This window comes from Ailuropoda melanoleuca, chromosome 11 (assembly GCF_002007445.2).
Source record: "Ailuropoda melanoleuca isolate Jingjing chromosome 11, ASM200744v2, whole genome shotgun sequence".
NCBI lineage: Eukaryota > Metazoa > Chordata > Mammalia > Carnivora > Ursidae > Ailuropoda > Ailuropoda melanoleuca.
Genome location: NC_048228.1, coordinates 51,648,317 through 51,720,405, shown reverse-complemented (window position 1 = coordinate 51,720,405; position 72,089 = coordinate 51,648,317). Strand labels below are relative to the sequence as shown.

Sequence of the window (72,089 nt, the reverse complement as noted above, 5' to 3'; positions counted from 1 at the left end):
CATTAAAATCATATCTGTCAATAATCTCTATCAATCTAAATGGCTTAAACTCTCCCATAAAACGCCACAGGGTTGCAGATTGGATAAAAAGACATGACCCATCCATTTGCTGTCTACAAGAGACTCATTTTGAACCCAAAGATGCATTCAGACTTAGAGTAAGGGGATGGAGTACCATCTTCCACGCAAATGGACCTCAAAAGAAAGCTGGAGTAGCAATTCTCATATCAGATAGACTGGATTTTAAACTAGAGGCCATAGAGAGAGATACAGAAGGGCACTATATTATTCTTAAAGGAAGTATTCAACAAGTGGATATGACAATTATTAATATATATGCCCCCAACAGGGGAGCAGCAAGATACACAAGCCAACTCTTAACCAAAATAAAGAGACATATAGATAAGAACACAGTAATAGTAGGGGACCTCAACACCCCACTATCAGAAATAGACAGAACACCCTGGCAAAAACTAAGCAAAGAATCAAAGGCTTTGAATGCCATACTCGACGAGTTGGACCTCATAGATATATATAGAACACTACACCCCAGAACCAAAGAATACTCATTCTATTCAAATGCCCATGGAACATTCTCAAGAATAGATCATGCTCTGGGACACAAAACAGGTCTCAGCCAATACCAAAAGATTGAAATTATCCCCTGCATATTCTCAGACCACAACGCTCTGAAATTGGAACTCAACCACAAGGAAAAACCTGGAAGAAACTCAAACACTTGGAGGCTAAGAACCATCCTGCTCAAGAATGACTCGATAAACCAGGAAATCAAAAAACAAATTAAACAATTTATGGAGACCAACGAGAATGAATACACAACGGTCCAAAACCTATGGGATACTGCAAAGGCAGTCCTAAGGGGGAAATACATAGCCATCCAAGCCTCACTCAAAAGAATAGAAAAATCTAAAATGCAGTTTCTATATTCTCACCTCAAGAAACTGGAACAGCAACAGAGGGACAGGCCTAACCCACTGACAAGGAAGGAGTTGACCAAGATTAGAGCAGAAATCAATGAATTAGAAACCAGGAGCACAGTACAGCAGATCAACAGGACTAGAAGCTGGTTCTTTGAGAGAATCCATAAAATTGACAGACCACTGGCAAAACTTGTCCAAAAACAAAGAGAAAGGACTGAGATTATTAAAATTATGACTGAAAAGGGAGAGGTCACGACCAGCACCATTGAAATTGCAAGGATTATTAGAAACTTTTATCAACAGCTATATGCCAAAAAACTAAACAATCTGGAAGAGATGGAGGCCTTCCTGGAAACCTATAAACTACCAAGACTGAAACAGGAAGAAATAGATTTCTTAAATAGGCCAATTAACTATGAAGAAATTGAGTCAGTGATAAACAACCTTCCAAATAATAAAACTCCAGGCCCAGACGGTTTTCCTGGGGAATTCTACCAAACATTCAAAGAAGAAATAATACCTATTCTCCTAAAGCTATTTCAAAAAATAGAAACAGAAGGAAAGCTACCAAACTCATTCTATGAGGCTAATATTACCTTGATCCCCAAACCAGGCAAAGACCCCCTCAAAAAGGAGAATTACAGACCGATTTCTCTAATGAATATGGATGCCAAAATCCTCAACAAGATCCTTGCTAATAGAATCCAACAGTACATTAAAAGGATTATCCATCATGACCAAGTGGGATTCATACCTGGGATGCAAGCATGGTTCAACACTCGCAAATCAATCAATGTGATACATCATATCAACAAGAAAAGACTCAAGAACCATATGATCCTCTCAATTGATGCAGAAAAAGCATTTGACAAAATACAGCATCCTTTCCTGATTAAAACCCTTCAGAGTGTAGGAATAGAGGGTACATTTCTCAATCTCATAAAAGCCATCTATGAAAAGCCTACTGCAAGCATTATTCTCAATGGGGAAAAGCTGGAAGCCTTTCCCTTAAGATCAGGAACACGACAAGGATGCCCACTCTCGCCACTATTATTCAACATAGTACTAGAAGTCCTTGCAACAGCAATCAGAAGACAAAAAGGGATCAAAGGTATCCAAATCGGCAAAGAAGAAGTCAAACTGTCTCTCTTTGCAGATGACATGATACTCTATATGGAAAACCCAAAGGAATCCACTCCCAAACTATTAGAAGTTATAGAACAATTCAGTAAGGTGGCAGGATACAAAATCAATGCCCAGAAATCAGTTGCATTTCTATACACGAATAACGAGACTGAAGAAAGAGAAATTAGGGAATCCATCCCATTTACAATAACACCAAAAACCATACGTTACCTTGGAATTAACTTAACCAGAGACGTAAAGGACCTATATCCTAGAAACTATAGATCACTTTTGAAAGATATTGAGGAAGACATAAAAAGATGGAAAAATATTCCATGCTCATGGATTGGAAGAATTAACATAGTTAAAATGTCCATACTACCCAGAGCAATCTACACTTTCAATGCTATCCCGATCAAAATACCGAGGACATTTTTCAAAGAACTGGAACAAATAGTCCTTAAATTTGTATGGAACCAGAAAAGGCCCCGAATCTCCAAGGAACTGTTGAAAAGGAAAAACAAAGCTGGGGGCATCACAATGCCGGATTTCGAGCTGTACTACAAAGCTGTGATCACAAAGACAGCATGGTACTGGCACAAAAACAGACACATCGACCAATGGAACAGAATAGAGAACCCAGAAATGGACCCTCGGCTCTTTGGGCAACTAATCTTTGATAAAGCAGGAAAAAACATCCGGTGGAAAAAAGACAGTCTCTTCAATAAATGGTGCTGGGAAAATTGGACAGCTACATGCAAAAGAATGAAACTTGACCACTCTCTCACACCATACACAAAAATAAACTCCAAATGGATGAAAGACCTCAATGTGAGACAGGAATCCATCAAAATTCTAGAGGAGAACATAGGCAACAACTTCTATGACATCGGCCAGAGCAACCTTTTTCACGACACATCGCCAAAGGCAAGAGAAATAAAAGATAAAATGAACTTATGGGACTTTATCAGGATAAAGAGCTTCTGCACAGCCAAGGAAACAGTCAAAAAAACTAAGAGACAGCCCACGGAATGGGAGAATATATTTGCAAAGGACACCACAGATAAAGGACTGGTATCCAAGATCTACAAAGAACTTCTCAAACTCAATACACGAGAAACAAATAAACAAATCATAAAATGGGCAGAAGATATGAACAGACACTTTTCCAATGAAGACATACAAATGGCTAACAGACACATGAAAAAATGTTCAAAATCATTAGCCATCAGGGAAATTCAAATCAAAACCACACTGAGATACCACCTTACGCCAGTTAGAATGGCAAAGATAGACAAGGCAAGAAACAACAATTGTTGGAGAGGATGTGGAGAAAGGGGATCCCTCCTACATTGTTGGTGGGAATGCAAGTTGGTACAGCCACTCTGGAAAACAGTGTGGAGGTCCCTTAAAAAGTTAAAAATTGAACTACCCTATGACCCAGCCATTGCACTACTGGGTGTTTACCCCAAAGATACAGACGTAGTAAAGAGAAGGGCCATATGCACCCCAATGTTCATAGCTGCATTGTCCACAATAGCCAAATCATGGAAGGAGCCGAGATGCCCTTCAACAGATGACTGGATTAAGAAGCTGTGGTCCATATATACAATGGAATATTACTCAGCTATCAGAAAGAACGAATTCTCAACATTTGCTGCAACATGGACGGCACTGGAGGAGATAATGCTAAGTGAAATAAGTCAAGCAGAGAAAGACAATTATCATATGATTTCTCTCATCTATGGAACATAAGAACTAGGATGATCGGTAGGGGAAGAAAGGGATAAAGAAAAGGGGGGTAATCAGAAGGGGGAATGAAACATGAGAGACTATGGACTATGAGAAACAAACTGAAGACTTCAGAGGGGAGGGGGTGGGGGAATGGGATAGACTGGTGATGGGTAGTAAGGAGGGCACGTATTGCATGGTGCACTGGGTGTTATACGCAACTAATGAAGCATCAAACTTTACATCGGAATCTGGGGATGTACTGTATGGTGATTAACACAATATAATAAAATTAAATTAAAAAAAAAAAGGTGGTTTTACTCTAGCACGGGGACAGGACCCGTGGTCAGGAAGAGGTGCACTTTTACTGTGTGAAGCTGGTGGTTATATACTTCGTGCTCAAGGGGGAAGGGATGTGCAGAAAGTATTAGATCGTAAATGCCTTCGAGCTTCTACTCGTAGAACTACTTCTGCAAGTTTCTCTGAAGTTTATCATTCAGCTGGGTAGTAACTGTTGGCGAGACCTTGTAAGAATGTAGCAGCCAGCACGTACTGATCCCTATCGGAACGACGCAGGCTATAGGTCAGCCTTCTGGGCTACAGATGAACATTTTTCTGCTTCTGTCCCTTATCAGTGTACGTAATACTCACCCACTGATGTCAAATTATGGATGTTTCTCTGCTTTGTAACCTCCAGTGCTTCCTCTCCCTTAACCCTCAAAGCCCTTTATTATTACTCCCTAGTTAACATTTGATGTCCCTGCCAGACCATAAGGTCCACGAGAGCAGAACCCCATCTTTCAGCCCCGGCACTGAGACCAGCGTCTGGCACATGACACGTGGCCAGTCAGTGGGTAATAAATGCCTTGATCTAAAGAACTGAGCTTGATTCCCGTGATCCCTGCTTCCTCTCCAAACTGCAGGTGAATCGTGCATCTGTCCTAGATCATCATCAGGCCTGTGGGATTTGCTACTTTCCAGTCTGTGACTCTTTGCATTCTTACTCATTTTGGTCCTCAATTTACACAGTCTCCCCCGTTAGATTGTTAGCCCTTCGAAGCCAGGGACTGGGTTCTGTTTTGTTCTTTCTGCAATGCCCAGGAAAATGTTCTGCTCAAAGTGAGACCTTTTGAATGACTGAATGATTAGACAAATACCACCTTCTAAGAGAACAAATTAAGAATTGGAGTCACTATAATTTAATCACAACCCTAACCACTCCCTTTCATGTGCCAGGCACTGTGGTTGGAGCTGTAGGTCAATTACCTCTTTTATTCAACACAACAATCCTCTGAGGGAAATATCCATTTAACAGATGAGGGACCTGCGGCTTCAAGGCTCAGGGACTCACTCTTGGTCACCCACATCGGAAGAAAGGGCATCAAGACTGGAGCAAGTTTTTCCAACTCCAATATCCATGCTCTTACTCACCTGTGACCATCCCCTTCCATTCCCTCTAGACAGACAGAGTTCTTCTCTCAAGAAACAAACCAGGCACAGATGTATCACGTCCGTCATATGGGATATAACAAATCAGAAGGAGCCCTGGAAGGACAACTCACTCAGTTCATCTCCCAAATTATTCATGTTTGTGTAGACTGTGACCGTGACGGCTACAACTCGACAAGATAGCTTTCTGACACTGCTGCCCTTGGTTCCTCGACAAAAGCAGAGAAGAAAAAGCCGTCATCTCTGATCCGAGGCCTGAGAAGAGTGTCTTCAAAGCACCTGGGTCAGGAAGCCTTTGGCTCATATTCCCCCCCAGCCTGTTTGGCTTTTGTTAAGTAAGTAAACGACACAGAGGGAAGCACTGCTGAGTATTTCCTGGAGAGATTCTTCCTCTTGCAGAGGGAGACCCATAAAGCAAGTAAAGAGAAAACACCAACGGGAGAGAAGATTTGAGGGAATTAAAAGGATCATGAGGGCGTGGTTGTCCACAATCTGACTCCAAGGACGGAGGAATGAGGTTTGGCTGTCATTACAAGAAGGTTCTGGTTGATAAATACTGTCTGGAATTTCCTGGCGGATTTCTTACCCTCACACCGCAGGCCCCGATCCCTGTGGTCCACTATGCAAATGCAATTACCTGAATCAGGCTGCGGGTGACTCACCGACTCCCCTTTAAAGCCATGTTGGCTTCGGGGCAGTGACTGCTCAGGGTAGAAGCCATGGCTCACAGAGTCAGCTTCTCCTACTGCCTGCTGTTCTGCTGGGTGCTGGTAACTGTGGCGGAAGGTAAGAGTTTTATGTTTATTCTCCTGAGGGTCCCTAATTGATAAGTTGTGTGAAAAGACAAGATCTGGCTCCATGACAATACATATGCATAAACTGGAAATCATTTTGTCAGTTTCCACCAGCTTATGTGGTTAAAGGAGGAAGAAGCTAAAACTTATCATCCGAAGACCTTGATCCTACACTCAGCCTTAACTATGTGACGTTAGACGTACTTAACCTTTCTTTTTTTTTTAAGATTTTATTTTTTTATTTGACAGAGAGAAAGAGCGACAGAGGGAACACAAGCAAGGGGAGTGGGAGAGGGAAAAGCAGTCTTCCCGCTGAGCAGGGAGCCCGATGCGGGGCTCCATCCCAGGACCCTGGGATCATGACCTAAGTTGAAGGCAGATGCTTAAGGGCTGAGCACCCAGGCGCCCCCGTACTTAACCTTTCTGATATCGGTCCCCTCATATGTGAAGTGATGGATAAGAATAATTATTATAGAGGTTATGAGGACCAAATGAGCTATCATGCAAGAGAAGCTCTTCAACCTTAAAACACATACTAGTTATTATTGTTGTTGAGCTAACAATTTCCACCCTGAATTACAGCAATGTCCACCTCTCACTATCCCCAGCAGCACAGTAATTTGCATATGGTCGCTGTTTAGTCTGTTTGTTCATTGATTTAATTAATCACAACTACTCAGCTGCATCTGGGTGCTACCGAAGTGAACCTAGATTTCTTTCTTTCAGATTACAGTAGATTCTATCTCTTCACTGCTCCTCTTCTCTTCCCTTTCCCCTAATACAAAATTTCCCAGGTGGCCTGAGCTTTAAAATTGGTTTGCAGGGGCGCCTGGGTAGCGCAGTCGTTAAGCGTCTGCCTTTGGCTCAGGGCGTGATCCTGGCGTTATGGGATCGAGTCCCACATCGGGCTCCTTGGCTGGGAGCCTGCTTCTTCTTCTCTCTCTGCCCTGCTGTGTTCCCTCTCTCGCTGTCTCTCTCTCTGTCACATAAATAAATAAAATCTTTAAAAAAATAAAATAAAATAAATAAATAAAATAAAATTGGTTTGCAAACCCCTGGGGGAAGGAGAAACAAGGCTAGGGAAGAGAGGAGAACGAGGAAGGAGGGGAAAAAATGCTGGGGGACTTGGGTCTAATGTTGTTTCACAGTTCACCTTAGCTCCAGAACTAGAAACCATTCAGGGAGGCGAGACCCTGGATCAAACCAAGTCTCCTGGGGGCTCTGCAGGGGCTCAGCCAAACCCTACTCATCCCCCAACACGTTCTTTGCTCCCCTCCCCCAAGGCTCACATGGAGCAGAGAGGGACAGACACCCCAGGGCTGGGGGTGAGACCACCAGAGATCACCTTGCCCAACCTCTGCCTGAACTCTGGCGATCAGAGGGCGAGGAGATGTTGCAAATAACCCAGCCTGGTTCCCAGGACCAGACCCCAAGCAGCACCTGCAGAACCTGACACCGAAAAGAGGAATCATAGCACAGAACTAGCCACCTGACATCTTTCCAGAAAGTGAACCACTCTTCCGGAAACTTTGTAAATATGCAGCTGAACAAGTTACAATGAGATTATAGGCTTATTCACATCTAAAAAGCACCAACTAAAATGTGAGATGTGACTTCCAGATTTTTCTCATGCTTCCGCACTGTCCCTCAGACTGGCATGGAAATCCTTCCAGTGTGGCCTCCCCCTATCCAAGCAGCCTCGGTTCCCGTTCCCCGCTCGCTTGCACGCGCTGTGGCTCGGCCCAGTCTGGCCGTGCGCGGGGTCCGGACTCACCCTGTCCTCTGTCCCCTCCACGGCAGCGCGGCGGCCGCTCCCTTCCCGCTCTCACCCGTTCATTGCAAGTCGGCTTCCTGTGATGACCTTTACACGTCAGGATAGTTTGCCCTCGCAAAGGCTCTCTTAAGACATATAAATGAAAATGGCAGTCTCTCTCTCTGACATCTGTGAATTCTTATAGCCATTGGTACGTCATCCATGGCACGGCCGGCGTTCTGCTCTGCGTTTCGGACCCGCGTGTTGTAGCGTCTGCCCCCATCTCCAGCGCCGGGCTGTGTCTTTACCATCCCGCATTGGCTGTAGCACCTGGCATAGCAGCCTGCCCACCGGAGAAATGACTAGACTTAGAACATGGAATTGAGATAGGCCTTCGTGACACTTCCTGGGCTCCAAATTCTTTCTCTGTAGAATTAGAGATTTGACCAAAACAGCTGATCATTCTGAGTCTACAAAATGAACTCAGTTGCAGTTATTGTGAGTAAATTCATCACAGAACCTATATTCCTTTCTGGTTCAACTCTGAAAGCCAGTGAGAATTTTTCTACACTTCCATGTGCCATAGAAAGGGAGAGCTGCACACCTGAACACCACGTATAAGGATTAATTCTCTTAAAAATCAGTACAGTTCATTTCAAGCCAGCTATTGTCTGCCCCAATAACCACAGACTACAGGGAATTGTGTGTGTGTGTGTGTGTGGTTTTTTAAGGAAAAAAAACTTCTTATCCTTACTTTGAAAAAAAAAGTACTAGTTGTTGGTATGCTATGAATTTCATGTCTAGACTATAATAAACCCACTTAAAGTTGATATCCAAACTTCAAGCAATACTTTGGCTTGATTTTTTATTATACTCTAAGTTTAAATGTAAGTTATTATTGAAAATTTTCTGGGACTGGAATTAAACACTCCCTGAGCTTCACAAAAATCTACAGAGAGGAACCCTCAACATCTGCTTGCCAATTCATTCAATGTCTTGACTATGTCCTGGGCACCACTCTAAGCCAGGGACAGCTGTAGGTGCTAGGGACAGAGCCGTGACCACAACAGTCTCTGCTTTCACGGAGGTCCTGTTCTAACATCTGTAGGCTTTACTCCTATCAGTGGCACACAGATTTTATATATAAAGTGTAACCAGATGGGCCCAAGAAAACGGGGCTTGTGTTGATAGAATCTTTCCATAACATTCAATATGAATAATAACAGTAGCAAACACCTACTAAATGCATAGCATGTGTCAGACACATTCTGAGCACTTTGCATATCTTACTTCAGATAATACAACAAGCCAATGAGATAGGTAGTATTATTTTCTCCATTTTACAAATAAGGATAAGGAGACTCAGAAAAGTTAAGGAAACTGTCAGTGGTCACAGTTACTAAATGGCAGAGCTCAGAGAGCCCGGTTCTAGAGTCCACACTTTTAAACACTATGCTCTCCTGCCGCTCAAAATGTTTTCAATGTGCATTGCAATATTTGACCTACTTTGGTCTGATTAAGGTCACCGAAGGGCCCTGGTCTTTGACCTTCAGTGCCTTCGGTAGCCTGTCAGTATGTTACATATTGAGAAACATTTATTTATAATGATCACATTATCCCTGAGAGGTGGAAAGATGGTAACTTTTGCAATTATAGAAACAGAGATTTCTCTCAATCAATTGAATTCCGCTACAGGCACTGTGCTAGGGATGAGGAGCCAGCGGTCCACAGGGTGGTCATGTGGGTATTTCAGTGGACGAGGAATATAACCACTGAATAGTAATGACATGACTGAGGAGTATTCCGAATGTGGACTCCCACGGTGGTATGGAAATATACTGCCAAGGGCCTTAAGCCAGCCTCAGGGTAGGAAAGGCCTCCCTGAGGAAAGGAGGCATGAAATCTGTGTAGGACTAAGCCAGGCAAAAAGGATAGGAAATGGTGCTTAGGCCTCTGGAACCATTTGGTAAAAGCTCAAGACCATTGATGACTTTGGTCAAAGTAGTTTCTGTGAAGTAGAGAAAGTCAGGTTCCAGTAGATTAAATATGGGGGGAGGGGTGGTAATTGAGTTGGAACTGTGTAGACTTCCCTCTGAAGTGAGAGAAATAGGAACCAAAGAAGTTTATGGCAGATCACTGAAGTTTTCTTTCTGAAATATGAAGCTAGTTGTCTACTTAGAATGGTAAAGAGACTTTTGAAGAGAATTCTTCAAATGAATGAAGAAGAATGAGAATTTTGAAGAGGCTTTGAGGAGAATGTCAAAGGTTTAGAAGACAGTGGGAATGGAGCAGAACAAGGAGAAACAAAAGAATAGATGAACAGTGTCAACTCAGCTAGAGTTGGAGACCATGAATGACATCAATCTCCTCACTCAAATGTTGGCCTTACCCTGTGACAGTTTCCCAAATCAGTCCCTGTGGTTCCTACATTTTAGAACACTTGTGCTGGCCAACCAGTGACCTGAAATAGTCATAATGTGTCTGGTTTGCCAGAAGAATGTAGTTTTATGTATTCCTGCCCACATTCTTGGGTTGGTTGTATCTTGGGGACAAGCTTGTATCTTGATCTGGAGACCTTGGAAATTCCCATAGGAGAGCACTGAACACTGCAGGTGATCCAGAATTAGAGAAAAGCTGTCCATCAGGCTCTAACACCCCAGAGTCAGCAGGAGGATTTGGTGAGTAGCCTCAGGTGTAAGCAATGAGATGAGCACAAGGGGTGGGTAGTTGGTTTGTCTTTAATGGCTGGAATACAGTGTACTGAGTAGAAGAGCTCAGGCCTAGCTAAGTCTGATCTGATCATAAACATGTCGAGATGGAGCTTAAGAATAAAGCTAGCTTCTCCGCTAGGGTCTGGATTCTCATCTTACAGAATGTTTTCATGTTACAAAGGTTCAAACTGATCTGTGTAGGAGGAAAGAATGAGGGGTGTGGGATTTAATCATCTTCTGTGGTTTGAAATGCCTTAATCTACTTTTAATCATAGGATTTCAATTCTCGGTAGCCTGGGTGGGTATGGAAGAAAGGGTCAGTATTTCATTCAAACTAGCTTAAGAAAGGAGTAGAGTAGAGCCAGAGGTGGAGTGATTACTACAAGGATATCTCCAAGAACCTTGAGCACAGCCAGGCTTTAGAGGGATCAGCCCTGGAAAGTCAAGAACCAAGGCTACTCTCATCACCACTTCGTTACCACAGAGTCTGTTGTCTCTCTTTTTCAGGCCTTCCCATGTTATAGCTTCTGTGGAAAGACTGGCTTCTCTACTTACTCCGCGTTCAACTGGCCAAAACCTAACACTCCAGTCCCCACCTTACACTTTCTTTCTTTTTTTTTTTAAAGGTTTTATTTATTTATTTGACACAGAAAGAGAGACAGCCAGCAAGAGAGGGAACACAAGTGGGGGGAGTGGGAGAGGAAGAAGCAGGCTCCCAGCGGAGGACCCCGATTTGGGGCTTGATCCCAGGACTCTGGGATCACACCCTGAGCCAAAGGTAGATGCTTAATGACTGAGCCACCCAGGCGCCCCCCACCTTACACTTTCTACTAACATCTTCCACTAACGCTGTCTCTTTGTTGAAATTCTCAAATGAGAATCTGATTGGTCACTGGTCAACCAGTGAATGAGCTGTGCATCTATCAGCAGGCCAATCAGCCATAGCCAAAGATATGTAGGAACGACCTTGCCAGGGGTTGTGGGTAAAACAGAATCTCCAGAAGGAGCTATGAGCAGGCAGGCAGTAGGCATATTCTATACAACCAAGAAATCAGAATTAGGTTATTCTAAAGGTAAGGGGAATCTAGCTCTTTTTAAGCACTTCAGTACTCTCAGCTTCCTGTGGGGAGTTTGTTTTTCCATCATTCACACTCAGCAGCCCATTCCAGGCCTGTATTGTGAACCTCCAAGAAAGTGAAGGCATAATTTTCTGAAGGGAAGCTTACTATTTCATAGCCAACTCAATTGGATGACACCAAGAGTCTTCTGTCTCTAGAAGTCCTTAACACTTGAGCTTGACCCAAATTTCTTCTCAGAAACTAATTTCATCCTGGTTCTCAGTGCTTGTCCCCCTTCCTCTTTAGGGCATGATTTCACTGCTAGGGCAAGTGAAGCGGACCTCTTGGATTAACAGCCTTAAGGAGGGGTGGTTATTTTTATTTTCTTAATGTTAATTCTTTTCTCCACTGAATTTTCTTTACTCAGTTATAATTTATAAATCTTAAAGGTACAGACTGATCACATTTTACATATACACATATAAGTATGTTATACATGTAAACATGAGTGTAAATAAAAATACGCATGTGCGTGTGTCTGTGTGTGTGTACCTCCATATCCATGTGACAACCCCCTGGATCAAGAGCTAAAGAATTCTACTTTTCCCACAAAATAACACCTGCCTTAACTGTGATTAGTTACTTTTTTGAAATTTTTTAACCATAGATTAGTTTTTCCTTGAACTTTATATAAGTGGAATCTTACAGTATGTACCTTTTGTGTCTAACTCCTTTTGCCCAACGTAACACCTGTGGATGTCTCCATGTTGTTGTAGCAGTATCTCTTCCTTCTCATTGCTTCCTTTTCATCATGCACACACAGTTCGGTGAACCATTCTCCTCTTGATGGACACTTCTCCTGTTTCCAAGTTAAAGCTAATATGAATACGGCCACTACGAACATTCCTGAAGCAGTCTTGTGTAGATATGTGCACTCATTTCTCTTGGATACATTCCTCAGGGTGGGACTACTGGGTCATGAGATGTGTTCACGTTTCATTCTGTTGGACCTTGGTGGTTTTTTGCAAACACACTTTGAGACCTCTCTGGTTCTCTCTCCCACTCTTTCTGCCCTGCTACCACCTAAAATATCACCCTTCTGCTTCTGTGATCAGGCCTGTTTCCTGACTTGCACGTTTCTCTCCACAGGACAGAAAGAGGGAGCCACCCCTCCTGGAGGCTTACAAGAAAATGGAGGTCCTACAGACTGCCAGATCTTTACACTCACCCCTCCACCCCCCCGGAGGAACCCAGTGACGAGGATCCAGCTCATCACAAGGACACCTAAATGTCCTTTTCATTCTTTTCCATGGCCAGGACCTAGAGTCCACATTAGGTTTCCACACAGACCTTTCCTTCCTCACAAGTGCAACCACCGGTTTCCATTTCGTCCATTTTTTTGGCCACCCGGTCCCCTTATTCCTTATTATCAATATTTTCCCAGGGGAAGACTCTGGAGAGGAAGCTCATCTGAGGAAAGCAGATAAAAAAGAGAAGCCCCAAATATGCTGGGAAAAAAAGAAGCCAATGCCTCAGAGAAGACTATAAACAGATTTCTGCTTTCTTCTTCCAAACTCAAACAATTGGACTTGAAGTATCTTAAACACCACAGACTAGATATTGTTCTTCTTGTCAGCATAGAAGATATCGGTTTATAGGTTATTCAGGTTTGCAAAATGGGAGCAATAACTGCATTACTCTTATCCCCAACTTTTTAAGATCACAGGATATTGATGCAAATAAAATTCTAAAATAGGTGGTTCCAAGAATTCCTACACATACTGAGTTGCCAGAAGAATCAGCTCTGTCTTCTAAATTAAAGTGAAAAGCATTTAAATAAATTGATACAAACCAATGAAGACATTAATGACACCCTTTTTACTCACTGGAAAACTTACAGAGCAGGGCACATTTACAAAGTGAACTTTAAAGGAAATAGTAGAAAACTGAACGTTTTATTTTATTCTCTGTTTGGCAATGGTGTAGATAGTGGTTATTCATATATTTTTTTACTGAGGTGTGATTGACATAATGTTATGTTAGTTTCAGATGTGCAATGTGATGATTCCATATTTGTATATATTGCAAAATAATCACCACAATAAGTCCAGTGAGTAACCATTACCATACATAGTTACATTTTTTTTTCTTGTGAGAACTTTCAAGATGCACTCAGTTTTCTAACAACACCAACAAAAGAATTATAAGGATTAAAGCAAAGCAAAGTTATCGGAAGTCTGCCTAAGATAATACCTTGAAGATATCATAAACTAAACTACCTAACTTAAAAAACTATTTTTTGATTGTAACATCTAAAGTTACTTTAATGTTGACTTTTTAAGCCACCCCTCCTCTCACTGTTTCTCACATTATCACTGTATGGATACCAGCTTAGATTATATAGTTCCCCTAAAACTTTCGACATGGGTCTAGACCCAACAGTCAAACTGAAAGTTTACATGGATGTTCTGGTAACTCTAGAGCTCCACAGACCTCAGTCCACTCAACTACAGGAACCTGAGAGTGCAACCGAAGTAACAAATCCCACTGACTGCATTCATTGGGTATCGCTGTAGCCATCCCATAAAATACTGCCTCCTGTTTTTGCCACTCACCTTGCCTGTAACATAGAAACTTGGCTTTTGCATATGAGGTCAGTGGTTTACACCTGTTCCTCCCAAGAACTACGTGCAAAAGTTGCTGCTGCCACCGCCGCTGCTTCGACAAAGGGAAAAAGGAAACATAAAGACATGAGGATGCTGGGAGTGCTGCCTGGGAAATGGATAGACTGAGAAAACCACATGCTGTTCCACTATATGAAAAGATTAAAAGGAAAAAATAAATTATTTCCTTCACTCACTTCATAGCAAATTTTCTTATAAGGACGGATATTTGCATCAAAATTACAGACTTAAATAAAACCTGTATTTGAAATCCTCACTAAGAAACTCTGTATTTTGTAATATATTTGCTCTTCCATTAGCTTTCTTTCTGATTAGTGGGGTATAATCAGAAAAGGGCCAATCTAGGGGCACCTGGGTAGCTCAGCCAGTTAAGCATTCAACTCTTGATTTCTGCTCAGGTCATGATCTCAGGGTTGTGGGGTCAAGACCCAGGTCAGGCTCCATGCTCAGCATGGAGTCTGCTTAAGATTCTTTCCCTCTCCCTCTGCCTCTCCCCCCACTCGTGTGCACATGTACTCACTCTCTCTCTCTCTCAAATAAATAAAATCTTTGAAAGAAAAAAGAGAGGAAGGAAGGAAGGAAGGAAGGAAGGAAGGAAGGAAGGAAGGAAGGAAGGAGAGAGGGAGGGAGGGGGGAGGAAGGGAGGAAGAGAGGGAGGAAGGAAGGGGGCCAACCTTGGGCAAACTTGAAGACAGGGAAAGGTTTGTGTTTGAATCTCACCTCCCTTTCTGGACCCCCTCTATTCCAGCACACTCCCCCCCACCGCTTGCCCTTCACCTAGGTACTCCATGTGCTCACAGGACCACCAGCTAGCTGCCCAAACTAACTTTCTTGGACTGGGCTTTCTCTCCCCAAACATTAGAACTTTTGCAATCCAAAACTCAGCTGCTCTGGAATCTAGTCCATGAAGGTCACACTGGTTGATGAGACAAACTAAAGCTTACCAGCTTCAGTGCTTCACCCTCTGCATCTGTTATAGAAAGCAGGCTGCTCCTGTAGGGTTTCATAGCAAGGACCGCTTTCAAAATAAGTCTGGGTATAATTGTAGCATTCTGCACCCTTGAACATGCGTAGAGTTGCCCATATGAGAAGCAGCCTACACCTGTAATTAAAAACACATGCCTTCGTGACTTTTAAAAAAATTGCATCCTTTTGCCTAATAAATTGTTCTTTAAAAATACAGGGATGGGACGCCTGGGTGGCTCAGTTGGTTAAGCATCTGCCTTTAGCCCAGGTCATGATCTCAGGATCCTGGGATCGAGCCCTGTTTTGGGCTCCCTGCTGGGTGGGGAGTCTGCTTCTCCTACTTCCTCTGGCCCTCCCCCCTGCTCATGGTCTCTCTCTCTCTCACTCTCTCTCTCTCTCAAATAAATAAATAAATAAAATCTTACCAAAAAAATACAGTGATGCGGGGGCGTGGGCTCCACCCTCTGCATGGAGTCTGCTTGGGATTTTTCTCTTCTCTCCTCTGCCCCTCCTCCCACTCCCCCATTCCTCCTCCCCCCCCATAAATAAATAAATCTTTTAAAAAAAATACAGTGATGCCTAGCAGGTGTCTTGACTCAGGGGGAGAATAGTTTTCATCACTAATACTTCAAAGTGAATTTACTTATCAAGTATGTTCCTCTTGGGGCGCCTGGATGGCTCAGTCGGTTAAGCGTCTGCCTTCGGCTCAGGTCATGATCCCAGGACCCTGGGATCAAGCCCCACGTTGGGCTCCCTGCTCGTCAGGGAGCCTGCTTCTCCCTCTCCCTCTGCTACTGCCCCTGCTTGTGCTTGCTCTCTTTCTCTCTCTGTCAAATAAATAAATAAAATCTTTAAAAAATATATATGTTCCTCTTAGCATATAGGTGGGACTTGCTGCTTTTAAAGCAATGGAAGGGTGTGATAACTCTTGCATGCATCTTCGCTTTGTGGTGTGAACAGCCTATGCAAGTCTAAAGTTCCAATTATGCGAAAGAGGCATAACCTGAACCTAATCATCAGACAAACCCAGACTGAGGAACATTTACAAAACACCTGCTGTGTGAGCTTTAAAAATGTAGATGTCATCGTAGACAAAGTATAAAAGAGATTAAAGAGACACAAGGGGCACCTGGCTGGCTCCGTTGGAATAGCACGCGAGGGATCTCAAGGCAGTGAGTTCAAGCCCCATGTTGGGTGTGGAGGTTACTTACTTAAATGACTGACTGACTGACTGACTGAATGAAGGAAGGAAGAAAGGAAGGAAGGAGATTAAAGAGACATGATAATTAAATGTAACGTGGTCCTAGATATGGGATGGAGAGGAGATATTGCCAGAAAAGATATTATTGGGACAACTGGCAAAATTTTAATGTGGACCATGTGTTTAGTAATAGTCTTATGTCAGTGTTAAGTTTTCTGAATTTGATAATTATGTAAGAGAACATTCTTACATAAAAATATGAAGTATTTGAAGGTAAAGGAGTATGATTTCTGCAACTAAATCTCAAATTATTCAGGAGGCAGCCAAACCAGGAAAGGAAGGACTCACAGGCTGCATGGGGCTTGCTCCTAAATGATTGGTTTGTGGCACATTAAAACACCGGGGTTTGCTAAGCGCCTGATTAAAAATGAAAAATTCAGAAAGAGCTGATTTATTTTATAAATGCTACCTTATGGCACTGGAAACTTACTTGAGGCAGTGCGTTAGTTTGCTAGCACTGCTATAATGAAATGCCACAGACTGGGAGGCTTAAACAATGCGAATTTACTTTCTCACAGTTTTGGAGGCTGGAAATCCAAAACCAAGACATCAAGAGTCTAGGTTTCCTCTGAGGCCCTGCAGCCTATCTTCTTGGCTTGCAGACAGCTGCCCTCTTGCTGTCTTGCTGTCTCTTCACATGGTCTTCCCTCTAGGTGTGTGTGCTTGGTGTCTTTCCTGTATATACAAATTTTATCTTCTTTTTTTTTTTAAGATTTTATTTATTTGACAGAGAGAAAGAGAGCACAAACAAGGGGAGCTGCAGGCAGAGGGGGACACAGGCTCCCCGCTGAGCAGGGAACCCAATGTGGGACTCAATCCCGGGACCGTGGGATCATGACCTGAGCCAAAGGCAGACGCTTAACCAACTGAGCCACCCAGGCGTCCCCAAATTTTCTCTTCTTAATAAGGATACCAATCAGATTGGATTAGGGCCCACTCTAAAGTCCTCATTTTAGCTTAAATCACCTCTCTAAAGGCCCTATCTCCAAATAGAGTCAAATTCTGAGGTACTAGGGTTTAGCACTTCAACATATGAATGTTGGGGCATAAATTCAGCCCCTAACAGGAGGTATCCAATTTTGATAAGAGTTAACTACAAAACTCCCAGAACAGCTGCATAATCTAGACAAAGCCGGCTTTGATTCTAAAGAAAAGAGTGTTACAATGCTCAAGTACTTTTATACATAAAGAAAAAAAGAGAGAGAGAGAGAATCAGCACTTTCCTGTCTTAAGCACAGAGCATATTTGACTTATTTTTATAATAAAATGTAAGTAAATATCAGGTTCCCACTAGAACCTCCAGGCTTGTTCTAAACAGCAGAGAGACAAAGGAACCAAGGATGGGAAGTCCAAGAAAGAATAGATGCAATGGATACAATGTACTGGGCCATCAGTTCTATATACCTCAGCAACTCCTGGGGTCAGCACCAAGTAAAACCACTGAGTCAGCACGCTGGAAACATAAAGTCCATCCACAGTAGAATGGATGAATAAATTGTTACTGTATCATATACCAGGGTACCACACAGCAAGGCAAAACCATGGGTTACGGCATCACACAACATAAATGAATCTCACAAGTCCAGGTTGAGCAAAAGACGTCAAATACAAAAGAACAAGATTCCATTTATATGAAATTTAGAAATAGGCAAAACTAACCCATGACAGAGGTCAGAACAGTAATGATTTTTAATGGGTAGTTGGCTGAGGAAATGTAAGAGGGAGCTTGCTGGGAGCTGGAAATATTCCAGGTCTTTACATTTATAAAGATTCATCAAGCAGTATGCTTAAGGTTTATGTATCTTACTATATGTAAGTTATCAGTTAAAAAGTTTTATTGCTAGGGGCGCCTGGGTGGCACAACGGTTAAGCGCCTGCCTTCGGCTCAGGGCGTGGTCCTGGCGTTATGGGATCGAGCCCCACATCAGGCTCCTCTGCTATGAGCCTGCTTCTTCCTCTCCGACTCCCCCTGCTTGTGTTCCCTCTCTCGCTGGCTGTCTCTCTCTCTGTCAAATAAATAAATAAAATCTTTTAAAAAAATTTTTTTTATTGCTAAAATACCAATGACATTTTTCAAAGAACTGGCCCTTAAATTTGTGTGGAACCAGAAAAGGCACCGAATCACCAAGGAACTGTTGAAAAGGAAAAACAAAGCTGGGGGCATCACAATGCCAGATTTCGAGCTGTACTACAAAGCTGTGATCACAAAGACAGAATGGTACTGGCACAAAAACAGACACATAGACCAATGGAACAGAATAGAGAACCCAGAAATGGACCCTCGGCTCTTTGGGCAACTAATCTGCTTTTTGATAAAGCAGGAAAAAACATTCGGTGGAAAAAAGACAGTCTCTTCAATAAATGGTGCTGGGAAAACTGGACAGCTACATGCAAAAGAATGAAACTTGACCACTCTCTCATACAATACACAAAGATAAACTCCAAATGGAAGAAAGACCTCGATGTGAGACAGGAATACATCAAAATCCTAGAGGAGAACATAGGCAGCAACCTCTATGACATCGGCCACAGCAACCTTTTTCATGACACATCTCCAAAGCCAAGAGAAACAAAAGATAAATTGAACTTGTGGGACTTCATCAAGATAAAAAACTTCTGCACAGCCANTTGAACTTGTGGGACTTCATCAAGATAAAAAACTTCTGCACAGCCAAGGAAACAGTCAAAAAAACTAAAATGCAGCCCACGGAATGGGAGAATATATTTGCAAATGATGCTACAGATAAAAGATCTTGGTATCCAAGATCTACAAAGAACTTCTCAAACTCAATACGTGAGAAACAAATAAACAAATCATAAAATGGGCAGAAGATATGAACAGACACTTTTCCAATGAAGACATACAAATGGCTAACAGACACATGAAAAAATGTTCAAAATCATTAGCCATCAGGGAAATTCAAATCAAAACCACACTGAGATACCACCTTACGCCAGTTAGAATGGCAAAGATAGACAAGGCAAGAAACAACAATTGTTGGAGAGGATGTGGAGAAAGGGGATCCCTCCTACATTGTTGGTGGGAATGCAAGTTGGTACAGCCACTCTGGAAAACAGTGTGGAGGTCCCTTAAAAAGTTAAAAATTTAGCTACCCTATGATCCAGCAATTGCACTACTGGGTATTTACCCCACAGATACAGACGTAGTAAAGAGAAGGGCCATATGCACCCCAATGTTCATAGCTGCATTGTCCACAATAGCCAAATCATGGAAGGAGCCGAGATGCCCTTCAACAGATGACTGGATTAAGAAGCTGTGGTCCATATATACAATGGAATATTACTCAGCTATCAGAAAGAACGAATTCTCAACATTTGCTGCAACATGGACGGCACTGGAGGAGATAATGCTAAGTGAAATAAGTCAAGCAGAGAAAGACAATTATCATATGATTTCTCTCATCTATGGAACATAAGAACTAGGAAGATCAGTAGGGGAAGAAAGGGATAAAGAAAGGGGGGGTAATCAGAAGGGGGAATGAAGCATGAGAGACTATGGACTCTGAGAAACAAACTGAGAGCTTCAGAGGAGAGGGGGGTGGGGGAATGGGATAGACTGGTGACGGGTAGTAAGGAGGGCATGTATTGCATGGTGCACTGGGTGTTATACGCAACTAATGAATCATTGAACTTTACATCAGAAACCAGGGATGTACTGTATGGTGACTAACATAATATAATAAAAAACATTAAAAAAAATAAAATAAAATTTTATTGCTGCAGTGTAAAGGAAATCTGTAAATATATGCTAATTATAATTGTAGATTTATCAAACAAGTACTCAAATATTCTGTTGACTGGTAGTTGGCAGGTTGTATAAAGTTACTTCACTGATAAGTCAGACAAAGACAGACAAATACTGGGGCACCTGGGTGGCTCAGTAGGTTAAGCGTCTGTCTTCGGCTCGGGTCGTGATCCTGGGATCCTGGGGTCCTGGGATCGAGCCCTGCATCGGGCTCCCTGCTGAGTGGACAGCCTGCTTCTCTCTCTCCCTCTGCTGCTTCCCCTGCTCTCCCCCACCCCTGTCAAATAAATATATAAAAATCTTAAAAAAAAAAAAGACACATACTGTATAATATCACTTATATGTGGAATCTAAAAAAGCCAAACTCTGAGACACAGAGAGTAGAGGGGCTGAGGGGTAACCCGGGAAATGGGGAAGTATCGGTCAAACAGCATAAACTTCCAGTCATAGGATTAACACATTCTGAGCATCTAACATACAGTATGGTGATTATAGTTAATAATACTGTATCATAGACTTGAAAGTTGCTAACAGAGTAGATCTTAAATCATCTCACCAAGAAAACAGAACTGGTAATTATGTGACAGGATGGAGATGTTAGCTAACACCACTGTGGTAATCATACCGCAACATATAAGTGTGTCAGATCACCATGTTGTACACTTTAAACTTATACAACGATAGATGCTAATTATATCTCAATAAATTGCGGGGGAGAGCAATATTTCACCTCATAACCGTAAGCAGAAGACCGCATATTTTTTAGCATGTACCAAAAAATATTTGTCTTTCTCAGATAAGGCAAATTTAAGCCAGAGTAGTTTGAACAGCCTTAAATATAACCCTACCCTTCATAACAGTTGGTGAGCCAAAGAACCACACAAAGAGATTAACACACATTCCAAACAGAAAATACCTCTCACCATTGCAACACTGGAAATTTACGATAAGCATTATTATTAGGACAGTAGCAGTTCAATGATTTGTACAGAAGAGACCATGACAAAGTATTACATCTGAAACCTCCTGACAACAGATGTCCAGGTCCTTCTGGTGGCCTGCGTGACCCAGCCTCCCCCCTCCCATCCCCAGCCTTTTTCTCTCTGACCTCATCTCCTACTACTCTCTTCCTGTCTCCCTCCAAGCAGACACACTGCACTCCTCGCTGTTCCTGAAACAAACCACGCACACTCCCTCCTCGGGGCTGCACGCTTGCTGGCGCCTCCTTCTGCAATGCCCCAGATATCCACGTTCTCCACCTGGGTCCTTCCCTCGCTTCCTTCAGGACATTCATAAAATACCACCTCTCCGTTCCCTGGCCACCCTATCTACATGTGCCAGCACAGATGCTCTTCTCATCAGCCCCATTCCCAGCTCTGTTTCTAGCCCTAGCATGAATCACATTCAATTATTCTAAATATATTCCTCTTATCTTTTTTATTATTTGTCTTTCCTATCAGAAAATAAGTTCCTGAGGGGCGCCTGGGTGTCGCAGTCGTTAAGCATCTGCCTTTGGCTCAGGGCGTGATCCCAGCGTTCTGGGATGGAGCCCCACATCGAGCTCCTCCGCTGGGAGCCTGCTTCTTCCTCTCCCACTCCCCCTGCTTGTGTTCCCTCTCTCGCTGGCTGTCTCTGTCAAATAAATAAATAAAATCTTAAAAANAAAAAAAAAAAAAAAAAAAAGAAAGAAAGAAAAGTTCCTGAAAGGCAGGGTTATGTACCCATTGTCTTCACTCCTTTATGTCCAGGACTTAACACAAAACCTGCATATGCTAGGGACTCAATAAATATTTGTTAATGAACTTTTAAACTTCCGTTATTTAACCCTAGTTGCTTCCAAATCAGTTTCCACATATCAAGGGAAACCTCAGGATTTTAAAATCTCCAGAAAAAAAGAACTTCTATTGAGGAGAAGAAAATGAGGCACATACATCCCTCTCAAAAGAAAAAAAAAAGTTACTGCCACCCATGCATACTTTTGACCTTCTTTTAGGAATTTTAACATGAATATTCCTCTGTTTCACTGCAGATAACTTTTCTCTCTTTTGGTAGTTTGTGAGAGAACAGGTCGGAATGGCAACCAGAGATAGAGAATCCACCAGTTTAACTGCTCACTCATTTTGTATTTTTTTTCAGGCTTTCATTAGCAACATCTATCACTTAAAAAAAAAAAAATCTGAGTCCAGTCCTCTATTTGTAAAGTTTTCCTCCATGCTAAGGCAAGACGTATAGGTTTCCTGGGAAAGCTAATTATTTGAGATGTCTCTTCAAACTCTTATTCTTTAAATATCTTGGCTCATGTTCTAAACAGAAGGTTTGTTGCATGCTCTGTACATAGTAAATCCTTTAATTTCTTTAGAAAGGTCTTTCAAATTTTCCTTCGCTTGGAGAATCAGATGCCCACCCTCATTCAGAATAGAGGTAGAGTTTATGCAGTAATTATAATAAAATTGTGTCCAAAATGTGTTTTAAAGTTCTGCTCCCATGTTGGCAAAGTATTTCTTGTTTTCTATAGTTCCTTTTCAGCTTTGTTTGGTGATACTTTTCTCAAATCAACATGTTGAGAAGTACACTCAGGGCTTAAATTTTAGACACAAAATGGATCGCTTATTTCCCCTAAACAACACGCTGTACACTATTTCAAATTCAGAGTTCTAGTGGACTGCCCCTGAGATCAAGGTTGGAAGCGTGTCGGGGCTGTGCCACGCAAACTCCTCACGCGGCGTGCCAATAGAAATCGCCGGTGCCAACGCGGACCTTCGATTTCCGTCCGTCCTGAGCATCCGCTTACATTTTGCTGCTTGTACAGAAACCGCACTTGAAAACCGTGCTTCCAGTGAATCACGACACGTTCCGAGCCCTCTTTGCATTAGCACTCTGGGAAGTGGCCTGATCAGAATCTCCTGCCGCTCTGCCTTTGCCCTTCTGCTCTCATTGCATCGCTGCGAGGCAAATTTCCTAATTCTCCAACTACTTTTTCTCTTACTCAGGATTTTCAGTGAAGTCCGCAGCGCTTCCCCACACACCCCGTACTCCCGTCAGCCTAGCCCTCCTCCAGCAACTGCTTCTGCCTTTTGACCTCTGAGTCACCAGCCACCTGCTGACATCAAGGGAGCGCTGACACAATCCCAGAGACCAAAGCCATATGTGTAGGTCTCTTCTGCTCCCCTGTGCTGCTTAAACCGCGGGGACAGGACCACCGGAGTGCTTAACTATCAATGTCCACTAGAGTGCGCCACTCTCCGGCCATACCATGTGATGGACCATGGATCACAGTTCTCCCTTGGCACCCCTTTGGTTTAAATAGATTAAGAGCTCATCAACATTGAGCCGTTAAAAATGGAAAAAGACCATTTAGTGCATGGGGAAAGGAACGGATAATACCCCTCAGGTAAAGTTCATCACAGGTTTTAGTATTTTGCCCTTGTGGAGACTATGGCTTACAGAGTGTGGAGTACAGAGAGTGGGGCTTTACTGCCACCTCCTGGATCATGGCGTGGCAGCACTTGGTAATCCCTGGCAGAGCCAAAGGAGTAGGGTGTCATCTTGGTGAAATGAATTTAAAGCCAACTGTAACAACCCGCAAGCTCAGAACTTTCATAATTCTCCTTAAATAATTCCTGTCCACCCAAACAGAACTGACTGCTCCTTCAACCTCTACCCTAGAAGGGAGAAATGCTTATCTCTTACCAATTTATTTCTTCTCAAGACCGAACAGAAGAATGGGAACCTGACCACCTTACTTAAAAAGACAAGTGTATTTAAAAATACTTTCTGCTGGCTGGCACTGTGGAAGACAGTATGGAGGTTCTTCAAAAAATTAAAAATAGAACTACCATATGATCCAGTAGTTCCAGTACTGGGTATTTACCCAAAGAATACAAAAACAGTAATTCAAAGGGATACATGCACCCCACTGTTAATTGCAGCATCATTTACAATAGCCAAACTATGGAAGCAGCTTAAGTGTCCATCAATAAATGAATAGATAAACAAGATATGGTGTATATATACATAATGGAATATTACTCAACCATAAAAAGAATGAAATCTTGCCATTTTGGAACAACATGGATGGATCTAGAAAGTAGCATTAGCCAAGCGAAATAAACCAGTCAGAGAAAGACAAATACCATATGATTTCACTCATATGTGGAATTTAAAAAAAAACAAACCAAATGAACAAAGAGGGGAAAAAAAGAGAGAGACAAACCAAAAAACAGACTCTTAAATAGAGAACAAACAGAGGGTTATTAGAAGAAAGGCTCGTGAGGGGGATGGGTGAAATAGATAAAAGGGATTAAGCGTGCACTTGTCTTGATGACCACTGAGTAATATATACAAGTGTTGAATTGCTATGAATATAACACTGTGTGTTAACTACATGGAATTAAAATAACATTTTAAAAATAAACAAATAAATTGGGGCGCCTGGGTGGCACAGCGGTTAAGCGTCTGCCTTCGGCTCAGGGCGTGATCCGGAGTCCTGGGATTGAGCCCCACATCAGGCTCTTCCGCTATGAGCCTGCTTCCTCTCCCATTCCCCCTGCTTGTGTTCCCTCTCTCACTGGCTGTCTCTATCTCTGTCAAATAAATAAATAAAATCTTTAAAAAAAATAAAAAATAAAAATAAACAAATAAATGCATTCTGCTGGCTGGGTTGCATTTCCCAGTACAAAATAATTTTGATCTTAAATAGAGCTTGAGGGGCACCGGGGTGGCTCAGTCCGTGGAGCGTCTGACTCTTGTTTTTGGCTTCAGGTCATGATCTCGGGGTCATGGAGATCAAGCCCCGTGTCACGCTCCCCACTCAGTGCAGAGTCTGCTTGTCCCTCTCCCTCTGCTCCTACCCCCACTCTCCCTCTCTCAAATAAATAAATAAAATCTTGAAAATATAACTTGAGCCAAATTATATTATCTAAATCTGGTGTTTGCCTTTGTTTTCAGTAGATAGGAAAAACATTTACAAAGGAAAATCTCCAAAATTCAAGCTACAATCTACCTTTTTTTTAAAGACCTTTAATATTTTTTATTCACAGAAGGAGGAAACCAAATGACTGATAAATATACAAAAAGAAAAAATACATAGAAATACATATAACCTCAGTAGTAAACTAGAAAATATAAACTAAAGCAAGATAATTTTCACCCATCAGACTGGTCAAAATGGAAATTATTAGTAATATCTGATATGGTCTGGGTGTGAGGGAAATAGACTTTCTCATACACTGTGAGTAAAAATATAAATTGGTACAGTATTTTTGGAGGACAGTTTGGCAGAATCAGTCAAAACTTAATATGAGGCATACCTGGGGCTCCTGGGTGGCTCAGTGGGTTAAGCATCTGACTCTTGGTTTTGGCTCTGGTCCTGATCTCATGGGTTGCGAGATCGAGTCCTACATTGGGCTCTGTGCTTAGCGGGAGTCTGCTTGGATATTCTCTCCCTCTGCCCCTTCCCCTACTTTCGGTCGCTCTCTCTAAAATAAATAAATTAATTAATTTTTAAAAAGTAAAAATAAAGGGTGCATGGGTGGTTCAGTTGGTTGAGTGTGTGCCTTCGGCTAAGGTCATGATCCTGGGGTCCTGGGATCGAGTCCCACATCGGGCTCCTTGCTCAGCGGGGTGTCTGCTTCTCCCTCCATCCCTCCCCCCTGGTTGTGATCTCTCTCCCTCTCACACTCAAATAAATGAATAAAATCTTTTTAAAAAATTAAAATAATTAGAATAAAATTAACCATACCTTTTGTAGCTTCAACTGTCCATCTCTGGAGAGCATTGTGATTTTTTTCCAGCATTCATTCTACGTATATTTCCCTAGCTTTGTAGAAGCCAGGTGGTCCACAGGTAAACTGTCATTGGCCTAAACCAAACAGCACCATCCTGTTTCCTTTTGCTCCCATTACTAATTCAGACAAAGGAATTTAACAGAGGCCCAAGCCAATAAGTACATACCATTCCCTTGGCGACAGTGCTTGATTCACAGTGAGCAATATCAAAATTCATCTTATAATGAAGTGAAGTTTTGTCTGATGGCTAGAGAAACACATTGTCTCCTCCATAAGTGAATGAAGAAGCATGTGGTTCCAGGAGTCAAATCTCCCAGAGTGTATACTATCTAAACAGAAATTTCAAAAATTCATTCCAGATCTAAATAATCATACTCGTGTATTTATTTCAACAAACACACATGACTCTACCATTTATTGAGTGACACTGTGTATGTTCCTTAAACCTTCTAAGTCTAGTACCTTGCCTACAAAATACGACTTACATTCCTTCCTTTGTAGGATTATTATTACTATTGTCACATAGAAATCACTGTGTTAGGGGCACCTGGCTGGCTTAGTCAGAAAAGCATGTGACCCCTATCTTGGGGTCATGAGTTCGAGCCCTATGTTGAGTGTAGAGATTATGAAGAAGGAGAGGAAGAAGAAGAAGAGGAGGAGGAGGAAAAAAAGAAGAAGGAGGAGGAGGAGGAGAAGGAGGAAAGGAAATCACTGTGTGAAATGGTGTGGAGCAGAAATAGATAAATAAGTCTGGTTCCTAACTTTAGAGACACGGAAAGTTTAGTGGGAGTGGTGACACTGGATTATTGCACTTGCCCATGTGACTTCAGCATTGGACCCTGACTCTTCTGGAGTGTCTAGGAATAACTTACTAAACAGCTTTTCTACTAAAAATATATATATGGTGGGGGCAGGGCGGGGGGGACAGATAGTAGGTATACATGTAAGCAAAAGGAATAATGATCCAAGGAAGAGGCGAAAAATAAGTTGAGGAAGGAAGTAGCCAATTAGAACACTATTGTCGTGGGGTGGAGGGAAAGTTTTCAATTCTAGCAGCTACATTAATGGAGATCATTTTCCAGATCTAGAGACATGGAGATAGCCGAATGGAAATAAACTCACACACACACACACACACACACACACACAAACCCTCTTCTCTGGACTGATAGGAGATCCTCCCATGGACTAGGGACAGAAAAACATGCTGAATTGAGATATTTTGGTTTCATTTCCCTTATTCTTTCTTATTTTAATTCATGTTAACCAATAACACATTTTCTAAAATTTTGCTAGAATCTTTCTCACTTCTAACAGGAGATGACCCTGCATGCCAAAGTAGAACATAAAGAATTGAATAAGGCTATGCAATTCGGGGAAAATAAAATTTAACTGAACGCAAAAGGAAATGACATTTTGTGGATGGGTTGGTAGAGAAAATTTTCTCAGTGTATATACGTTCAACATCAGGTATCCACAAACATTTATAAACACAACACTCTAAATCATGAGTTACTTACAAGTGATGACAAGTGATGTCAAGGTTTGTGGTAAGGTACTTCTCCAAAGGACTTGTTAAGAAACAAACTGTATGTTAATTACAGTTTCAAGTTTTCTCATGTCTGAAGCTATCAAAAGGAAAAATAAGGCCCTCTAAAAGCAATGAAAAACATAAGTTTTCATTCACATAGAGGAGTCTTAAGAGTCCATTTTACCAATGTAAAAACACAACACAACAATAAAGAAAAATCCACTTAGTCCAATTAATGAGGACCAGCCTTAAAGCCTTAGGAGCAGGGACCCTGCTGTTTCTAATTCCCTGCCAGTTGTTCAGTTATATAGAGGAGCACTTAGAAAACAAGTTAATCACATTTTTCAGTCTAGTCTGACTCGGAGCACAACTCAGATAAAGGAACCAATAATGAGAGAGTCACATAAGGAAACCCATCTTCTTTGTTTCCATTTCAATAGGAAGTCAGCTATTCCAAACATGCAAGGGATTCTCAATCAGGAGGTCCAAGTTCTAAGCCTCAGTCTGTCACAACTTTAACCAGGTAGTCTTTCCAAGACATGTTTCTTTATGACCAGGCTGCTTGTATCACATGCTGTACAAGAAAACTAACTGGGCAACACCCACAAACAAATAATCCTATTAAAATGAGCAGAAGACATGAACAGACATTTCTCCAAAGAAGACATCCAGATGGCCAACAGACACATGAAAAGATGCTCAACATCACTCATCATGAGGGAAATACAAATCAAAACCACAATGAGATACCATCTGAAACTATCAGAATGGCTAAAAAACAAAAAAACAAAAAACATTAAAAACAACAAGTGTTGGCAAGGATGTGAAGGAACATTCATGTACTCTTGGTGGGAATGCAAACTGGTGTAGCCACTGTGGGAAACAGTATGGAGATTCCTCAAAAAATTAAAAACAGAACTACTATATGATCCAGTAATTCCACTACTGGGTAGTGGGGAAAAAAATACTAATTGTATAGAATACAATACAACGAATATAAGAATACTAATTCAAAAAGATACACGCATCCCTATGTTTATAGCAGCATTATTTACGAGAGCCAAATTATGGAAGCAACTCAAGTGTCAATCTATACGTGAATGGATAAAGCAGAAGTGGTATAGATATAAAAATGGACTATTATTCAACCATTAAGAAGAATAAAATCTTGCCATCTGCAACAACATGGATGGGTCTAGGGAGTAGTATTAGTTAAGCGAAAAAAGCCTGTCAGAGAAAGACAAATACCGTATGATTTCACTCACGTGGAATTTAAGAAACAAAACAAACAAACAAAGGGAGAAAAAAAGACCCAAAAACAGACCCTTAAATTGAGAACAAATAGAGGGTTATCAAAGGGGAGGTGAATGGTGAAATGGGGGAGGGGGTGAAATAGGTGAAGGGGATTAAAAGTACACTTACCGTGATGAGCACTGAGTTGTTGAGCATAGAGTTGTTGAATCACTATACTGTACACTTGAAACTAACACAACACTATGTTAACTACACTGGAATTAAAATTAAAGACTTAATTAGAAAAAGACAACTTGCCACCCCTGTATCCAAAGTTTCCAAAAGAGAATTAACAGATTATTTCAAGTTTATTTGTTAAATTCCATATGTTATATACATTATTTGTATTCTCTTAAATAAATGCAAATGAAACCATCTATGGAGCTCAGTAAGATATAATATTTATTAACTGTAAAACATACAACCACACAGCAAGCCCATTTCCCCCCACCAAGACATACATATATTTCCTATTAGGTTTAATCATATCCTTGTAAAGAGAGCAAAGTAATCTTAAACTAAAAGAATTATTTTTGGTTCGGTAACTATAGCCTCAGTTTGCAAAATCTTCTTTTTCAGATAGTTCTGCAAGGTTCTAACCAGATGTGACCCTCGAGTCTCAACTTGCACTTACAGTAAATTATATTTAGTTCCTTAATTCTAAAGTTCACAAAATGTTTTAACAGGCAAAAGATACCAAAAGCAAATATAGAAATGAAAAGGTAATTAATCCTAGATCCTCAGACATTGAGGTGATATGTTCACACTGATAGTTAGATAAAAATAACATCAAAATAAGCTGTAAAGACACTTGGCTTTTAAGCATTGTCTGCTTCACACCCTGTACAGTCTGTTGGCAATACTTTTTAAAGTAAAAATAAAATTATATCTCAATGTGAAGTATATTAATGCCTACACATTAATTTTGCCTAGCATGTTAGTCGTACAAATCTGTCAAACATCTGTTCAGAGGTTAAAAATCAAGACCGAATTTTAATTGAACCACCTATAGACTTCTACATTGGAATCCCTCAATTTGCCACCTCCTGAATGTCCTGCTCTTTTGAGGACCACGTATCTAAAGTCAGAATTTCAATATTAAGCTCCACAGAGTAATACAGAAAAGTGCTAGTTAAATTCTTGGGCTAAATTCCAGTCAGCGCCTTTTGGAAAAAAAACAACACATTGTTAACTGGTTAAGGCAAAAAACCCACACAAATTCTGGTCCCCTTAACAACCATTCTCTAAAACAATAAATGCAGAGTATGACCAGCAAACGAGAAACCAAAAACCTAGAGCCAAACCGGCTTAAGCTTCCCACCTGAAAGTCATGGACTGGGGCACGAGAAAAGATGTGTGGACTCTAAGTAGATAGTTTTACCCATTAATGAAGAACTTTTGGGAAGGCCAAAGTGTTTGAGGAAACAAGAAGACAGCAACACCTCCCTGTTCTGTCTGCTATCACCCTCAAACCATCAGTAGACAGGAATGAAATCCGTTAACAGTGGACATTTCCTTCCCAAAGCCTATTCGGGGGGAGTTCAACAATAACTGGTCAAGAGAAAAGTAGTCAGTCCAAGTAGGTCGGTAAGCCAGCTTCCCATCTCCTAATTTTATATGTATATACTTCCTTGCTCAATGACAAGCACAGTCCTCAACTTGAAGGTATACCTACAAAATTCTCCTTCACCATTCTTATTTCAATCCTGTTCCGGCACGCAGGAACACTGGCACCACAATCTTATAATACAGAGGACTATCTAAGGTCAGAGTCATACTAAATGATTAGACATAAAAGGTTTCTTTGAGAAATTTGCATTAGTGTGGTTCTTAGAAGATAGCAGAGGCCAGATTCCCATAATACAATGATCAAACAACAACAATAATCACAGAAACCAAAGACATACATCTATCCATAGAGAGCAATTACATCTCCTTAAAGCTGAGAAAGAAGCAAGCTTTTTAAATGTATATTTATAGTTAAATTAGCGTAAAGGAAACATTTTCTCTTACTGATCCTAGTTTTTAATCACCTACCTCCACTAAACCCATTCCTAAATAAATGTACACATTAATACAGATAACACAGAAAGTTCATATAACATGACCATTATAATGTTTCTTTCTCCCTTTTTAAACTCATTTTAAGTCTTGGGTAATTTTAAATGCACAATCTACTAATAGTAAATACACATTCATGTAACAAGAACCATATCACTATTCTTCCATTGGATATATCTTGAAATAGCAACAGTGAATTTGAAAGGTGACAGGAGGGCAGTCAGGGAGGGACTTATTCAATCTTCCTTGGAAACACTTGGAAGTTTTTGTCTTTTTTCTTCTGCAAGGTCTTCCTCAGAAAATGTAGGCAGTTCAGAAGTAAAGGACAAAACCATGAATCTCTCTTCGTAGGATATCAGCAGTTTGTTGCAAGAGGATGTCATCTCAAGGGCGACAGCAGCATCTAAAATCACAGGGGAACATATGCCCAAATGGTTTACATAAAATCTTTCTAGAAATGGATTTCTATCTCATTTGCTTTCTCACATTGAATATAATTATAATATTGTAAGTATTACACAGTCCAAGAAAACTTTAGACCATATATATCAAAAACAAGATTTTAAAGACAATCTTTAGGACAATTATGAACTGAAATTGTCATGTATAGCATATCATCTCCTTTTATGTAAATAATAACTAGTTTTGACAAAACAGATCCAAGTTTCACAGAGGCTACAGTTTATACAGTTTGTGTAATGAGTGCACTGCAAAGACTTCTCCCAGGGCCTTGGAAGAGGGACCTGTACCAGTGAGGAATTAAAACTTAAGACTTGTTCACTTCATAGTAAATTCACATATGATGTCACAGACATTCAAAATGCTCTGTGGAGGTTAACAGATTAATTCAACAACACACTGATGAGAATGTGGGGTTTTATTATCATCACATTTTACAGAGTTAATAGGTACTAAACATTGGATGACTTGTCACACAGTAAATTACCACTCAAAAGGTCTGATTTTTGTTTTTCGTTTTTTTAGTACTAAACAGTTATACTTCAAAGGAAGGCAATCCTGTTACCATTTAAAATTGACCTTTAATTTTTCAAATCACTGTTGGTGCCTAGTCACTTAAGTTATTTATTCTTTTTTTCTTTAAAAACTAATGTGTAACATGTATTTATCCTGTGAGTAGGTCCACAGTGGGGTGGAAACATGTTCCAGGGGCCCTGTTTTCACTGTGGTGACACATGGTACAGGCCTGAGGCTTGCAGGGCCCTTTTTACTGTGGTGTAGCAACAGGATAATGATAAAGTCCATTAGAAGCAAAAAATTAAAAATTAAAATTAAAATAAATAAAAGGAAGGCAATCATCTAGTATAGTGCTGATCCCTCTGTATCGGGAAAAAAGATTACCAAGCAATCATTTTGTCTTTCTTGCTTTAAAAGCCCAAAGGGACAAATGACTGATAAGGGAGATAAGTATATATCCTTCCACAGCACTTGTCACCGTAAATTCACAATACCATATCCAATAAAATGCAGGAGATTAGTTTAAGAGCAAGAGATGCAAGCGCTATGAAAAGGGATTCATCCCAGAGACAAATGCCACTTCTGTTTTTTTAAGTGGCTCAACTCTCTCTGAGAGGAGTTCTCATGGAACCAATCACTGGAGAACGTTTTAGCTGCAGAATTTGAACTTCAGCAAGCTACAAAATATTTCTGATGGAAGGTTACTTTGCTTTAAGTATGAGAAACCAGACATACCCAGTTCAGAACCAAAATGACTCTCAGTGCTGGTATTCCATCCGACGCAAATCGGCCTCTGAATCATCTGACAGGGGAGATCCTGGTACCTGTAAGTTAATAATCGAGCATTATAGATTCTCAATAATTGTAAAAGTCCCACTCCTCTGAAAACCCCAATTCTTGTTGTTCAAATACCAGATGTTTAGAATTAACGATTCATAGCTTAAGCTGCTGGCACAGAAGAGGATGATGAAGTAAAGAGATGCTATTCTTTGACCTCTTTGTTGATCCATAGGTTACAAGATATTTCTGATGGGCCGATGTAGTACAAACCCACCACAACCCACCTCTCCTACTTATTACCAAACAAATAAAACCCTTTAGGAAAAATATAAAAAACAACTGAAGATTAAGGAGAGGAGTCAAAAGCTAGCAATGTGATCCTTCATGTGGGGGTAAATTTCCAACTTTGTTTTTCACTCCTGTGCCTTTGCCCAAAAGGCAGGCCCTAGTCTCAGAGTAATGAAGAAGTACAAGAGGTCAGAAGTCTGAAAGAAACTCCCTTGTTATCGCAGAGAAACCAGGAAAAAGGGTCCCTGCAGGCCAGAAAGTTTAGGGGGTGAGGGGGATGGTCCTGGAGGGAAGACAGTTAGGGGAGGTGACCTCTAATTCTGTGTATAGACCCACAGGAGTCTCAGCCCAGTTCCTGAAGCATGCATGCATGGGGTAGCCCCACCAGCACAGCAAAGGCTTGGGAGAACTGAACTGAGATTTGAATTACCTGCCAAGTGTCCAGCTAACCCCTGAGCCACATAAGCACAGGACAGATGCAAGCTAGGATATAAAGATTTAGAGAACTGAGATTTGAACCACGTTTCACAGGAGATAAGGCAGAATTTACAGTGTGAACAAAACTTGGATGACTGCCTGCTAAAACAAAAATTCCAACATTCTCCAGAGGAATATAAAGGATTATAACAGGACCCAAAGGCTACACAACACTACATTCACAGTTTCCAAGATACAATCAAAATCATTGGCCATAAAAAGATACAGCGGAGCGCCTGAGTGGCTGTCAGTTAAGCATCTGCCTTCGGCTCAGGTCATGATCCCTGGGTCCGGGGATCAAGCCCCTCGTCCTTGCCAGGCTCTCTGCTCAGCAGGGAGCCTGCTTCTCCCTCTCCCTCTGTTTGCCACTCCCCTTGCTTGTGCTCTCTCTCTCTGCCAAATAAACTTTAAAAATCTTAATAAAAAAAAAAAAAGATCCAGGAAAGTATGATCAATTCTCATGGGAAAAGGTAATCAACAGATTCCAATTCTGAGATGGCCCAGATGTTGGGACTTTATAAACTTAGGTAAGTTATATAGATAGATCGGGAGAGAGAGAGAGAGAGAAACAGACTTTAAAGAAGTAATATAACTATGTTACATGAGGTAAAACAAAATATACTTAAAATGAATGAAGAAACAGGAATTCCTAGCAGAGAAATAGAAGCCCTAAAAAAGAACCAAGTAGAGATTTTAGGACTTAAAAATACAGTATCTGAAATTTGATAGAAGAGGTGAGTTTATAAATCAAGAAGCTCAGCAAATGCCAAACAATATTCATTCAAAGAAAACTATGCTTAGATGCACCACATCCAAACTAATGAACACAAAAAGATAAAGATAAAATCTTAAAAGCAGCTAGACAGGGGCGCCTGGGTAGCGCAGTCCTTAAGCGTCTGCATTCGGCCCAGGGCGTGATCCCGGCGTTCCGGGGATCGAGTCCCACATCAGGCTCCCTGCTCCGCTGGGAGCCTGCTTCTTCCTCTCCCACTCCCCTGCTGTGTTCCCTCTCTCGCTGGCTGTCTCTGTCACATAAATAAATAAAATCTTAAAAAAAAAAAAAAAGCAGCTAGACAAAAATGAAACATTACATACAGGTGAACAATTCAAATGCCTTAAAATGTCTCACCAAAAATCGGACAGATCAGAAGATAAAGGAATGATGTCTTTATAGCCCTGGAAGAAAAAATTTTAAAAAGCAACCTACCAACTTAAATTCTTTATCTGGTGAAAATATATTTAAGGAATGGGGGCAAAATAAAGTAATTATCAAATGAAGTGTTTGTCACTCATCAGACCTGCTCTGGAAGAAATGCTAACGAAAGTTTTTCAAGCTAAAGAAACATGATACCGGGGCGCCTGGGTGGCACAGCGGTTAAGCGTCTGCCTTCAGCTCAGGGGGTGATCCCGGCAGTCTGGGATCGAGCCCCACATCAGGCTCTTCCGCTATGAGCCTGCTTCTTCCTCTCCCACTCCCCCTGCTTGTGTTCCCTCTCGCTGGCTGTCTCTATCTCTGTCAAATAAATAAATAAAATCTTTAAAAAAAAAAAAAAGAAACATGATACCAAAAAACAAAACTGTAATCTTTACGAAAGAAGGTAAGAACAACAGAAATGGTAAGTGGTTAGGTAAATTTGGAAGACTACTTTTTTCCCTAAATTGCTTAAAATATTTATGACTGTTTAGAGCAAAATGGATGATCTAGTACAGTTTTCAATGTATGTAAATAAAAGACATATAATTCTATATAAAGTCCCGGTTGGAGCAAAAGGAAATATGTTGCAAGTTTTCTACATTTTATAAGTGGTATAATATTTAGGCACACTGTGAAAGATTAGCTATGTATATTGCAAAGCCTAGAGCAATCACTAAAAAAAATCATACTAAGAAATATCCCCAAAAAGCCAATACTAAAAATATTCAAATGCAAAAGAAGACTGCAAAGGGAAAAAAAAGGAACAAACCAAAAAAATGAGCACTATAAAGAGCTAGATCTTATATCTATATGATATATATCATATATATCATATAGATCTTCATATCTATGTAATATATATTGCTAGATCCAGATATACCAACAATCAGATTAAATGTTAATGGCCTAAGTATTCACTAGCAGGCAGAATTCTAAAGCTATCCCCCTAAGATTCCTGTCCCTGCTTAGTCAATCAAACTAATTTAGCTCCTGCTATGAAGCAGCCTTGCCATGGAATTAATGTTACTAATCAGCTGACCCTCAGATAGAAAGATTATCCTGGCAGGCCCAGTGTAGACCTGGTAAGCCGATCACGGGCACTCTTAAAAGCAGAAGAGTAAGTCAGAGATGAGGCAGAAGGGGAGGCAAGAGAGGGTCAAAGAGTAAGAAGGACTTGACCACTCTTTCTAGCTTTGTGGATGGAGAGGTAGGCCACAAGCCAATGAATGTGGGTAGCCTTTAGCAGCTGACACAACCCCCAGGGGTCAGCCAGCAAAGAAACAGGGACCTCAGTCCCACAAACTCATGGAGCTAAATTCTGCCAACAATCTGAGTGGGCCCGGAAACAGCTTCTCCCCTAGAGCCTCCAGAAAGAAATGCAGCCCTGCTGACATCTTGATTTCGACCTGTGAGACTCAGGGAGAGAAGCAGCTGTGCCCTGGGCTTCTGACCCATGGCAACTGTTAGATAATAAATATTTTAAGTCATAGTAGTTTATCAGCATTAGTAGAACACTAATACATATATCAGTTAAAAGAATCGAACTGACAGAATGGATACAAAAGAAAGAACCTACTTACAGGAAACACTGTAAATTTTAAAAACAGATTGTATGAAAGTAAGAAGATATACCATGGAAACAAATAAGTATAAGTAGGCTGGAGCGGCTATCTTAATCTCAGATAAAATTGACTTTGTGTCACAGAGCACTACAAGAGATAAAGAGAGACATTTCATAATGATAAGAGGAACAGTGTATCAGGAAAACAAAAACAATTATAAGAGTATATGTACCTAATAAAAGAGATTTAAAATACATGAACAAAAATAAACAGATATAAGAGAAAAATAACTCCATAGTCAGTAAAAGATTTTGACAGCACTCTTTCAGGAACTGATAAGACCAAACAAACAAACCAAAAAATCATTAAGGAAACAGAAGATCTGAAGAACACTATCAACCACTTTAATCTAATTTCACATTTACAGTAGGCTATGTCCAAAAACTGAAGGATATACATTATTCTCAAGGGAACGGGTTCATTCACCAAGATAATCTAGACCATATGCTGGGTCATAAAACAGATCTCAATGAATCTAAAACAATCAAAAGCATACACAGGATATTCTCTGACCGTATGGAATTAAATTATAAATCAATAATAATAAAATACTAGGGAAACCTCAAATATCTAACTCTAAAACAACACATTTCTAAATAATTGCTGGGTTAAATAAGAAATTACAAGGGAACTAAGAAAATGTTCGGACTGAGTACAGTGAAAATACAATGTATGAAAATTTATGGGATGAAGCTTAAACTGCTTAGAGAAAAAAATGGGTAGCTATGTGCATAGAAAAGTGCATACCATGTGGAAGTATGTAGGAAGTGGTCGAGTGGAGACAGATTCCATGGATTATGCCATACTTTACTTACACAAATCTATCTTACAGATGTTCCAGAAGTCTATAAAAATAGACTTTTATAAATGTGAAAATGTCTGTGTTAGGCACAGAAACAAAATGTAGCTCAATGTACTGATCCATACCATGAAGGGTGCAGGCAAGTCACGGCTGGGCCAGAAAGCCTCTTCCTTCAGTGTCCTGTTGTTTCTCTTCCCATTCAGATTTTCCACACACAAATTCATCTTATTTTGGTGTTAATTTGTGTTTTTCACTACACCTACTTTCACCTTTAGTGTATTTTAAATACAACTGGGAAATGAACAAGTAAATTAAGGATAAAAATGCAGAACCAGTTTATAAATATAAGAGGGTTAGTTCAAAGGAACAAATAAAAATTTAGACGTATGAAGGCCGCCAAAGCCTTTCTTCCATTTCATGAAACTAGATTTGGATATGTGATCCCTGAAGAGTGGTTTTGAACAATAGTACGCTCACAGAAAGAAAGTGAAAAATTCTGCACCTTTAATATCCACATTAAATTTAAGTTTAGAAGTATACAAGGAATTTATTGAGACTCTGTAGTTCCTAAAAGTAAAATGTGTTACGGTAATTAATCTTCACACAGCAAGAATTTGTTTAGTTTTGTTTGTGTTGCTGCAGAAATTGTTAGCAGGAGATAAGGCAAAGTAATAGCAGTCAATAAACCTGGTTCTCAGTATCACTGGGTAACTGCCTCTGTAATTTGTTACCCTCAACAATATTATTCCCCTTGTTTGTAGAGCTCTACAAAATTATTTAAGGAGTAGTAGTAGAAAAAAGCATCCACATAGATACAGAGGCAACATACAGATGCTGTCTAGGAAACAGAAATGCTTTAATAATGAGGATGGAGAATTAAATCCCAAAACAAAAGTTGTCCAGCATCAAGGAGAAGTGAGAAACCTGTAAATCCAATGATACATATCCAAAGTTTATAACTAGCTATGGTTGGCTCAGGAAATTTAAAAGTCTGCCAGTTTTCTTAATGTGAAAATGAGTGATACAACTGTTGTTGAAGCAGCAGAAATGTAAGTCTTCTGAAGAATTAAGAGAAATTATAGAAAAATACTTATATATGGAAGAACCAGTCTTTTTTTTTTTTTTTAAGATTTTATTTTTATTTATTCGACAGAGAGAGAGACAGCCAGCGAGAGAGGGAACACAAGCAGGGGGAGTGGGAGAGGAAGAAGCAGGCTCATAGCAGAAGAGCCTGATGTGGGGGCTCGATCCCATAACGCCGGGATCACGCCCTGAGCTGAAGGCAGAGGCTTAACCGCTGTGCCACCCAGGCGCCCCGGAAGAACCAGTCTTTAACATGCATGGAGTAGATTGTCTTAGGGGAAAATGTCAAATAGATGATATATTTAAAAAAAATAAAACCAATTCAAGGAGTGAAATATGGGTTATAACATTGGGGTTAATGCAGTGAAATACTATAAATTACCACAAAAGTTATATAAAAGCCATAGCTAAGTTGCATACACACACACATACACACATGCATGCATATTTTATCTATAAAAAACTGATGACTGTAAGCTGGAAAATGTCTATATAAATATACATGTAATAAAGGTACTAAGTGCAATGAACAATAAGAAAAAAATTAACAAACAAAATGGTATATATCCCACCAGTAAACATGCCCAGCCCTTAAGAGCAAACATCCCTAAGCGACTTTAATAAGGAAGTATGAGACCCAAGTTCTACCCAACCAAGAGAGAGGATTTTTGTACCTGATGTAATGCGATATTGGGCGTGTGCAAGTCAATAGTGGCCAGGGAAGGAATTCGAGATTCTGAGAGATTTTTGTTCTCTTTCTTTATTAATCTGGAATTTCGAGCTAAATAAAAATAACCATAAACACAGTGAAAAAATTAGACATTATTTTTAGTTTTTCCACATTCTGTATCTGTCCCTCAGTATGTACTCAGTGTACATATTTACTTACATAAGTCTGTACATATTTACAGAAATATGTGAAGTTACTCTAATTTTTATTTTTAATATTATGTTAGTTTATTTAACATACATTTTCAATAATGTGTACAAAAAGGCTGAAAAAGTGAAAGCATTATAAACATACCTATGCCTTCTAAGGCTCTTAGTTCAGGGAGATGATTATAGTTTAGTTCAGGCAAGCGGACATCTGTCTTGGAGTATTCTCTTTTTTTCTTACTTGCCTGAAGTAGGCTCTTTTCACTAGTGACCTAATATCAGAATGATTAACACAAGTTAATTAGCTTCCAGGGAAGCTTGGCTTGCCCCTTTTGTAACTAATATATTGATATCCTAAACTTTAGGAATTTAACAACAACACAAAACTTCAGGAGTCCTGCAATGAGCTTTTGAGTACCTTTATTTGGATGTTGCTGCTTGTTCTTTGAATACAGTAAGTGCTAAGGCTCTTGGGTTAAATCAGTTATAAAATAAAATAATTAGTTCAAAAAAAGGTACAAAAAATAATGAGTTCAAACTACTAGATTTACATATTCAAAGAGTGACAAATAAGATATATAAGAGATGTTTATAATAATACATTATTCACATCTCAGAATTAGAGCATGAGGCAGGGGAGAGGGGTATTGGTCTTCAACCTAGATGTTGAAGAAAGTTTAGGCTTAACTCTGCCTCCATTAATTTTCATCAAGAAAAGACTCAAGTGTGTCTTCTCCCCACTAATCTCTACCTCCTCTCTTGACTGCCTCTTAAAAATAAGGATAAACGGAAATAAGATCTAAAATTAACAGCCAGCCTTGATTACGCAATGCCTGAAAGAAGGCCGACATCAATTCCAGCAACGTGGTATTAAGCCAGCTACCCTGAAAAGCCTTGCTGATCAAAGTAATCTTCCAAAGCAGACCAAGAATGTAAAACACAAAAATATCTACAAAGAAATCAGTAGGGTGTGAAAAAAAGGGAAGTACTATCATTATAGAAATTGTGGGTCAAGAATAATGAAAAGAAAAACAAATGTAATGCCCAAATCATGAGAGATATGAAAAGAAGGCTATATTTTTTCAGCCTGAGGATAATGAGAAGGGCAGAGGAGGGAAATCTGGGAGAATACTCCTTTGGGAATACATCCACACCTCCCACTCCCTGGCAGAAGAATTCATTCACCACATTCCTTAAGCATCTTCTATGTGCTAGACACTGTTCTAGGTATGAGGTAGGGCTGTAAGGAAACAAACAAACAAAGCACATATTCCTGCCTTGGAAACTTATATTGTAGTTGGGGGAGAGAGACAATATACAAATAAGCGAATATAGAGGCTGTTAGGTTATGCAATGGGAAAAAATTAAGCAAGGAGAGAGGATAAAGAGTAACGGGAGACAAAATGAGTTCAAATATTAGGGAAGACCTCACAATAAGGTTTCATGTAAGCCAAGGAGTAGAAAGAGCAAATTCTTTGGATTATCTGGGGAAAGAATATTCTAAAGCAGAGGAAATAAGTGCAAAAGCCCAAATGTAGGAGCATGTCTGGTCACGTTCAAGGAATACAATGAAATCAGGGTGTTGGAATAGATTGATCAAGAATGAGATTAGTTGGGGGGCGCCTGGGTGTCTCAGTTTTTAAGCGTCTGCCTTCAGCTCAGGGCGTGATCCCAGTGTTCTGGGATGGAGCCCCACATCAGGCTCCACCACTGGGAGCTTGCTTCTTCCTCTCCCACTCCCCCTACTTGTGTTCCCTCTCTTGCTGGCTGTCTCCCTCTCTCTCTGTCAAGTATATAAATAAATAAAATCTTTAAAAAAAAAAAAAGAATGAGATTAGTTGGGATGGAATAAAGGGCCAGGGAAGTGGGTCAATCAGGGACTTACAGGCGCTGTTAAGGACTTTGATCTTTACTCAGAGATGACAAGCCAATGGAGGGTTTTGAATGGAAGAATAATGATAATTTAAGTTAACTTTAAAAAGAAGCATTCTGGCAGTTATGTTGAGCATAACACTCCTCTGAATCTTCAGAAGACCTCTGAACCTTGTATATGCTTCCACTATTATAATCTGACACTGTTTGAATTTGTTGATCCTATACTAGACCATGAGCTCCCTGAAGAGAGGGATTTGATTTATTGATCTCCAGTGTCTCATACATAATACATAATCAATAAATATTTGTAAATGAATACATAGAATACTTTCACCAAAAATCTGGCATGAGTGAGGTATAACACTTCATCTAGTCACCTAGTCTACAAAAGAACTGATCACCAAGTATTAAGTTAAGAAAATTTACTGTTACCAAAAAAATTAAAGCAGATGTCATTTAAATAATATCTTATAAACTTCTAGACTTGCAAAACTTACTTAAACTTTAAGACTTTCACATATTTGATTATGACAGGTTGGAATGATAGACATATAATTAAGATTCCACTCTATGGTATGTCTCCAAATAAAATTCTCAGTTCTTCCCTACTATATTTAACATGAGTGGAAGTCTAGAAATGACTAATGTTTGCTCTTTTACCACTGGGAATAGTTCACTTACTGATGTGGTCACATTAATATTATAAATGCCTGATGGAGAATGTTTATTTGGTTTTACAAATGGAATACAATACTTCTTGGTTTTCTCATCCACTCTGTAACAACGACAAAAAATTTAAGTTAGAACCAGCAATAATTATTCTTCAAGCACAAAACCAAAACCAAATGACACAAAACCAAGCGACACAAAACCAATCGACCTGCAGTTTAATCAGCATTTAATGCCTATTCTTAAATACACAATGAACACAGATCTGGTGAAACATTCTGTCCTTTGCCACTACCCTCATGCCTCCCACCTAGCTCCCAGGTCCAACCAAATAAACTACTTTCCCTCTAGCAAAATTTCCAAAATGAGTTTCTTTGTACCACCAAATGCCCGCAGCCATACCATGTAACAGTAGACCCTTAAAAACAATTATTTCTTTTATTATGATAACCTCCTTTCATGTTTTTAGACTGAACAGTTGTAGAGCTTCTTTCACCTTAAACAATACAGTCCTTTCTTAGTACTCAGGTGAATTTTTTTTAATCAAATGCTAATAATTTTCATCACATAGGCCAAAAGGCTTTTGAAATAGAACCTTGGCAAGAATGAGGAACACCCAGAAGCCAGAAAGTAACATAATGTGGTTGCATTGATAAACACTTGCAATTTGCAAACGTACCCTTAAACAACACTTTGTTCTTATTTTCCTAATTCATACCTGTAACTCTGAACTCCTGGGATAGTCACCATTCCAGAATTAATACTGGGAGCCACTGCAGAAAGATTGTGCATGAGTGGAGGGATTGCCACGCCTGGATTTCTAGTGTGACCCATGCTACTATTGCTGCAATCTCGGAGGCTTGTAGAAGGCACCGTTCCGATGTGACTCATTCCATTGTCAGGGAGACAGCTGGCATTTGAAGCTCGACTGACTTTTTCAACTTTTTCTCCATCCATTTTTGATCCTTTTATTTTAAATACTTTAGAATCTTTAATTTTGGGATCACCATTGGTATCCTGACCATTAATAAAAATGTTAATAACATTAATGATCTGAGGAGAATGAAAAATCACCTCTTCCTATAAAGAATTTGTCAACTAAAGCAGAATTCTGTAAATATCACCTTACTGTGCCCCTGTTTTCTTTATTCTATCTATAGAATTAAAATTAAACCCAGGATTCTTGGTCAGACGTGTATTTTGAATAAAAAATGAAATTCACAGGGCACCTGCCTGGCTCAGTCAGTAGAGCATGCAACTCTTGATCTCAGAGTTGTAAGTTCGAGCCCCACATTGGGTGCAAAAATTACTTAAAAATAAAAAATCCCCCCCCCCGAAAAAGAAATGCAATTCACACTAGCTCTGAGATATATACATATATATATACACACACATATATATCAGATTAATAGAATATATACATATATCAAATTTATATATATATATTTCAGTAGAAAAAATGTGAAAGAGAAACAAGTATGCCCATTTTTGTTCTCATATATCTAAAGTACAAAAATTGAAATACAAAATTGAGAACTCCTTCTTCCAGTTCACTTGAGAAAATCAAGTGGGTTGGCAGTGAACTTGAATTACCTCACCAAGAACAGATTCTGGATAACCTCCCTGCAAAAGGAGACTTCAAATAAATTAAAGACCCAAATCTCAACTTTAAAATGCTCTATACCAAATTTTTTAAATGATATTTTTCTCTCCTATCACTTAAGAAAAAAAAGGGTGTGTGCACGTGTTTGGGTCCACGTGTTTATATGTGAGTAGATGTATCTAACTGTCCTTAGATGAATGTGATTTCCTGACAAGACCTACTGCACAGTCTGATACACAGTAGCCACTCAATACACGATATGTTAAGATAGTTTTTTAAAAGGTAATGTCTAAAGAGAAGATAACATTTTTACAACTAATCTAAAAGTTAACATATTCACCACCCAGAAAACTTTTTTCATCTTCATTTCTTAACTCCAAACATCGAAGGATAAATTAAATCTAAAACTTATTACGCATTGGAGCACCTGAGTGGATCATTTGGTTAAGCATCTGCCTTGGGCTCAGGTCATGATCCTAGGATCCTGGGTCCGCCTCCGGAGCCCTGTGTTAGGCTCCTTTCTCAGCAGGGAGTTTGCTTCTCCCTCTGGCCTCCGCCTCTTGATCTCTTTCTCACTCTCTCTCTCTCAAATAAATAAATAAATAAACAAACAATTTTTTTTAAAAAACTCAATACACTTTAAGACATGGTCATTTACCTGTACCACAAGCGTTTTTCTCTCTTCACCTAAGCGATCATCTTTTTCCTTTTCCTTCTTTCTGCTTTGGGATTTTTTAGATAAAGAAATATTTCTGGCATCTTTCTGTACTTTTAACTGTAGTTCCTGAGAAAATCTACATAAAAATACATGTGTCAATTCAATAAAATTGCATAAGACAGATAAATCTAGAAAAAAATTCATTTTCAAGATATTTATTTTTAAAAATTGAGTATTAAGGGGTGCCTGGGTGGCTTAGTCAGTTAAGCATCTGCCTTCTGCTCAGGTCATGATCCTGGAGTCCCAGGATCAAGTCCCACCCCTGGCTCCCTGCTCAGCAGAGAGTCTGCTTCTCCCTCTCTCTCTGCCCCTCCCCCTGCTCCTTCTCTCTCTCTCTCACTCACCTTCTCTCTTAAATAAATAAATAAAATCTTTTTTAAAAATTGAGTTTTAAACTAGACTAGGGGGGCACCTGGGTGGCTCAGTCGGTTAAGCGGCTGCCTTTGGCTCAGGTCATGATCCCAGGGTCCTGGGATGGAACCCCTCGTCTCCCTCTGCCCTCTGCTCTTACTCTCTCTCTTGTTATCTCTCTCTCAAATAAATAAATAATATCTTTAAAAATAAAAGAAAAACGAAAAGGAACTGTGTGATTATTTGAAATACAAACTTAACTAGCCACTTTTTCCATGGAACATTTTTACTTGAAAAGACTGACAGAAAACTACTACTGTTATTCAGACTTGGAGTATTCTGCAGACATTTTTTTAAACGAACAAAGGAAAACAACCAGTAATATTTGTATTAAGGATAAAATTCAAATTTTTATGCAAAATTAGAATTCTGTTAAACTTGTGTCCATTACTGTGACTTCAACAGATTCCCAATACTTAAAAAGACTTTTCTGATGACAGAGAATATGGCTTTTTGATATCATATAATGAAATATGTTATCATTTTAAAGATCTACATTATTGGTGTGCCTGGGTGGCTCAGTCGTTAAGCGTCTGCCATCGGCTCAGAGCGTGATCCCGGCGTTCTGGGATCAAGCCCCACATCAGGCTCCTCTGCTGGAGCCTGCTTCTTCCTCTCCCACTCCCCCTGCTTGTCTCTCTCTCACTGGCTGTCTCTCTCACTGGCTGTCTCTGTGTCAAATAAATAAATAAAAATCTTTAAAAAAAAAAGATCTACATTATTTAACAAAACAATATTTTCCAAATGACTCATAATGATGTTATAAAAGCATGCATGGGTAAAAGATCTATTCAAACTGCAAGATAGACAAATGCATTTTAATGTAACAGGGTAAGAAAAGTTCACTGATATGTTTCAGATTCCGCAATGCAACCAGCCTTTAAGAAACTACCACTGTCAGGTTTGGGTACAGTATCACAGTTCGGGGTATGGAATCAATAAAGAATACTCACAATTATCCAAAAGGGCTATTAAAATACTCTTCCATTTTGTAACTACATATTTGTGTGAGGCCAAAGTTTCTTTATATATCTCAATCAAAACAATGTATCACCACTAATGGAATGCAAATATGAGAACCGGGTATCTTTTATTAAGCTAAAGATTAAATAGATTTGTAAAAATATAAAGCACTGTCATTGCCACTCATCTCACTATTTTGGGTTTTGTCAGCCGGACTGATGCCAGCCCTGGGACAGCACAAGAGACCATGACAGCAGCTCTGGCACACCCAAGTTTGGCACAGCAAAGTCCCAGCACAGCAGTGGCAACAGTGTCATAGGACTGGGTGTGGTGTAAGTTCAGTGGCAACAGGAGATGGCACCTTTGCAAATGCATCAGTACCCAAGATGATGGCATCACACAGCTGGTAGCAACATACAAATCAGTGACCTGAGTGGTAGATGTCACCAGCGGGAGACAGAAAGAAAAGCACAAAGTGACTGCTTCATGAAAACCAGGATGCTTAATTTAGTGAATTCAGGGGACCACTCTTAGGAACTGCATAATTACTAAGGGTGAATAGGGGTAGGGTGGTAAATATTTGAGATCCTATAAAAGCAGGTGGGTAGAGAAATAGGAGAATACCCTTACTTTAACTCTAGGTTGGGGTGTCCCAGAAAACATGAATCAGTACTATACCTCTCAGCAAATCCATCCATATGAAAGAAATCATGATGGAGGAGCTCAGCACAGAAGGGTCTTTTGTCTGGGTCAATATGTAAGCATTTCTGGAAAATCAAGGAATATACACAGCTTGTATCAATGAAAATCTGCCTATATTTAGATTTCTAAATACAGAAAAATAGAACATTTGGGGTGCCTGGGTGGCTCAGTTGGTTAAGCATCTGCCTTCAGCTCAGGTCATGATTCCAGAGTCCTGGGACCAAGTCCTGCATCAGGCTCCCTGCTTAGTAGGGAACCTGCTTCTCCCTCTGCCCCTCACTCCTCCCCCCTACTCATGCTCTCTCTCTCTCTCTCTCAAATAAATAAATAAATAAAATCTTTGAAAGAAAAATAGAAAATAGCTCTTTTTAGTCAATAAATTTTAAAAGCGTATAATAAATGATAAAGAATTAAAGAACAAATCTAGACAATGACCACCAATGGTTGCTAATATCACAAAAAGAAAGACCACCAGACATTTAATGTCTCTAGATGGAAACATACAAACTTCTGATGTAGTCTTGTCAAAAATCAATCTGATTCTGATCAAGCTCTAGTTCTATTACGAGTTTATAAGAAATACAGGACAGAGAGGAACATATTAAACTATACTATGTGGAAAATTCTAAGGGTCAAACAACCTACTTTCTTTATCAAATAAATGGCAACGTTTAAACAAAAAAGATAGAGATGAATATGAGTTTGTAAATTAAATACGTGTCAACCAATTGTGATCTACAGACGTCATGTAAATCCTAATTCAAACTATAAAAAGAAATTATGAGAAAATCAATGAAACTTTGAGCATTGGCTACATGTTTTATAATATTAAAGAATTATCATAAATTTTTAAAATTTAAAGCCCTTAAAGAATGGAAGAGAAAGGGCCTATTCTGTGTATATTACTGTGCTGGATACTTAACATAGATTATTTTATTTTAATGCAGGTCTTGTTCTGATTTATTGGAACCACTCAGTGCCAGTAAAAACAGAAGGAACTCAATAAATAGCTTTAAATGAACAAGAAAAGTTCTACAAATAATTAAGGTATTTATAAGTGAAATGATATAGTATCTGGGATTTGGTTCAAAATACAACAGAAAACAAAGTTGAGGGAGGTGAAGATAGGTAAAAGATTGTCAAAAGGTTGTTAATTGCTGTAGCTAGATGATAAGTATTCAACGGTTCATTACACTACTATTCTACTTTTTCTGGATTTGAAATTTGCCATAATAAAATGTTTAAAAGTTATATAATTCTATATAATTCTATTATAAGGGACATAAATTGGATTATAGTTTTACCTTAACTCCCTTTAAATCTCCATAGACATCATAAAGCTGGTCTCAATAAAAAAAATATTTGAATCTGTTAGAGGATTATATAGAAAAGTAGAAATATATTCTTTTAAGCACTTGTTATAATTTTTTATAAGCTTACTAAACTATTTTAATGAGTTATTTAAAAAATTTAAAAAGCAGGGGCGCCTGGGTGGCACAGCAGTTAAGCGTCTGCCTTCGGCTCAGGGCGTGATCCCGGCTTTATGGAATCGAGCCCCCATTCAGGCTCCTCCGCTATGAGCCTGCTTCTTCCTCTCCCACTCCCCCTGCTTGTGTTCCCTCTCTCACTGGCTGTCTCTAACTCTGTCAAATAAATAAATAAAATCTTCTAAAAAAATTTTTTTTAAAGCAAAGAACATCTTGAGAAAATGTCATATGATCCTGGTGTTGCAGATATATTGTACTTATTTTATCAATACTTCAGGACAGTCCGAATTAATAAGAATTTTTTGAGCTAACAGTTCCAAAGTTTCAGTGAGAATTTCCCTAATATCTTCCTCAAAGACAAGGCAAAGGTGATGATCTTTTATTTGTGAGCTCACTTCAGTGAATCCAGCAGCTAAGCAAAAGCCTCTTTAACAAGACAGTACAGGTCGTGAGCCTATGCCCTACATTTTAACATTTTGCTACTTCTTTACCTTTCTTTTTATTTCCTTATCTTACTTTTCTTCTCTTTTCCACTTGCATAGGCTTACACTGTTAAGTGTTAAAACATGTTGCGAGGATGTTTTCACACTTAGAACATGCTAGATAACAACACTAAATGGTTTCTTAAAACAATTAAATTTTTCAGGCCTTTCTCTCTGAAGATCCCCCTGTCAAATTATTGAAACTCTTTCTTTATGTACAAAAGTTAAAATCAGGGGCGCCTGGGTGGCTCAGTCAGTTAAGCATCTTCCTTCGGCTCAGATCATGATAAAAGGATCCTGGGACCGAGTCTCACATCAGACTACCGGCTCAGCGGCAAGCCTGCTTTTCCCTCTCCCTCTGCCACTCCCCCTGCTTGTGCTTTCTCTCTCTCTCTCTCAAATAAGTAAATAAAATCTTTAAAAAAAATTTAAAATCAATAGAAGAGCACCTGGCTGGCTCTGTCAGTGGAGCATGCGACTCTTGACCTGGGGGTTGTGAGTTCAAGCTCCAAGTTGGGCTTAGAGCGCACTGGCAAAAAAAAAAAAAAAAAAAAGGCAGGGGGTGGGGTGGGAGCCTCCTGGCTGGTTCAGTAGGTAGAGCACGCGTGACTCTTGATCTCAGGGTGGTGAGTTTGAGCCCCATGTCAGAGGGAGAGTCTACTTAAAATAAATTAATTAAATTAAATCAATATTGAAATTGTTAACCTAAAAGATCAACCAGACAAGAAAAAGAGAAAAACAAGTCTCTATAATATAAACTCACTGTATGAAAGTAAACATATGATTACCTTTGCTAAATCTATCACAACTTCAGAGAGCTTGGGATAGCGTCTTTCAAGAGGTTCTGTTTCCTTGATTTCTGGCAACCTTACTCCAGCAAACACAGGATTTTTATAGAACAGCTCCTGATGTCGTGGAATTAGATTACCTGGAAGTGAGAACAGCACACATCTCTGTCATTATTTCATGATGGAAAGGGCAAAGAAACAGGTAATGTGGAGTGAACAAAAGATTAGAACACTGCTTATGGACTCGGGCTCTCTCAGCATGCAAAATCAACCGAAAACGGTGTTCTTAGGGTGGTGGCACCCGGCAGTCTTCATAGTGGTGTTGATGCAAGTTAACTCCAGAAAACTAATGTTCTTATCTCAGACTACTCATTTAGAAAATTGACAAGCCACTATATATAGAACTGAAATCATGAGGGAGCATAGAAAAAAGACAAGGAAAGAACATTTTATAATTTTTTAAATATAAGTACCAACACTTCATTTCTAACAACAAAGCCACTTCATTTCTAACAACAAAGCATAAAGTGCTGTCTAAAACAACGAACATATTATTAGTCATGTGATCAGAATCTAATCTAGATAAATCAGTTCCACCCTTTAAGAATTTAATTCTAAAATTAAGACTAAATTGTTCTAATTTTTTCAAGTTAAAATTGTTTCAAAATTTAGAAATCTAGTGATCTTGTACCTGTGTCTAAGGTCTGATTTGAGCACTTTTATCTTTTTCTTCAATTTTAGTACTTAATCTAGTATAAAATATGAAAATTCTGCTATTGTATTGTTTATTGAATTTCTACCCTGGAAACTTAAAATTCAATAGTTAAATAACCCCCCAAGTGTTTTCCTATTATGTCCATTTTCCAAGTTCCATCTCCCAACATGAAGTTGATATTCGACAAATGTAAGAAGACTTTGCTAGTCTAGCTTTAAAATTCCAACCAAAGCACTAAGATTAAACTACCTAGGAAGGCTCTGTGTTTCTCAATTCGAAGGTGAGGATGAGGGTAATAGTCACACTACACTAAACGCTTGCTCGCCCAAAGAAAATAAATGGTCATTTGCATCCTCTACGTGTGATTTATTAAGTACAACAATGCAGAGAAAATTTACAGTCTTTGCTCTTTTCTTTGTGGGGAGTGTGACAGAAGGGTGGATGAGAACATGAATAGGACCATATGTCTGACAAACGAAAGTCAGACTGAGAATGAATTAATACAGATAGATAGATGAGATTTTCTATTTGCTCCCTACTGCCACTTAAAACACGTATCATCTTTAATATACCAACAACTTAAGAAACAATACGAGCAAAAACCTCTAAAATTTAAAATGCAGATGTGTAATCTTACCTAAACACATCATAATATGATATAGCTGATCAATGTCAGAATCTCCAGGAAAAAGGGGTTCCCCCATGAGCATTTCAGTTACGAGACAACCAATGGCCCATACGTCAACAGCCCTGGAATAAAAGCAATGTGGTATAAAATCTGGCATCCTACTATGTTTATTGTCACTGAATCTGTTCTGCATATTACTATTTGGTACTCTTGGTATTGAGAATAGTAGTAGTAAGCTTTAAATTACCCCTAAAAATACATTTCCCTGTAAACTTCAAGTATGAATTCCCAATTTTACCCGTCCGATTATGTGACATAAGAGGGAAAAGTCTTCTGAAAAGTCAAAATCGTTATTATGTGTACTTTATTCTGGAAATAAGCCTTTTGGGTTTCCATTCAGAGCCTATTTGTTCTTTGTTTATACATAACTCTAACAAGGTTGATCAGTCTATCCCACCATATACTGAAAACTGCATACCAGAGGTTGTCGGAGACACATTAAGTAACAACAAGGAGAACTGATAGCTAAGAGGGGAAAAAATGGAAGAACAGTTTTAAAAATCAGTCACAAGAATTTAAAGAATATGCTGGTGTCATTAGCATAGGTACACCTACTTTGAAATTTTTTTTTTAAGATTTTATTTATTTATTTGACACAGAGGGAGAGAGCACAAGCAGGCAGAGCATCAGGCAGAGGGAGAGGGAGAAGCGGACTCTCCGCTGAGCAAAGAGCCCAACGATGTGGGGCTCTATCCCAGGACCCTGGGATCATGACCTGAGGGGAAGGCAGACACTTAGCCAACCGAGCCACCCAGGCGCCCCTTCCTTGAAATTTCTTAAGGTCATAGCTGAATTATAAAATGGTACAGAGGCGCCTGAGTGGCGCAGTCGGTTGGGCGTCCAACTCCTGTCCAACGCTTGGTTTCGGCTCAGGTTATGATATCAGGGTCAGGAGATCCAGCTCTACACTGGACTCCATGCTCTGTGCAGAGTCTGCTTATGACTTTCTCTGCCTCTGCCCCTCCCCCCTCTAAAGTAAATAATTAAAAAATAAATAAATGGTACAAAAGTTACAGTATAGCAATAAAATGAGAACTCAGAGTAATCAAGAAAATATTAAATGATGTGTGCACTAAAAACACAAAAAGTATGGGGTGCCTGGGTGGCTCAGTCGTTAAGCGTCTGCCTTCGGCTCAGGGCGTGATCCCGGCGTTCTCGGATCAAGCCCCACATCAGGCTCTTCTGCTAGGAGCCTGCTTCTTCCTCTCCCACTCCCCCTGCCTGTGTTCCCTCTCTCACTGGCTGTCTCTCTCTGTGTCAAATAAATAAATAATATCTTTTAAAAAAAACTACACACACACACACACAAAATACAGAAAACACTTTACGAAGCTTTCTACCCAAAGCAGTAAAAGTTACCATCCCTTCTTCTCTGAAGAATTCATTTATGCAGATAATTTACGTTTTAAAATCATTTCACTCAATTATGTTTCTACCCCCATCCTTGCCAACTTCACTTTGCCTCATTCCAACAGTGTCAGACTTATCCAATCAATGTTCTCTCTCTTTACAAGTGATAAATATATCTATTTCCAACCCACTGTAAAAAAACAGACCACTGACTCACCTTGATTTCCCTACCTTTAAAATAAGTACGCTTTCCACAACTCATCGCACAAAAAACATTTAAAGAGGAAGCACCAAAAAGAACAATCATCTTATAAAGCTCCCTAAATCCAAAACTTCCTTTTGACATTAGAGGGATCTTTTATTATATTAGAAACACATTCCATTTTATCAAGAAAATAGTGTTAAATCTGCCCTCCCTGCCCTCCACCCCCTTGTTGATGTCTTACTTGCCATACTTGACATCACCGACCAATAGTTCTGGAGCTCTGTACCATCGGGTTGCCACATAATCAGTATAAACTTCCCCAGGGGCTGCCAACGTTCGTGCAAATCCAAAATCACATAACTTGACAACACCAGACTGGGAGACTAATATATTCTCTGGCTTTATATCTCTGTGTATGATCTAAGACAAAAAACAGAATCTGACACATATGGGCATATCAAGTTAAACAAACTATTTTCTGAGCACCTGCCATGTGCAGGGTACTGTTTTTGTCCCTATGATGAATACAAACAAAAGCATATAAAATTCTTCCTGGCTTTAAAGTAACTGGGACCTGGCTAGGCAAGAAAAGACACTTACACTTGAAATTTCACTTAAACAATCAAAGATATTGGGTGAAATATATATTACTAAATACCAAATCAATTGTTCTGTTAATGACTACTCTCAAGACTAATGGAGTAAGGCTATCATTAAAGACTAGAATGGTCATGGAAAATTTTTATGAAAGGGGAGGCTTCTAAGATAGGTCTCTAATACTGTGTGCAACCTGGATAAACACAGAAATGGAAGGACAATCTGAATAAAGGAGAGTAAAAGAGTGAAGACGAGTGGCGCCTGGGTGGCTCAGCTGGTTGAGCGTCTGAGTTGATTTCAGTTCAGGTCATGATCTCAGGGTTGTGGGATCCAGCCCCGTGTCATGTTCCCTGCACAGTGGGGAATCTGTTTCTCGCCTTATCCCTCTGTCTCATCCCCCACTTCTCTCAAATAAATAATCTTTTTTAAAAAAAGAAAAGAAGTGAAGACGAAAATAGATCAGGAAACTCCAGGGAAATGTTTTCCTAGAGAAGAGGTTATGTCCTAGGGAGGAAGGCTGCCTCAACTGCCAGTGTGGGAAGTCTGAGTTTGTGTCAAGACTTCTCAGGGAAGTGGATCCCGTGGAAGTGACAACCAATATAGTGTTTAAAGATGTTGGCCATAAACAAACTAAATCAGAAAGAGGGGCTAGAGGCCAGGAGAAGAGCAATGGGACAATGATAAGATGATAAGGGCCTAAACTAGGCTGGTGTTCAGAGAAATGGAATGGAAGAGATACAATTTAGAAATATTCTCAATCAGAATCAACAGAAGTTAGGAAGTAATCTCAGATATTTTACTTAAACCTGGGAATTTAAAATAATGGTGGCTCCATCAAAAAAAGAAAAGTCTAGGAAAACTTAGCTTTGATGGAATAATTAGTTTAGTTTTAGCCATATGGGCTTTTAGGTGGATTGCTGAGCACCCAAGTAGAGGCATTCATCAGGCAGTTAGAAGTGTAAAAAGGGTACAACAAGGTCAGTGGTTAAGATTTCTAAAGGAGAGACTATGGAAGTAGAAAACAGGACACTGGGAGACAATACTAAAAATTCTACAGCTAGGCCAAATAAATTATTAGGCCTCATTCTTTAATACAAGTAAACTTCATTTTGAAAATTTAAAAAATATATTTATTTTAAACTCTTTCAGAGGACCAGCATCCTAACTAGCAACCTGCCATTGTTGAGCATTTTGCAACTTCTATTATATCCTAGACATTCGTGTAAGGTCACAGGGTCAGCCCCACATCTACTATTAGCATTTGTTATTTGTATAATCACATACATTTTAAAATATCATTTAAAAATATGGCAAAATCAGTGTGTTGTAAAACTGGCAGAATCAATGTATTAAGTTATTCATTTTATACTATACTTCTAAGTGTCATTTCATCTGGAGGTGCTTTTATATGATTCTCAAATGATATAAAATTATTATGATAGACAATAGGGTAAGAGCAGGGATTTTCATACTTCAAAAGTAGGCAAGAGAATCTGAACTTAAAATTTGTGCATTTTACTCAGCAGATGTTACCTAAAAAACACACACAGAGCAAACAAATATTAAACTCTAGTTTAATACGCATAGCTGAAGTGCTTAAAGTTTGAAGTGTACTGATGTCTGCAACTTACTTTCAAGTGGATAAATAAATAAGACAGATTAGTGGGTTGATAAATGGATGACTAGTTGAATAAATGTCATAAAGCAAATATAGCAAAATGTTAACAAGTTAGAATCCAGGTGGTAGTTATATGGGTGTTCATGTACACTCTTTCACCTTTCAGTACAGCCTAATTGTTGGGAGAAAGACTACATGTTATTATGAAACATGAAAATTGGCAGTATCAAAGTAACATGGTTATTTCAATTACTTTACTAGTTCAAACTTCAGACTAGGCCAGTGTCTCATTAAGTGATGGTATCTGGAAAGTTAATCGTTGGCAAAATAATTGTTTAAACTAAGTACTTACATTGTGACTGTGACAAAATCCAATTCCATTAATAATCTGAAACAAATATTTTTGAACCAGTTGGTAGTCTAGTCCATTGGGAAAGAGTTCCAAGTCATCAAGAATTGTATGGTCAACAAATTCAAAGACTAGGTACCATCGTTTTTTTTTCTTACACACTTCCAACAGATTCACCAGATTTTCATGCCTCAGTTGCTATTGTGAAAAAATGCAAAATCATTTTTACAACATTGAATTATTTAGCAATCAGTCATAATCTAAAATCTTAGTATAAGAAAGACATAAATAAAATTTATGAACAGTATAAATTGTTAAAAGTATATTTTGGTTTTTCAATTATACTCAAAAGATCATATTGCCCCATTCTTCTCTCAAAGAGTACAATAAAACCAATGAGAAAAAAAAATGTAGCCCCATCTTTGAAGAAGTAGGATCTATGACCCCTACCAACAACAAATGAGGTGGGACTGCCAAATGTAGTCAGGGTCAAACAGAAGTTTAGGAAGATACCAAGAGATCTGTGGCTAAAAAGCTGGGAGAGCAGAGTAATCAAAATTGGTGACATACCCTGAAAAGGAAAAAAAACAAAAACAAAAAACTCCTTCTTTGATATAATAGGAACAAGATTCATGGGCTGTCAGTGAAAGCAACCCTAGAACTGAATGGTACCAAGGAACAGCAGGGAAGGGAGCCTGAATAATCACACAGAAACTCATTTGCTGGAAGCAATCTCTTGGTGAGGCAAATGTAGGGCAACCACTAAAAAAAAAAAAAAAAAAAAAAAAAAAAAAAAAAAACCCAAACTAAACCAAACTGCAAAGTAAGAAAAGTTATCAAGGATAAGAGGGCATTACATAATGAAAAGGTGTCAATTTTCCAAGGAGACATAACAATTCTTAACATGTATGTGCCTAACAACAGAGTATCAAACTATATGAAGTAAAAACTGATAGAACGCAGGGAGAAATAAACAAACTCACTATCATAGTTGGAAATGTCAACCATTCTGCTCAGAAATAGATAGACCCAAGAGGTAGAAAATCGGTAAGGACACACAGTTGAATTCAACAACACCATCAACCAACTTGATATAACTGACATCTACAGACTACTCAACAGCAGAATTCACATTTTTCCCTAGTTCAGATGTAACATTCACCAAGATAGACCACATTGTAGGCCACAAAACACACCATAACAAATTTAAAATAATAGAAATCACACAATGTCTGCTCTTGTACCATAATGGAATTAAAATAGAAATCAATAACAAAAAGATAACTAGAAAATTCCAAAATACGTGGAAATTAAACAACACACTTCTAAAATGAAAACATAGACTATCAGTTCCACCTTTCTTTCTCTCTTTCTCTCACTCTTGCTCTGTGCTTTTATTTTTGAAAGCTGATGAGTACCACATCTGGTAGGGAACTCAGACCAACTCTCCTATTGAGAAATCTTAAAAAGTTGGACAAAATATTTTAAAATCTTCTTAAACATATAAAAGACCCAAGAAGACAGTGAGGAATTACTGGGCCAAAAGCAAGAACAGGAGAACTCAGAGAGTTAATTTCAGTACTTAAGCTGATTTTGCCATCAACTAACAGGTGTGTAACTGAGCTTGGATTTTTGTGGCCTTTTGGAGCTAAGAGGGAAGGAAAAGTCAACGTCCAAATGCCTTTCAAAGGTGGGGTCTCTGAAGCCCAATTTAAGCTGGGACGCTAAGGACTACACCTTCCCCACTAAAAATGGACAGAAATGAACCAGTCCTCAGGAGACTTCACTTTAGCCTCAAATTATTCCTAAAAAATAATGTTTCAAATATAACATCCAGCGAAAAATCAAAGATAACCAAACATACAAAGAAATATGATACCACAAATAAAAACTATCGGAACATAAAGAAAACCAAAGCAGATACAGAATGAGTTCAGGTATTGGAATTATCAGATAAAGCTACTATGCTTAAAAAGAAAAAAGTCAACCTCAAAAAACTGAGGGAACTTGAGGTGCCTGGCTGGCTCAGTTGGTAGAGCATGTGGCTCTTGATCTCTGGGTCCTGAGTTCGAGCCCCATGTTGGGGGTGGAGTTTAAGTAAGTAAGTAAGTAAATAAATAAATAAATACTAAAAAAAGCAAAGCTTAAAAAAAAAAACAACCGGGGCTCTTGGCTGGCTCAGTCAACAGAGCATGCAAATCTCTGAGTTGATTATAGAACTTACTTAAAAAAATTTTCTTGAGGGAACTTGAAATCAGAAAAAGTGATATAGCAGATTTAGAACCAAATAAAAATTTTAGAACAGAAAAGTATAATAATTTCTGTAGACTAGGTGATTTATAACAGCTCTCATACTGAGTACAAGTAGAAAAGTTAGACAAAAACATAAAACCACTATTCTAAGGGACAAGAGAGATAAGATACTAAAGAATATCTAGACTAGGATCTTGAAGACAGAGGCCCAGGGAAGAGAACCAAGCAATTAGTTATTTTTTTTAAAACCCTGGAAACATACCAATTCAGAGAGATTAAGAGTCTGAGTAGCAATTTGACAGTCCTGTGGCCTAAGGTAATAATGATTGGTGTCCGGAGGCCATCAAGGTAAAAAGAAGGGGTACAGCCCTGATGAGACCCTTTCACTTTGGGTTGGCCCCAAAAGTCCACAAACTATGATAAGGGTGAATAATAAATAGGTGTTCTCACGAACTACAATTCAAATTCAAATAATGTAAATTCCTCAAATTGGATTAAGATGATGGCACAATGTTAGGTTTCCTGGAGAACCCTCAAGAGTGCCCTCAAAAGCCTCACAGAAGCAAATGTAACTCCTCCCAGGGGAAAGATATCATCCAGAGACTCAAGCTATGTATAGAATTCTTAAAAATTAATACAGCCATATCAAAAAGTTAACTTAATAAAAAACCAAGAGAAAAAAAAACAAACAATAGAAATAAACATATGGGAGATACAGATAATAGGTACTAGATAAAGATTTCAGAAAACACTAAATCAAATAGTCAAGAAAGCACAATAAGGAGTTTTGGTAGCCAAATGGAGACTATAAAAAAAAAAAATCCAATGGAAATACCAAAATTGAAAAGTGTATCTTTAATTAAGAAATCAGGGGTGCGTGGGTGGCTCAGTCGTTAAGCATCTGCCTTCTGTTCAGGTCATGATCCCAGGGTCCTGGGATCGAGCCCTGCATCGGGTTCCCTGCTAAACAGGGGAGCCACTTCTCCCTCTCCCTCTGCCTGCTGTTCCCCCTGCTTGTGTGCATGCTCACTCTCTCTCTCTCCTTCTGTCAAATAAATAAATAAAATCTTTAAAAAAATTTTTGAAAGGAATAAAATGTTACATAGTATATTTTCAGATTACAAGAAAACTGTGGCAAAACTAAATAACCAGGGAAGGGAAAACTAGAAAATTTCCACATATTTAGAAATTAAGGAAAATGAGAAAATATTTTGAACTCCTAATCAAAATTTCTGAAATACATAACAAGCTGTTCATTGAAGGAAATACAGCCTTAAATGCATATATGAGGGGGAAAAGGCTGGAAATTAAATAAGCATCTATATCAACAGGCTAGGAAGAAGAACTGTAAAATAAACCCACCCAAACTAAGTAGAAGGAATGAAATACTAGAGAAAAAAAAATGAAATAGAGAGAAATAAAGGGGCATCTGGCTGGCTTTGTCAGTAGGACATGCAACTCTTGATCTTAGGGTTGTGAGTTCAAGTCCCACATTGGGGGTAGAGTTTACTTTAAAAAAAAAAGAAAAGAAAAGAAAAGAAAAGAAAAGAAAAGAAAAGAAAAGAAAAGAAAAGAAAAGAAAAAAGAAAAGAAAAGAAAAGAAAAGAAAGACTTTGAGAGACTGTTGGGAGGTTCTAGCAGGACAGCACAGCTACTCATATACACTTGACTGAAGAATGGTCCTCCTCTATCAGGGAAGTTCATCCTCATCACTCTCAAAGTCAATCCCTATCAAAATGCCATCAACATTTTTCATAGAGCTAAAACAAAAAAATCCTAAAATTTGTATGGAATCAGAAAAGACCCCAAATAGCCAAAGCAATCTTGAAAAAGAAAACCAAACCTGGAGGCATCACAATTCCAGACTTCAAGCTATGTTACAAAGCTGTAATCATCAAGACAGTATGGTACTGGCACAAAAAACAGACACATAAAGCAATGGAACAGAATAGAGAACCCAGAAACGGACCCTCAACTCTATGATCAACTAATCTTCAACAAAGCAGCAAAGAATATCCAATGGATAAGAGACAGTCTCTTGAACACATGGTGTTGGGAAAATTGGACAGCAACATGCAGGAGAATGAAACTGGACCACTTTCTTACACCCTATACTAAAATAAACTCAAAATGGATAAAAGACGTAAATGTGAGACAGGAATCCATCAAAATCCTAGAGGGGAACATTGGCAGAAACCTCTTTGACCTCGGCGGTAGCAACTTCTTGCTAGTCATGTCTTCAAAGGCAAGGGAAACAAAACCAAAAATGAACTATTGGGACTTCATCAAGATAAAAAGCATGTGCACAGCAAAAGAAACAGTCAACAAAACTAAAAGTCAACCAACAGAATAGGAGAAGATATTTTCAAATGTCTTATCAGATAAAGGGCTAGTATCCAAAATCTATAAAGAACTTAACAAACTCAACACCCAAAAAACAAAAAAAATCCAGTCAAGAAATGGGCAGAAGACATTAAGAGACATTTCTCCAAAGAAGACATGTAAATGGCCAACAGACACACAAAAAAATGTTCAACATCACTCGGCTTCAGGGAAATACAAATCAAAACCACAATGAGATACCACCTCACACCAGTCAGAATGGCTAAAATTAACAACTCAGGAAACAACAGATGTTGGTGAGGATGTGGAGAAAAGGAAACCCTCTTACACTGTTGGTGGGAATGCAAACTGGTGTAACCACTCTGGAAGACAGTATGGAGGTTTCTCAAAAAGTTAAAAATAGGGGCATCGGGGTGGTGCAGTTGGTTAAGCATCTCCCTTCGGCTCAGGTAATGATCCCAGGAGCCTGCTTCTCCCTCTGCACCTCCCCCTACTCCTGTGTGCACTCTCTCTCAAAAAATAAATAAAAAATCTTTTTTTAAAAAGTCAAAAATAGAGCTACCCTATGACCCAGCAGTTGCACTATTAGATGTTTACCTAAATGATACAAACATAGTGATTTGAAGGGGCACATGCACCCCAATGTTTATAACAGCAATGTCCACAATAGCCAAACTATGGAAAGAGCCCAGATGTCCACTGACAGATGAAAGGATAAAGAAGATGTAGTGTGTGTGTGTGTGTGTGTGTGTGTGTAATGTGGTGTGTAATGGATATTATGCATTTCTATATATATTACATATATACAATGTATATATATTATACTATATATATATATAATGGAATATTATTCAACCATCAAAAAGAATGAAATCTTGCCAACTGCAATGACATGGATGGAACTAGAGAGTATTATGTAAAGTGAAATAAGTCAATCAGAGAAAGACAAATACCATATGATTTTACTCATAGGTGGAATTTAAGAAACAAAACAGATGAACATGGGGAAGGGAAGGAAAAATAAGACAAAAACAGAGAGGGAGAGAAACAATAAGAGACTCTTAAGTATAGGAAACAAACAGTGCTGCTGGAGGGGAGGTGGGTGGGGGGATGCGGTAACTGGGTGTTGGGCATTAAGGAGGGCACTGGATGGAATGAGCACTGGGTGTTGTATGCAACTGATGAATCACTAAATTCTACCTTTGAAACTAATAATACACTGTATGTTAATTAAATTGAATTTAAATTAAAAAAGAAATTAAAAAAAGAAATACAAAATAGAGAAGATCAAGCATTGGTTCTTTCTAAAGATAAATAAAATTGATAAATTTTTGGTGAGACCGATTAGAGAGAGAGAGATCACACAGCAGGCCTGAGACTTAGAAAGGTCTGCTTACAAAATGAGCCCTTGGTTGGCACCTGGGAACTTGGATTTCATGAGGGTTCCCTTCATTTCAAGAACTGGTAAAGTGGCTCAATAATGCAAAAAAATGTTGCATATGCTGAATATTTGCATTCCTTCTGGGCCTCTGGAATTTTGGTATGAGCCAGGCAGAGGGTGTCTACATGAACACCCCCAATAAAAACCCTGGACACTGAATCTACTGAATCTCCTTGGTAGACAATATTTCACACGTGTTGTCACAGCTCATTTTTGGAAAAAATAAGTGCATCCTGTGTGACTCCACTGGAAGAGGATTCTTGGAAACCTGTGACAGGTGTCCTCTGGAATTCACCCCATGTGCCTTTTCCTTTGCTGATTTTGCTTTATATCCTCCACTGTAATAAATCCATGAATGCAACCCATAAATGCTGAATGCTCTGAGTCCTCCTATTGAATCATGGAATATCGAGTGGTCTTTAGGACTCCCAACACTGATAACTGACAGTGAGGTAGATAGATACATAAAGAAGCAACAAATACTTTCAAAATCATGTTTATATTCATAGGATAAATGAATATGCATATATAATCATTTTATTTGTTTATTGTCAAAAAAGAAATTTATGTATTAAATCTTGGCGTGGAAATTAATATAAAAACAGTAATTTTTTATAAAAATGTAATCTTGATCAAGAAAAACTTACTTTTTTAACTCAATATTGGTATTTACTCACCTTTAGTAACTTGATTTCTCGCATAGCAATTTTTTTAACCATTTTGTCATCATCACTTTCTAAGAACTTCTTGATGGCCACGATTCTTCCACTATCTTTATTCCTACACTTCAGCACCATTCCATAGCTCCCTTCTCCAACCAATCCTAGGTTCTCATATTTTTCCATTTTAATTCAAAACTGGTAGGAGTTCTTCTTCTGTGGAGAACAAAACATAGAGTTAATAATGTTGAGTATATTAATTTCCTCCACCTTCCCACTAAATTAATTCTTCCCCACTTGTTTTCCATATTAGAGCAGTTGCTGTGTTAATGGCTGTTCTGTTCTGACTCACAATTTCTTAATGTTTCCACATCTAAGCTATGTTTTCAAATTATTTCATTTAGACATTTCATAATAGACAAGAATTAAAGCCATTAAATTTAAATTATTAGATGTCATGTTAATGAAATTCAATATATTTTTAATTCAGATAAAGCAATACTTGAACTATCATGCAAAATAATCATAGCTTACTTTAGAAAAACACAAGTCCTTTTCACTCAGAGGTGAAAAAGCACAAGTTAGTTTTGTTTTGTTTTGTTTTTTAAGGTTTTACTGTTAAGTAATATCCACACCCAAGTGGGACTCAGACTCACAGCCCTGAGATCAAGTCATTCACCCTACTGACTGAGCCAGCCAGGCGCCCCAATGAGTTTGGTTTTAGTGAAGATCAAATTTATTTTTTTTACATCAGGTTTAAAAAAGCAAAGTTGAGGGGTGCATAGGTGGCTCAATCGGTTAAGCGACTGACTGTTGGTTTTGGCTCAGGTCATGATCTCATGGGTGGTGGGATCAAACCTGGTCTCGAGGTGGGGGATGCGGGAGCAGGGTCTGCTTAAGGATTCTCTCCCTCTGCCTCTCCCCTCACTCATGCTTTCTCTCTTTGACTCTCTCTCTCAAATAAATAAGTCTTTTAAAAAAGCAAAGTTGAAAATCTTTATGCACTTTCTACTCAGTTGGGAAAAATATTTGTTCACAAAATCATCACTTACCAAGTTAACACTAAGAAACTTTGATAAACTATTTTTCTATACTTTTCTTACTTACAGTAATTAAATTCCCATATTGAACTTACAAAATAACAACACTGACATCACAGTATATAAGCAAATTGTTTAAAAATTAAATTTTAGTAGTACCAAATACAATATTTCAAAAATCCTTTTAATGATTACTCACTGTAAGTATGGTCATTTGAATTTTGTATGTAGAATTCTTTTACATCTCATTATATGACATTTTTTTGGATAATGGCAATCCTAATAATGACTGATGAAGGACTGGCAATCATTCCACTACATATTTTGGTATAGAAAAAAACTTTTCGGTTCAAATACAAACAGATTTTCATTCACAAGTCTTGGTTGCCATGAAATATAAAAGCTAATAACCCCAAAGTTAAATTTATTTTTTAAATCTGATTTTAAATTAAATTCCGGAAGCAAAGAATAAAAACTATTTCTCCAAATCCCACTATGGTTCTAAAAGTTTTGGAAAAAAAAAAACCTTTCAATAACTATATATTCAAATGATTTATAGCTGATTTTTTTTAACCTAACAATACAAAAATACTCATTCATAAAACGTGGGAAGAAAAAAAACCTCCCACATATTTCATTAATTGTGTCCTTATGGCAATCTAAAACTAATTTACCCAATTGTGAATTGTGATGTTTTATTTGCTTCCATATTAGTACACTGATAACAAAGACAAAACAAGTACCCTCTTTGTCCTAGTAAACTGTGATAATCCAGTGTGTATACATTTTCATCACTTTACCTTAATAATTTAGGGTTTTATTTTGGAGATAGATAGATAGATATACATGGAAAACCAGAACACTGACCCAAAGGGGGAAAAGATGAAAATAAATTCCAGTCAACACCAACTCCAATTATTTCATATTTTACTAACAGCTTTGATAGTAGGTTCTATAAACTGTTTACAGGCAGTGTCCACAACACTAACTTTCCAGATAGTTGACATATTAACTTCCATTTCATATCTACTAACTATTTTTAAATAAAATGTCTGTTTGAAAAAAAATTCTTGGTGTAATTCTATCTCTCCTTTCCTGAACAAAAATAGCTGGACTCTATAACCTGCATCATTTTTAAACATTTTTGCAATTGGTGTCCTCAATATTTGAAAATGCAAAGTGCTAGGGCGCCTGGGTGGCTCAGTCGTTAAGCGTTTGCCTTCGGCCCAGGGTGTGATCCCAGAGTCCTGGGATCCAGCCCCACGTCAGGCTCCTCCTCTCCCACTCCCCCTGCCTGTGTTCCCTCTCTTGCTGGCTGTATCTCTCTCTGTCAAATAAATAAATAATCTTTTTTAAAAAAAATGAAAATGCAAAGTGAACAAAATTAAGATTTCCTTAAGCATGTATAAGATGTTTCAAAGTACATTACAAGCTAACATTAAGCAAGTTGGCTACTCCAAGTTTATTCTGGAAACCAACCACACATGTAGTCCAAGCCCATTGAACACACCTGCTTTTTCAAGTGGCACTGCCCACAAATACCTTAGAAATATCACAGCTTAAAAAGCCTCTGGTTTCCTGAAACAGTTACTCATAAACTACAATTTTTCACGCCTTCTACTCCTGTGTGTAAAGGTAATACAAACTAAAAGGATGCCTGGCCAATTGGCAATGTGGTATTTCTGGACATGTGCCATGTAAACATTTGGTTCTAATACCAACAATCAGATAATAAAAATAATGCTAATTTTTTATTTTATTAAAGACAAGCAGATTGAAATCTATCACAGGTCAAAGAACGAGATAATAAAAGCGTTTTAAAGTATTACACTTACTGTTTCTTTAAAATCCTTTCATATGGAAAGACCCAAAGGTTTTCAACTTGGAAACAAATTTGAGGTGAAATGCATCTCGCTCGCAGGTCTAAAAGATGCTGACTAGCAAACTAGCAGTTCCGAAGCTGGTCTGATTTCGTCTGTGGACACAGTCACAGGTCCGGGGCGAATCAGGCAGGGAGGCAGATTGGCCTCGGCCTGCCACAGGCTCACACGCAGGAGGACCGCGGGCCGCATGCTGCCGTCGTCAAGGCAACGACCTCACTCTGGCCCAACCATAGGCACGGTCTCCAGCCCAGGTCAGAACGCGTCCACGGCAGGCACCAACACGCCTGTTAAGGCCGAGGCCCGTAAAGAAATTAGTTGGGTGGGAGGGCACCGTCTCCCAGCTCTCAGGGTGCCCAGTCCCTGGAGTCTGTGAACCTGCGTGGCTCCAACAAGCCCTGGGCGAAGGCTTTGGCCACCCAGCTGCAAGGGGGCGGGTTCTCACCCACCCGGGCCCGCCCTGAGTGCGCCAAGCCTCCCGTGTCCTGATTGGCTGGGCCCTGTCGTTACGAGCTACGATTGGCTCAGCGCCAACCACCCTGCCCCTTCACCTGGGGCTTGGCCGGGGTTCGGTTCACTGAAGCGCAGACGCCAGCATCCACTTACACTTCAATTCGTAAATAGAGAGGCACCTTTCTGCTTTTGCCGGGAGACCTCTCCTCGCAACTGAGGGCAAGAGGCGATTCCGGTGCTCACAGAGAGAATAAAAGGGGTGGTGGTTTTGTGGGATTGGGAGAAAACAGAAGGGGGAGACAGGCACAGAGGGCGATGAAGCGTTCCTCACAGCTTCCCTGCTGGGGCGGTGAGTGGGACCGGCTCCGGGTGCTCTCACCCGGGAAGGTTCCGACGCTTCCTTTCCGGTCGGAGCAGTGGGGCCAGGCCGGGCCAGGTAGGTGATGAGGGTGACAGCCTCGGAGGTGATGATTAGTAGGTGAGGCAAGGTGAAAATAAGTAGGTGACAACACACGTGACGTTAGGAGGGGCCTCGAGGAGGACAGCCTGGGCACTGAAAGCGAGGGACACACTTTGAGGAGATAATGGAAGAGGGAGAAAGACCATGAATGAAACAAGGGCTAGGGCGTCACGGGAACTAGAAGAAATGTGTGCAATACGGCCGTGTGGCAGCCAAATAGGGTGCACTTGGGGGTGAGATAGAATCAAGGAACAGACCGTGCCTTAAGGCTAGATCCGTGACTAGGGAAGACTGGTAGGTCAGAATGATGCACAGGCTTGAGTCACACAAGAAACCTACTTGATCAAGTAGGTTGGGGTTTAGGCCATACCCCTCCAACGAGAGGCTTTAAGCATTCAGTTATTTTCATATTATATCATGAAGACTACGGGAGCCTGGCTGGTTTAGTTCGGTAGCACGCAACTTGATCTTGATCTCAGGTGGGTCGTTGAGTCCAGCCCCTCGATGGGTGTGGAGATCATATAAATCTTTATTAAAAGAAATGAAGACTAAACGTTTTACAATCATATTTGGTCTCTAGAACACTTTGATCCAATTAAGAGAATGTCCTGGAACAGCAGATATTTATAACCATAGTCAATATTAAGGAATGAATTCCTTCTTGTATACCAAGAAATAAATATTCTGATTTATAAATCATCTTTTGTGAGCTTGGTTAGCATGAATTAATCTTCCAGTGCTTGATCACCTTGGTCAAGCTGCTTAAAATCTAGTTCCTGAACCTATAATCATGAGCAGACCGAGGACCTGGGCATGAAAAGAATACAATTTCTTTGGTCAATCCTGACTGTGACCAAGTTGGAAGGAGCCATGCCCTATTTTGTTACCTCTATTGGCTATAACAGAATCTGATGAATTTTTTATATGAATTCAGGAGACCCCCCTTTATAAAGTGGCAAATCCAGGTTTGTTAGGACTGAAGCTTGAGAACAAGAATACAAAAATTTTTTACTTTTCCAACCTTACAAATCTATTCAACAATGTAAATATTTACAGGCCCCTGCAGGCAAGAGGCCCTGAAGCTTAAATAACCTATTTATATCCCACAGGGAACCAAAAGGATAAAGACTAAAAGTACTAGATTTGGTGAATAGACAATACTTGAGAAAACAGTTTCAAAAAGAACTGAGTTTGAAAGCCAACTGTGAAGGAGACGTAGGGCATTCAGCAGTTATACATCCTGGGCAAAGCTATCTACGGATTTGCTGAAGAGGAGGTAGCGTTAGGTAGAAGCAGGATTGGGTTATTGCTTATTTTTCTTTTTCAACTGGGAAATCTTTGGAGGGAAAAAGAGTAGAGAGAAGCTTTAAAGAGGCAAGAAAAGGAATAATGAAAAGCCCAGGACAGGTCTGAGAAGGTCTTAGCCTTGAAGAGGCTTAGAGAAAAAAGGGAAACCTGAGAAAAGTATAGGACAAACACATTAGCTGGCCTAGATTTTCTCAGTAAAAGAACATTTTTGCTGAAAAACATAACGGTGAGATTGAGGCTCAAGGATCCGAGTGTTGGAGGGGTACCTAGCTGGCTCAGTCAGAAGAGCATGCGACTCTTGGGGCGCCTGGGTGGCGCAGTCGTTAGGCGTCTGCCTTCGGCTCAGGGCGTGATCCCAGCATTCTGGGATCGAGCCCCACATCAGGCTTCTCCGCTAGGAGGCTGCTTCATCCTCTCCCACTCCCCCTGCTTGTGTTCCCTCTCTCACTGTCTGTCAAATAAATAAATAAAATCTTAAAAAAAAAAGCATGCAACTCTTGATCATGATATGATCATACATCTATACTATACTATATCATAACAGTGTGAACCTGGAAATCCATTCCTCAAGTGTTAAAAATATACATGGGTTTGCACTGGTAACATGCCTCTTACAAAAACTCTCCCTTGACGTTCCAACTCGCTCTAGCCTCTACTGCATTCCTCTGAATCTTTATAACAAAACTACAGAAGAAGTTTATTCATTTCTTACTTCCTAGTTCTCTCTTGGGCTTTCATCCTTATCATGTCACTGAAATAGTTTTTCCCAAAAGTCACTATGACCTCTATCCTGCCAAGGTCATCTGTGCCAGAGATTACTAACTACTCACTAAGCTGGTTCCTTTTTCCTGTATGTATGGCTTGTTTATTTTCTGTAATCTCCATTGAGGTGGGCGTCATGTAACTTAATTCAAGCCAATGGAACATGAGATATCTACCATTCCCAGTCCTGGCACATAAAAATCTCCACACAAGATCCTCCATATTCCTTCTCTCTTTCACCTGGCTATAACGAAGATGACTACAGCATGATCTTGAAGCCACACATTAAAGTTGGTAGAGCCTTCATTCAACTGTGTTCCTAAATGACTAAGTGGGGGAGAGCCAGACCACTGGCCTCTTCACTACCGCTCCATTTTTTATGAGGTAAAAAACTATTGTTTGTGCCATTAGACATTTTGGGGTCTATTTATTATAGCAGATAGCCCAGCTTAATTAATTCACTACCTTATTTTACCTCTCAGCAGCATTTGACACAACTGTTTATTCTTTCCTTTTGAGATAAACTCTTGAAACTTAGCTTTCCATGACACCTGTGTTGCTGTGTTTTGTCTCCCTCAGTTTCCTTTGCAGGCTTCTCCTGTACTAGAACCCTGAATTTTAAGAGTATCTAAGGGCTCAGTCCTCAGCCTCTTCTCTTCTGTACACTTACTTCCTAGGTGATCTTTCATCTCATCCAACAACTGCAAAGACCTATACTGGCCGCTCATAGCACTAAGCTCTCCTCAGAGAATTCCAAAATCAAACCACCTGACATCTCTTCCTGGCTATCCAATTGGCATATGAAACTTAACACTGCTAAAAGAGAACTGTTGATTTTTCCCTCCACAATCTACTCTTGCTCCTTCGATATCTCAATAGAGTACAGCTTTCCACCCAAGTTCCATAAAAATCCCAGGGACCATCCTTGAACATTCTTTTCCTCACATTCAGAATCTAATCCATAATTAAGTCTTCTAGGTTCTATCTCCACAATATATCTTATTAGCTGACCATTTATCACCATCTTCACAACTGCAACCCTAATCAAAGCCACCATCACCATCACCTGGTACCCCTTCCGGACAGGTCCCACACTAATTCAGAGCACATCACCTCCCTGTTGAGATCCCTACAATCCCAGTACAACGGTAAAATCCAAACTACAAGGCCACCCACAATTTAGCTCTTATCTCTTGATATCTGCTCTTATGGCCCCACTGGCTTTATTGCCCTCGAACATACCAATCTTCCAAACACAGAGCCTATGCCTTTGTTCTTCATTCTATTTGGAATGTCTCCTACCAGATCTTATCATGGCTGCCTTCTCTTATTTTGGATCTCAAATGTACCTCTTCAGAGAGGGCTTTCATCATCACCCTCGGTAATGATTACACAACAGCCCATTTCTTGTCACTATTACATTCTCCACTAGTTTTGCCCTCTGTTAGCCATGTGATCTTCGAAAAGTAGCTAAACCCTGTGCCTGAATTAACTCTTCTGTAAAATAAACTGTACTCTTCCTCATTTTGGACTAAATGAGTCATATTGTGCCCAGGACTTACCAGGACTGAAATTACTTATTCAGCACCCAAGATGATTTCTGGCACATACTAAGACTCTGATAAATATTTACAGACTGCTGTGTAAATCCTTCTCACTTCTGTCATTTAAGTGCCTGCTTTGAAACATCACTCTAAGTCATTTCTGGTAAGTCATCATGCATTGAAAGGTCTCTCACGTCTATTTTCTAAGTCGCCAACCTCATCACCAATATGCAAGAATTTTTTTTACCTCTACAAGCTTCAGTTCACCTCTTTAAAAACAAAAAAATTTAAACTTAATAGGGTTATCAGATTAAAAATATATGTAAAATGATGGGCCCTCAGAAATTATTCCTTTTTATCAGCTCAAAGACCTGGAGTATTTGACAGCTATTTGATTTCTCAATGGCTTTTTTCTTTTTTTTTTCCAAAGTAAACTCTACCCCTAACGTGGGGCTCAAACTCAAGACTCCAGAGTTCAAGAGTCACATGCTCTACTAAGCCAGTCAGGCACCCCTGCCGCTATTTGACTTCTGTTCCCATTCTCTACTCTGCCTCATTACTTAATGCTGTGCTTCCTGAACGTAGTTCCTGATTAAGGGAGCCTTAATTTTAGGATCCATCTAATGCTGGAGGCTGTGATTTTACAATTTGCTAAAATAACCCCAGGATAAAAATGCACTGCATTCAAAGTTTAAATTTCTGGTATTTCAAACTCATTTTCTAAAATTAAATAAATCATCCTTTAAAGCATTTTGACACTTTTGGCTAATGCAGTATTTCAAATCATGTCATACCAGTACGACTGCATATCCTTTCTGAGCTTCAGTCTCCTTGGCTGTGGAATAGATAACGACTTACCTTGCCTAAATATTAAATCAGATGTAAAGCTACCAGAAGTATGACTCAGTTTATCTTCAAATAATATAGAAAACTCATTTTAGAGATAAAATGGGGTGTAAAGATATTTTACTGGTTACACTATTTTAAAGTGGAAGCATCTGCTTTTCATTGATATCTTCATGCTATCCAGAACTCGTCATCATCAATTCCTTTTATCAAACACCTCCTAAATTCAGGTGCCAAAAAATAAGCTAAATCTATTTCCTTCCCTTAGATGTTTAAGTCTTGAATTACAACAGCTTTTTAGTTTTCCTGCTTCCATTCTTGTCCTCTTACCATGTTTTTTTAAAGATTTTAATTATTTATTTGAGAGACAGAGAGAGAGTGACAGCACGGGGGGGCGGGGGGAGAAGAGGGAGAAGCAGGCTCCCTGAAGAGCAGGGAGCCCAACGTGGGGCTTGATCCCAGGACCCTGAGATCATAACCTGAGCCGAAGGCAGACGCTCAACCGACTGAACCACCCAGGCGCCCAACCTACCATGTATTCTTGACCTGGCATTAGTCTATCACTCCCATGATTAACTTTTTTTCATGGCTTCCTGTAGCAATTAGAAAAATTCCATACCCTGGTTGAGGTGATCTAATCCCAGTATGTCTCCTACCCCACCTCTTACCATTCTGCCACCTCTTGACCCCACTTCACCAATCCCAGCGTCTTTTCCCTGCTTTTCCAATTTTACAGGCTTTACATTAGCTGGTTCCTCTGGCTGGAGTGCCGGAATGGGAGAACGGGGAACACCATCCTAAAGTTGCCACATGGTGGCTGTGTATTATTTTAATGCTTTGCATAGCATTTACAACTACACTTCTCCATTATCAATAGGGGAGACCAATGGACTTCTCTTATTCACTCACGTAACTTCAAAATCTAGAACAGTGTCTGGCACACAGAGGTGGCTCAATCTACACTTTATCAAGCGTTAAATGGTTTGTCATTAAAACAATCGTCTAATAGTATATAGGAAAACACATACACTCATGCCAAGGTATTTACAGGGACCATCTACAGATTAGACTACGGGAGTTCATTCTTTTGGATTATCTGTACTTTCTATAATATGCACAGCCATGTTATTAATTGCAGTAAATATACATAAAATTGACCATTTCATATACTGAAATGAAATAAAAAGGCACAAGCCAAAATTTTACACAATCCCAGACAGCCCGATCTTTTCAGGTCCAGTTTCACATCAAAATCCAAGAGGGTTTCACTAGCACTCCTGCCTCCTCACCCAGAAAGCCTGTTTTCCCTTGTGTTCCACATACCATTTTATTTCTCCAATTACGCAAGTGAGAAACTTAGAATTCTTCTGATACCACCCTTTCCTTCACCAAGCCCGTCTCTCAAATTCTTTATAGACTTCTAACACCAGTACTCTAGCACACGTCAGTACTACCTAGTACCACCAATCCAGCATCGCAGTTCTTGACTGATTTACTGGCAGTATCCATTTACCTGATTGACTCAATTCATCACAGAACTCCTTCAATTTACTACGTAGCTAGACACATTTCAAAATGGAATTACCTGCCCCCACTTGTTAAAATTTTCAATTTCCCATTGCTCTTGGGATTAAGACCAACCTCCTTAAGGCTAGCAAGGCCCTTTATGGTCTGCTCCCTAGCCACCTTCTTAAATATGCACCCACATACTTCTTACAGCCTGAAAGGTGGATAGGAGGGAACTAGAGGAAATTTTGAGAACATATGAGACTTCAGATATTTCTAGGTTAAATAGGTCAGAAAAATGGGATGTTCATTATTAGAGAGCCAAGTATGCGTAAATCACTTAGAGAAAATACATTGTTTTGGACTTCTGAACTTGGAATTTTCTAGGACTTCAAAGAATAAGGATAAAAAAACAGTGGGGGGCACCCAGGTGGCTCAGGTGGTTGAGAGTCAGACTCTTGATTTCGGCTCAGGTCATGATCTCAGGGTGGTGGGATCAGGCTCCGAGCTCAGCAGGGAATCTGCTTCCTCCTTTTCTTCCTCTGTCCCTCCCTCTGCTACCGCTCTCCCTCCCAAATAATCTTAAAAAACGAAACAAAACACAAAAAAACGTATTTGGAACACAGGATAGGACGACAGCAAAATGCGAGAGAGTCAAAAATAGTAACAGGTAACACTTGCATTAGACCGGCTACATTGTTTTAGATGCTTCTTAGATTAAGTCACTGAGAATCCTGACCATCACCCACCTTACAAATGAGTAAACCAAACACCAAACAAGATCAACCACAGAATGGTGGAGTTGCCATTGAAACCCAGGCTGTCTCTCGACTATTTTACTATATGGAAGCTATTGAATGGACAATATATTGAAGCTAAAGTTGTGCCTGGACTAAATGAAACCACCCAGAGAAAGTCTACCAGGAAAGAGACAGAGGACAGCAGAAGGGATTGGGGGTGGGGTGGTTGGTATGCCTGGAGTTGTGAGGTGATAAGATCAAGTACAGAAAACAAGAGCAGTTAAAAGAATACGAAGTCACAAAAGTGAAAGAAAGCATTTAAATAGGCTGCCAGCTTTATCAAACTCTTAGAAGAAAAAAAAAATCTCAGAGATCAAGACAAAGATCAATTAATTTGGCAATAGAAGCATAGTAATCTGTGAATGTTTAATTCTGAATCTGCATTTATAGCATTTTGCCCAGTATTTGGTAATGCTAAGAACACTTTCCTATTCTGAAGCATGTTAAACATAAAATGTGCATATATACATAAACAGATTCGAAGATTTTAGTCTCTATTTGTCAAAAAAAAAAAAAAACCCAGAAACTTCATTTCTTATCATTTGGCTTAATGATGTAAATTATTT

At 39.4% G+C, this 72,089-nt stretch overlaps 2 protein-coding genes across 2 annotated transcripts; one reads left to right on the top strand and one right to left on the bottom strand.

Annotated features, from left to right (window-relative positions):
- Nucleotides 1-5,965: 5,965 nt before the first annotated feature.
- Nucleotides 5,966-13,049, top strand: ODAPH (odontogenesis associated phosphoprotein). Its single transcript, XM_019799584.1, has 3 exons — nt 5,966-6,032; nt 12,712-12,849; nt 12,994-13,049. The coding sequence occupies exons 1-3, from the start codon at nt 5,966-5,968 to the stop codon at nt 13,047-13,049; spliced, it is 261 nt and encodes an 86-aa protein (XP_019655143.1).
- Nucleotides 13,050-29,234: 16,185 nt separating this feature from the next.
- CDKL2 (cyclin dependent kinase like 2) lies at nt 29,235-65,910 on the bottom strand. The gene is made up of 14 exons (XM_002919157.4): nt 63,800-65,910; nt 60,943-61,140; nt 54,232-54,426; nt 51,906-52,084; nt 50,059-50,171; nt 48,707-48,846; nt 45,926-46,014; nt 43,814-43,949; nt 42,271-42,569; nt 41,565-41,658; nt 39,157-39,280; nt 38,807-38,913; nt 32,621-32,709; nt 29,235-31,313 (listed from the first exon to the last, which is right to left on the bottom strand). The coding sequence occupies exons 2-13, from the start codon at nt 61,108-61,110 to the stop codon at nt 32,644-32,646; spliced, it is 1,710 nt and encodes a 569-aa protein (XP_002919203.1). The 5' UTR covers nt 61,111-61,140; nt 63,800-65,910; the 3' UTR covers nt 29,235-31,313; nt 32,621-32,643.
- Nucleotides 65,911-72,089: the final 6,179 nt, after the last annotated feature.

Bases quoted from the DNA above. Each gene is read 5' to 3' on its own strand.
- ODAPH (XM_019799584.1), top strand. From the start codon at position 5,966: ATGGCTCACAGAGTCAGCTTCTCCTACTGCCTGCTGTTCTGCTGGGTG. The intron at 6,033-12,711 runs GTAAGAGTTTTA...TTCTCTCCACAG, and splicing joins GCTGGTAACTGTGGCGGAAG to GACAGAAAGAGGGAGCCACC. The intron at 12,850-12,993 runs AATGTCCTTTTC...TTCCTTATTATC, and splicing joins GCTCATCACAAGGACACCTA to AATATTTTCCCAGGGGAAGA.
- CDKL2 (XM_002919157.4), bottom strand. From the start codon at position 61,110: ATGGAAAAATATGAGAACCTAGGATTGGTTGGAGAAGGGAGCTATGGA. The intron at 48,847-50,058 runs GTAAGATTACAC...TCTCACTTCCAG, and splicing joins TCATATTATGATGTGTTTAG to GTAATCTAATTCCACGACAT. The intron at 32,710-38,806 runs GTACAAAAATCC...ATTAACTTACAG, and splicing joins CCAATATCGCATTACATCAG to GTACCAGGATCTCCCCTGTC.